The sequence below is a fragment of the Cyrtonyx montezumae genome, unplaced genomic scaffold, assembly GCF_038088225.1.
Source record: "Cyrtonyx montezumae isolate F1298 unplaced genomic scaffold, pur_monq_1.0 scaffold_2, whole genome shotgun sequence".
Classification (NCBI taxonomy): domain Eukaryota; kingdom Metazoa; phylum Chordata; class Aves; order Galliformes; family Odontophoridae; genus Cyrtonyx; species Cyrtonyx montezumae.
In genome coordinates, this window is record NW_027071936.1 from 47,190,201 (window position 1) to 47,258,002 (window position 67,802).

The following is a 67,802-nucleotide window of genomic DNA, read 5'->3' on the forward strand; positions in this document are numbered from 1 at the left end:
ACAACAGACACAAAGAGTACGATAATACTATTTGACTGAGCAAATTCTCAGCTACACAACACTATTTCTTAACATAGTCACAACCATTAGCTATGCATTTTCACCAGCAATGAACAAGAACCGACATGCTATGCCTATGAAATCTGCAACAGCAGAGGAGACCCGCTGTTGCTACTGCTGAAATGCACCATCTGCTGCCTCACTGTGCTCACCCCTGCTGTTTGGTCTCCATAAACATTCAGCAAACATCAGTGAATGTCAATGGCTGCCATTTTCAATGCATGGAGGAATTCAGTGACACACCTTTGCTTCATACACACTTCCATGTCAGATACCATTTTGTCACAGTGCTCCTCTGCTGCCATGTGTAACGGGATATTGGTGGGACCTACCACTGTACCACCAACATCCACCGAACATCGTGGGCCAAAGCAATAGAATAGGAGGCACTGCTTCCAGAGCAGCCCTCGTATGTATTTACACACATGCTTACAAGTCTGTGTGATAGTACCATTATTAATATAAATAAGTACTGGATAATGACAAACCTGAAGGTCTATTCAACTTTTTTATAGACACTGAGAGAAACTATTCAACAGGCCTTTTAATTAACCAATTAAATAACAGAAATATTTATTTAACTTCAAGAACCCTTTATCTGCAATTAATCACACTTGGATTCAGCTACCTATAAATTAAACATGAACACAAATAATTATAACCACTCTAAAAATTAGAAAAATGACTCTTGTGTATTGATTTGAGATCTTAAATCCAATAGAAGTCAATTCTATAGCACTAAGTACGTGCTTCAAAATTCAAGCCATGAGTCTAGAGCCATTCTTTGTCCATGTTTATGGCATGACAGAATAAACTACAGACTATGGTTATCAAAGCCATGCAGGACATTTTCAAAACAGGCACATTTTCAGATTAAATGTTGTGTCCTCTCCAAATACGTTGTGGGTAAGCCTGGTGCAGGGAGTTAGCCCCTTCACAGAGGACTAGCCCATGTGCCACTCTCAGTCTGGCCCAACAACCCCCAAAGTCAGCAGCAACGGGGCAGCACATTGTGCCCAAAGAGTTGCACATACCCTCACACTTACCAAGCATTTCCTGTCTGCAAGATACAGGGTATGTCGCCTTCCTTTCCCACTCTTTTCATATGATAACTTTTCTTCCCTGCTCTTAAACAGCAAAGAAATCCTCAGCATACACAAAGCTTTAAATAGTATGGCTGATGTGCAAATGTCATGCACGTATATGCTCGAGCACCTGACATGCACCAACCACCTGCCTGTCTGCATCCCCTCATAGGCTCTGCCTCTGTGCATACACACACATATATCTGTATTCACCTCCAATTACACCACAAAACTACTTTCGGGTCCAGGCGGGGATGTAAGCACACTTTCAGATGAGCATGGACGAAGTACTATGCACTGACTACTGTGACACTGGACATCCCCAGAAAACCACCCCAACTATCAGAATGGGCTCCAGTCCTAAGGCAGAGCTTCACACAGCCTGAACTAGCTGCATCGCACCCAAACCGAAGTACTGGTGCTACAGGTGGTATTTGATATTTTACTTCAATGAGAATGCTGTGTGTGTAGAGCTATTCACATGTGGAAAGGTTTGCAGCTTTGGGCCCCAAACCACTTCAAATTTTTCATGTCACATCCTCTTTTTAACACAGTTCACCTTTCTTGAAGTTTGAGGTAAATCAAAAGGATGCTCACAGCATATTTTTGTAGGTATTTTTACAGGTTTAAGTACTCAAAAACTCTTTTATTGAGTTTAAATGAGAAGCACTCTTTTGTTTCCACTCTTCAACAATGATGTGCTCTCCTTCCAGCAAGCCTACCCTTCTCCCTGTTTCTGCCTGGAGTCTTTCAACTCTCCGCAGATGTTAGCATAATGTACCAGAATAATCCTTTTTTTCAGATGCAGCTAATATTCTTTACTTACAAATATTGCTGTAATTTCTTGCAGAACTATGCTATCTGGATGCTTTGAAGTATATGTGCATATATATAGAACAAAATAAAAAAAATCAATATATTTTTAAAAGCATAAATACTGCAATAATTAATCTATGGATATATGTACAAGAATCTTACATCCATAAATGCATGTATGTCTATATAGATATGTATGTATACATACACTGAAACTCGTTCATTTGCAGATGACTTTGCTATCAATTGCTATATGAAACATATTAAGATATTTCTTCCTTACTTTAAAATCTGAATGTGTATTTTGCATCAAACAATGGATACATTACTGAAATGACAACTTTTTTATTATTATTGAAATGTAATGGTCATGGTCTTCACACTGCTTTATTTCTATATATAGGTGCGCACGTGTTTATATCCACAAAGGCAGAAATAACCTCTTAGCTAGATCTGGATTTGCAATAGTGTAGGTATATGATTGATAGATCGGAATATTATATAAGCAAATAAGCACGCAGTCATATGTTTTAAACAATTACTTTTCTACAGTATATGCAGCCATCACAATTCTAGTCACATCATTATAATGGATGACAACAATTTGTTGTTAAGGAGACGCATGCATTTACATTAAGTCCCCTAGAAGTGTAGCACAGTGAAATGCTAGAACACATCTGTGTTCCCAGAGAAGAGGACTTTCTTTCTCTCAGACCCATGCCAAGCCCACAGCCGCCGAGAGCTGCCAGCACTGTGGTTTGGCTCTGACCTGGGTAGGATCATGCTCCTCTCCAGTGCTTGCACAGTACCCAACCTTCTTGATCGTGGCCCTTAAAGGCTACCAAGTGTTCAACATTAACAACATTGCTAGCTGCTAACACAGAGCAATACAGCTGACATAACTCCCTCCTCAGTGTTGAAAAATATCTGAAAAAATTCATTGTTATTTCTAACCTCCATGGATCCCTCGCAAGATCACCAAGATTACTGCCAGAGATTTATTCAGATGTAACTTTGTTCTGTGTGTATGAAATGTCCATCACTATAAAGCAGCTCTCCTCCTGGGTCTTCTCCCCTAATGTTAGGAGGTTCTCTGTATTCATTAAATTAAGTATTTACCAAAGTTTGATTTTGGTGAGTGGTAAAGGTGAAGAAGGAAAATGTTAGAACAGAATTATTGTGTTTCACAGAAAATTATTTTTGCATGTTTTGTGACAAGAATAAAAAAATGTTAAATCTAGAGGTGCTTTGAGCAGCAAATTATAATGCATCATTTGAACTAACAACTCAGAATAATGACTTTTTGCTAAGATGTGTAGTGGTTGGTTTTATTTTTTGCTTCAGGAAAACTGTCCCGAATCACTTACTGCACCTCACGGATGTTTGCACTGTTCTGATGAATGTTAAACTGTGAGTTAATGAGCAAAGCCAGAGTAAGTAAGCAACAACAATTTGATTGATTATTCATTTTATAACTCTGAGAACCTGGCTGACAATTTTAGTTTTTCTCCTTAGAATAGCCAGCGAAAAAAAAAGGGTTTTCTTGCCTCTGTATATATTCAACTACTTAAAATCTTCATTCAGTTCCCACCCAGAGGGAAAATGCCATGCTTTTAAATTCAATTTGAAATTTCGTGTATGCATCCATCAACTAAGATGTACGTACAGATGTAAAAAGGGCTGGCTCGGAAACAGTGTCGGTTACTTTGCAAATAGAAAGTGCAATACAAAACATGCGATTATCACAACCTTTCCCACATTAGTTGATTTCAGGTCTTGTTTTATAAATTAAAAAAAAACAAAAAAAACATTGGCAACCACAATCTATCCCACAACTCAGTATTTCTGCACTGCAGCTGGCACAAGAATAAAATCAGTTTACATTATAGGTAGATGCTGTTGTTTCAGTTGATCGGGTTTTTTTTACTGCATGCCCCCCCCCCCCCCCCCCCCCCAGAATTCCTCAATTGCAGTAAACCAAATCATACTCAATAAATGGGTAGACAACTTTCTTACGCAGAATTGTCTACATCTTGTGCATTGCTGCAATTAAAGCACAATTCAAATGAAGGTGTGGTGAAGATTTCTTTTTCTCTGGAATGAGTACAGTTTATACTTGGCAGTCCAGATTTTGCATTGATTCATCTTACTGCAATCATATGGGTAGGGCAGAATATACATTACAGGGCCTGGTTCCCTTCTCTTTTCTCCAATTCCAATACTTAATCTCATGTCACTTATAGATAAGATAATCAAGCATAACACTGCAGACCGTAGCGACTCATATGGAATAGGTTGAGAGGAGCAATGGCTCTGCTTTACCATCAAAAATATTGCATAAATCCTTCTCATTTATTCTTCAGTTCAGCATCTGGAGAAGCCACTTCAGATACTTAAAGCTGACATCTATTTGGTTTAAAGATCATGCAAATCCCCATGCTATGGTAAACCTTAATGAAGAGTTTCTCATTTTCAGTGAGAAGTGTAGAAAGGAGTACACTTTGTTTTTCCTTCATTTTTACATACTTTGTATGAGAATGATCACACATGAAAAAAAAAAATTAAGGAGAGCTATGTTTGAAAAGCATGCAAACATTTCCCGTGTTTTATTTTTTAATCCTGGGAGTCTCGATTTAAACTCAGACATTCTACGCATCAGCTTTTCATCCAGAATTAAAACCCTGATTAAAAGATACATTAAATTTAAAAGTTGCATTTAGACTAATGAGGACAAAAGAAATTACATGAGGGATTTTTAAGATGTATGTTTTATAATATATTTTTATGAGAAAACCATAAGTACACCAAGGAACTGAATACATATTCAAATGTATCGCTAATTCAGTAACTCTGAATTCTAGAGAATTTACAATTTTTTAAGCACTGTGACTCAAATTAAAAAAGCACATTGCAAATAAGCTGGGTGACCCCTGGAACATCTTTCAGCAAAGAAGGAAAGCTGGATGGAAAGATTTCATATTATTTCATTGACAGCGTGAACAGGAGATAAGCAAACCAGTTCAACGACATCGGGGTCTTGTTCTCACCCAGGAGAAGCAGTGTTATCTGTAGTTAAACTAGGATAACCTTCAAAAGCAAATGACTGCTTCTCATGAGGAAAAGAGGTACCACCAGCTGGTCAAACATCCCCACACGTGCTGGCTGTATCAGCTCTTGAGGCTGCTACTCCACACTTGGTTGTGACAAGTGGCATGGTGCGTCCTTCATGCTGACTTCTGCTGGGCAAGGTGTTCATTCCCTTTCCAACACATGTTGGTCTTCTCTATGTGATATGTCACTGCAGCCTCTTTGGGGAAATCCCCAAGCCATAGCAGATGCGCCTGTGGTTTCCAGCAAGTTCACACAGCTGGTAATTTCATCCAATAGATGCCAGCATGCCAGGTCAACACCATGCTCACTGCTGAGAGATTCGCCTTTCCTAGCATCTGAGAGTGAGGACCAAATACAACTCCTTGTGCAAAAGTTCTCTCTGCAATGGGAGACATACTGGCACACAGCTGCACTCCCAGCTATCTTCCAACCAGCCTCCAGACTTGCAGTGACCATTACTCCACACTCCTCTGGCACCTGTTCATCTGAGACCCAATACACCAAGGCTGCCTACTAGTGAGTAGGTTTTTCTGCCTCCGAATGTCTCTCCTTCCACTGGTACCAAAGCTCCGGGTACGTGACAAAGGTTTTCCTCACTTAGTCAGAAATAAAGCACAATATAGTTCTGCTAAACACACTATGAAACCATGTTCGGTTTTAAGAAGAGTTGTAGAGAAGACCACAGATTTTGCTGTTACATTACTTTGCTTGCATCTGTGTGATCCTGTGCAGTATTCACATTTTTCTTTAATAGTGGGCTTGAGACAGCAGGAGATAATTTCCATTCTAGACTATCACCACTTGGGTTATCCCAAGCTTGTTCAGCTGTTTCTGTGTCACGGAAACAGTTAAAAACAGCTGAATTACTAAAATCACACACCACTGACCAGGGTGAGAACCTAATTTGGAAATGATTTTACGCTGTGCAGAGTGATGCCTGAAACTCAAGACTTTGAAACAGGCAAGTTTCATGGTTATTCATTTTCTTTCTTTCCAAACAAAGCTCAAATGCATTACAAAAAAATACTGTAATTTTTTCAGAATATAAGCACTGCCAAATTGAATTATTCACTTGAATGATGCAGTCAATAATAACTGCCTGTTTCTTAATTAAAACTAAAGAATCACAGTGTCAACATTTCACAAAGAAAACAGAGGCATTCAATTTAGGGAGATGTTTTTCAGTGAAAATCCCTTTCATTTACAGCTCTTAGCCCAGCTGCTGCTATGCATCTAGAAAGGCACAGAAATAACAGGAGGGGAAACAGCAGACACTCATCTCTCTGTCTCAGTGTCCTCCTAACGGGTTATCAGAAAGTAACATGGAGGAAAGGCCGCAAGTTCTTCCGCTGATGCTCTGTACAGGATAGGCCAGCAGCTAAAGCTTACAAGACTACCACCACAAACTCAGCTCATTTCCTGCAAGCTCCAAGTACTTTGCAAAGTGCCCACTTGCCCTGCTGAGGATCTGTATGGCTTGCTCCTAGCTGTGCAAGAGATTGCCTCCTGATACCACTGGCAGCTGCGAACAGAGGGTGCTGCTTCAGTGCCAACCACTGGTGTTGGGTCCATGCAGCAGGCAGATGGCTTCCATTTCATCCTCAGATTGAACAAAGCCACAATCTGTTTAATCTCTACACACAAACATTTTCTTGTGCAAGCAGGTTACCAGGCTGGAAAAGTATCTTTAGTAACTCTGGTATCAAGGCCCCAGCTTCATAGTTTTATTGTGATGCACAACATAGGGACTGTTCTCTGACATAGCTGGCCATAGGAGCCCTGATTCTTTTCTGTAAGCCTATCTTACACTGATTTGGAACAGCAAAATTGCCTTCAGATGGGATTAAGTGGCAGTAATTTACAGCCACTTTCCCTTTATGATGGACTACAAATTTAGGTCTTGCTATATCTCAGAATCAAGCCCATTTTTTCTGTTGTAATTCTTTGCTCTGGACCCTAGACAGCAAGCAGAGGTTACTTATAAAAACACATCTTTCCTGTAAAAATGAAGCTACTGCATTTCCTGTTTTCTGACAGCTAATCCAGTGCTTACATACCTGGGCATCACAACCCAACAAGGCCCACTCTCTCAGTACAGCAGGAAGCAAGCAAATGTGGAGTTTTTCTACCCAGCAGAGGCTGCCGAAGGCCCAGATGTGATATCCTCATCAAGTCTGTGCCCACCTTCACCCATGTGATACCTCTTCAGACCTGTATTTGAAAACTGAGGTTATATCTAATGTCAAGTGAGTATATTCACATGGTTTTTTATGGTCAAATATTTCCAAATACCACTTGATCAAAATGGCAGGTTTTAGAGGTATCAAACATGAAGATGCACAGCACAATGTAAAATCTCACCATATTCTGACAGCAGCATCAGAAAGGTACATATTGACACCAAACAAATGCTGGCAGATCTGCCTGATAACAACCATCTAATTCCATTTATCCTACCTTTCCCCCACAAGTGTTTTCTTCAGGGTAAATCCTGCACTCATGCCATCCTGCAAATGCCACAGCTCCACTCCTACCCCATCCACAGGTGGAAGCTCAGCTGAAAGAAGTGTGCAAGTCTTAAAGCCAGATTCAGATTTGGACATGAACCTGTGCCAGAGGGTTGGTTCCAGCTCCGTGTTCTTCCTCTTCATTCACCCTTTAGATTAACTATCTCCCATTGGCAATATGACAGGAGCATTCCACAGCCACCAGGTCCAGTTTCTGTGGGCAGAACCTAGAAATGAGCGTGCACGGAGCTGCAAATGTGTGCAAAAATACAGTGCTCTCAAAAGGAATCCCACAGGGCACAGAGAGCTCAGAAGCAGCAGAGAAGCAGCTATGGGGTGAGATGAAGGCAGGGAGCTGCACCCTCAGCCATGCGGATGGCAGCACAGCCTTTCCACTGCTGCACTCAGTGGGCCAGCTGCTGGGGAACCAGAGCCAGTGATGGAGGAGTCAGCAAATCTAATGTACTTACAGTCTCACTTCAGTCCTAAAAAACTAAATTTCACCTTTCTCAGGTTCTCGCAATGCTTTTATCTATATTTGCTCAGAAACATTTAAGATGAAGCCACAGTGTACTCCACAACTGAGGAAGAAAGCCATCCTTGGAGTTAAACATGCCCATCACTCCTGGCTTCGTGCTCCTTAATGGGGCAATGGGGACCCAATGGGGATCCAACAGGGTCCATCCAAATCAGGCCCGCTTTTTTCAGAATAATTCATGTTTTCTCTGTTTTTTTTCCGTACATTAGTTAGCATGTAAAATAGTGTCATGGCATGGCCCACAGCGACAATTTTCCTCGTTTATACTGAGCCTTCTTGTGCTGAAGCAGGAGCAAACTCAGCAACAAACAAAAGTCCCAAAGATAGATGGGGTAGGATGAGACCGGCGTTCAGCAGAGTATCACGGTACCAGAAATGAAACAGATGGTATAAAGTAGAGCCGATCACATAAACCCATTTCACAAATGTATTAATAAAAGTAAATGCAAAGACACTGAACTTGATTCAGAATCCAAATTCAAGTTACAACATTTAGAAGAATGAGAAAGAACTTACCAGAGGCAGGAAGCGGAGCACGGCTGTTAAAAGAGACCTTACGGAAGTTGGCTACTGGAAGCGAGGGGGGAGAGCAAACAAAGAGCAGAGATCCGTGCTCTCGGGTTTTCAGATGGACTTCTTTTTTTAGCAGATTTGAAAAACGACATCACAGAGATAAAAAGGTGAAAAAAAGCAAGCGGTGAGCAGAGACCGCTGTACGTACAGGCCACATTAGCCTCGGGACTGGGCTGCTCGGCCAGCAGACAGCGGACCCGGTTGTGCTGTGACGAGGAGCAGTGGAGGGGTGGGGGTACGTCAGCTTCCTGGTGTGCTCCTTGCTGCCTACGTGGGTTTGGTTGCGGGCTGATGTGTGAGCGTCCCGCTGCCTCCGGCAGTGCAGGCAGCTGCTGAGGGCTGGGGCTGCACGGCTGTGGCCTGCAGCAGGCCTGCTCTTTGCAGGCTGCTGCTCCCAGGGCTGCTCAAGGTACAGCCTAGCAAGCAGCGCACATCTAGCTGACCCTCTGCAAACGGGGGGCAGGCACTTTCAGATTGGCTGTAGGGATTTGCCTGGAGTCAATGAAGATTGCCCTGTACTGTGTACCAGCACAAGGACACTGACCGGCAGCAGAAGGGAGAGACAGTGGGCATGGAGAAGCCTGTCTTTCCCAGCACAAAGAACTTGAGCAGGCCGGGTTCCCACCATGGCCAGCCTTTCTGCCACAGCACTCCATTAAGAGTTTCAAAGTTTCCAACACCTGGCCTGCAGTCCATACTGCAGGAGCAACAAACACTTCCCAATTCCCATCTTCCTGCATGCTCCTTCCCACCTCAACCTCCATGCACAGGAGGATCCCTCTTCTTGCTTTCCTTCCCACAGGGACAGCTCCTGGCTGCATCGGGCAGGAGGAGGAACAGGGAGCTACATATCTGCCCCTGAACCGAATGTGATGAGCCCTGACCCTGCCCAGAGTGGAATCCAGCTGCTCCTCCACCAGACACAGCAGTGGATGTCCTGGCAGCCTCAATACCGGTCTCTGAGGCAGAGAAACAGACCATGAGACCTTCCCAGAAAATATTTTGGACTCATTTTGGGATCAGCTCATTTCTGCCAATTTCTTGCCATGCTGCAGGAATAAATGCCAAATCCAGGACCAAAGCTGCGCATTTTGTGTTTGCAGCAGGATGGGAACTCTCTGATGAAGAGAGCTGAATTTGTCCGCATCAACTTTATGCCATTCATTTTATGCCAGCATAATGCATAATCCAAGATAAAGTTATACTGCTTCTAATAATGAAAATTATAAAATAATAAAAAATCAGAATAGATTACAATGTAAGGCAGAAAGAAAAAAAACTAACAAACAAAAAAAGAAAAAAGGTTTATTTACGTGTAGACAAAACACAGTTTGTGTCAAAAATATAGCAGTCGCTGAAGTGACGTTACTTGTGTAGAGACACCATAAACGTCCTGAGACAAGGCTTGCAGAGCAGTGCTGCATAGTCAGGCTGTGGAATCTGTTTATTGCTTTTCCTTATGAAAAGAAATGAATTTAGTTAATTATCAGCAGGGATGAATATAAGTAAAGGCAGCTCACACAAGGCAGGTTTTGAATAATCTCTTCCTAAAAATATTAATATTCCTTTCATTTGAGATTCTGGATAAGGGGCTTCAATGCATTATGAGAAAATTTGCATCCCTTAATTTTCACATTAAACACCTGTTCTTCCATTTTTAACCAGGTTCAGGTTACCCAATACCAGCGCATGCAATCAGGCAACAAGTTTCCATTGCAGTAATGACAAAGAAAGTCAGACACCCAAACTTGTTGAGATGTTTCCACCAGAATGCTATGGCTTGTCAGAAGCAGAGAAATAACTACAATTTGCATATCAATAGAAGGGTCCTAAGGTGATCACTGCTCATTTTAGGTCTGCTACAGATGGCAGCTGCTCAAAAAAATCAGCTAACTGCTATGTACTGCACACTAATCCAGATGTGAGGCCATCTGGGTAAGCAGCTTGCATTTTAGATATAGAGTGCATCCATCTGTAAAATACTTCATAAACAACATTTTAATTGAGTGAGCTCTGTGGAAAAAAAAAAGCAAAAAAAACAAGACTGTATATTAAATGTGATCTAACGTCCCACTTTCCACCCATGTCCTTCCACTGTGCTTCCTGGAGGATCTAGACCCCAACATTTACTAAAAAATATGTGAATGCCATAGTGGGAACTTTCAATTCTTCTTTTCTTACAGATGTTTCTTAATAAAAATTGGAGAATTTTCACAGTGATGCACATGTTTCACATGGCCTTGTTCTATGACTTGACTTTCTAGTGACCTGGAATGCTATAAGAACACCTCCAGCTCCAAACTCACTGCTCAACACTCAGGCAATTCCAAAGGCAGGTTCAATACTGCAGCCTAAATGATATATTTTCCTTGAAACATGTTTTTTTATTGTTCTTGCCTTTCTTGCTTCAGCTTCTCTGCCCCTATTCACCTCCTCATGCTGTGCAATGAAGGGGAACATCTGGCTGTAAGAAAATATTGCTGTTACATCCAAAAATACCTTGCTTCTCCTTTTTTAAAACTCAGTATGAGTCATTAAATGGGACTTTCAGAAACAAACACCTCTTTATGGAAAATATTTATGGGGGAGAAGTGGAGGGTTGCAAATATATATATCTTTATTTAAAACTAAATTGACAGCAAAAACTATAGTCTTAAAACTCAAGTAGTGAGTTTTGAAACTGGGGATTTCAATTATGTAAAATAATACCACACAGGGTTTTATCATGTTAGACTTGGGCTGATTTACAACGAAAGCTCACATTTGTCCCTTAATCCATTCATCTATTTTTCACTTAGAGAAGGCAGTGGGATGAAGATTTTGGGAATGGTGCTGATCAAGCTGTCCTGTCACTTCTGTCTGATTTCTTCTTTGTTCACAGATTTGCTCAAGAAGTAAATCATGACACCCTTGCTGAATTTATCCCTACAAGCCTTTTTTCTCATGTCCTAGATGGCCATTTAGATTAAACTAAATGAAGATAATTGTTTCTAATGTCTAGGCATTTCACCAACATTGTGAACAACATACAAGAAGAGTGCTTACTCAATTAAAAAGGGTTTTATTATAATTATAATTGTTCTTGTTTTTTAGATTATCCTTTTCAAAAGAGAGCATGAATAATGCCTGAGGGCAAGATGCCATAGCATGTTAAAAAACAAGAATGCTGCTATTTACTTTCCCTTGCGTTCCTGGGCTGTACAGGGGAGGTCAGGCACACTGCCCACATCTGTTTCAACATGGACATGAGCACATTTCCTTCCCAGGTACACACATGCCAAAGAAAGAGGGACCTCCTTGCAGAATGGAGGAGCATTTGTGAGAATTTCTAAAATAAACCTGGCAAAGAAGGTTTGAAATAAACCTGGCAAAGAAGGCAAATATCTGCAAAACTACTCACTGTCAGAGAACTCCTTCTGAAAGAGGAAATGAAAGTGCAGTTTCACAAGAAGCTCCTGCATGGATTTAGGTAAGACATATTACATCATTCATCACTTTGCCTCAATGAGTTTTAGCTTTGTTTTCTACGGAAGCTAATGCAGTTGTTAAACATCCCTCAGTTTTGTGTTATAGTGACACGATTTGAAGCATATGATGATGAAACAGAACCCAAACTCCGGCACAAGGCTAACTCTCAGTTCATCTCTCAGACTCTTCCAAGGCTCTGCCTCTTCCTTGAGATGTCAATAGATATTGTGCAGATCTGGTGCAGAGGGAGAAACATTGTGCTGCTAGGAAGGGATCCTGGGCTGTGGCCACCACTGATCTAGTGGGAGGCCACTGCTAGGTTGGACCAAGGAACATTTGCACCTGTCCTACAAAAGCACGTCTGTCCCTGTAGTGGCACAGAAACAGAGCATCCTTCAGTGCAAGGCTTTCCCTGTGCTTCAGGTGGCTGCTCAGTTCCAGAGATTGGGCCCTGTGCTTCAGCCTTCAAGCTACTCCAGTTCCAGAGATTGGGCCCAGGCCAACCAGAGCCTGGGTGCAGTAGCATTGAGATTAGGACAAAGTACTGAGCCTCTTAGGCCAGGTTACAGACCAGTCAGGACCAACACAGAGTACCTTGGCTTATGCAAGTGGAAATCAGCCACCATTTTGTCTTTAAAACCTGGGTGTAGGCATCTACATTATCACCCAGCTTCCTTTCAAGTTGAACCCATGCACTTCTGTAGCAGAGATTTCTCTGCTTCTTGAGTCCTCTGCTTTTTGGCAGTCCTAACATCAGACTTACACTTTACTACCCTTATATCTTTTTCCCTTCAAACAGATCTGTTATTTCTCTGAAATATTTCTCTTGAGATCCAGCTGTCAGCACGCACCACTAAAATTTACACCCTTTGCTTTCCTGTTATCTGACAAGCAGAAACAGTGCAATAACTTCCTAGAACGATTCTTCCTGTGACAGCAGCAGGGAAGTGGTGATCAGGACAATGTATGAGAAGTGCTTTCCTTTAGAATAACTTGAAAATGTGCTTCCCCTTTCTTAAAACTGAAGTCTGTTTAGGTACCCAGTTAAGGGTTACTCAATTCCACCAGCTCTCACCCTGAGACAGCCTAACATAAAAGCAATCACATCACTTCCCCAAAACTCAATATTCTTCCCCAAAATCAGGTACACATCCTAATTCCCCAGACAGCCATCAGCCCAAGGGGAACAAGACATCTCCTCCACGTGACACACAACTCATAACTGCATTTTCCTGTTGTTGTTTTTGGGGGTTCATACAAAGTACTTGCAGCCCACAGAAGAGCCAAGCAGTGGCCAGGGGCTGTGTGCCTGGAGGAAAACCCAGGCACAGGCCAGTTGGTAAACACTTCCACATAAAATGTGGTGTGTGAACATCCATCAGAATCTGTAAACTATCCAACTTGTGTAATACTCCTTCTCCCCAGGGGACATCTCAACTTCCTTCCTGCCTGGATTTAGCATAAGAATGATCCCAGTGGCTCTGATGAAATCAAAGGAGAAGCTCCAGTGGTTTTCCTTGTGAAATCACTCCTGAAGTCTGAGGGACTTAAGACATCAGGGCCAGGCCAGCTTTCCGCCCTCCTCTCTACCGTGACCTTGTCCAAGGGCTACACAGCACAGGTGCTTCCCAGAGAAGCAGATAAAGAAAGGTCAGAACTTGGAATCATCAAGTTTCATCAGAGGTCAGAAGTTCTGAGGAAACACTGGTTCCTCCTTTCATTCTTGGAAAGAAGAAGAGGTCTGTCATGCCTGGGAGCTCCCCAGCCCCTGCACTGCAGGGACACCCAGGAGAACGTAGCACAGGGCAGCTGTGAGACAGCTAGCATCCAGCAAGACAAGTACATTTTGCTTACAGGAAGTATTTTGGCATCGAGTTTCTATTGCCTGGCCTAGGCTGGAAGCCCTCATTTCCCTCCTGCCCTCCCCTTGCTGGAGCCATCTCATTCTTGTGTCTTTCATTTTGGAGGAGGCTGGTATCCACTGGTGGAGAGGGCATTTCACATTAGCCACCAGTGTGCTCTTCCCACAAAGAAGACAAATGGTCTCCTGGTCCGCATTAGGCAGAGCACAGCCAGCAGGCTGAGGGAAGAGATCCTTTTCCTCTGCTCAGCCCTGATGAGGCTACAGCTGGATTGCTGGTACAGCTCCGGGCTCCACAAAACCAGAAAGATACGGACACACAGGACAGACTCCAGCAAACAGCCACAAAGATGATGAAGGTATGGAACTGTCGTATGAGGAGAGGCTCAGAGTGCTTGGAGAAGAGAATGTTCAGGGGAGATCTCATCAATGCCTACAGATACATGATGGGAGGGTGCAGAGAAAATGGTGCCAAGCTCTTTTCAGCGGTGCAGTGGGCACGGATTGGAACAATGGGAAGTACTCAAATCAGGTCAGCGTGTCTCCTGAGCCATTTGAAAAGCAGTCTACTCACAAGGAGCACACAAGCCAGGCTTTAAGCCCAACACCGTTACAGAGGATACAAAGCAGCCTAGGCAACGGGTATGCAAGTAAGATGGTGGCTTTTATCCTGTGCTCCCCATAGCCCACTCAGTCCTTTCTGTTTTTGCAGCCCAAGTTAAGGGTTCACACAACACAACAGCACAAGGGTCTCAGGCCACAGGGCCCCCTGGTGGTGCTGAGGGGAAAAAAAAAGCAGAAACTGACCACAGGATTAAACTAATTACAGGATGTCAAGCCCCATCTCCAACACATTCAGTTCAGCAAGACTTCCAAATGGTGCATCACAGCAGGGGTGTGATCTAAGTGCAAAATGCACTTCTTCGTCTTGCCCATCTTGAGCACAGAGCAGCAATAACATTTTGAAAACAAACCCTACCCCACCCATATGGAAAGAAAGAAAAAAAAGTCACCAACACTGAATACTGTAGTCTCCTTCTGAGGGAAAGAAAAAAAAAAGAACAGCACGTGACATGTAGTAACATCCTCTTCTGCACTCCACAAAGAGAAACAGCTCTGGCAGGGGCACAGTAAGGATGCCACCACTCCATGCCATTGTCAAGGGCTCCACCTATTGTCGAGGTCCCTGATGTGCTCCACCAGGGGATACCACCTTTCATTGCAGTTTAATGACTTGGGGTGACATTTTCGGTTTGCCTCAAAGAACATATTTCTTACTAGACTTCAGTTGTTGGCTATAGCATTCAATCATTTCCATAAGTCAGGACAAGTTAAATCATGACACCTCTCACATTTTAAAAGGAAGAAGGCCTTTCTGAATCCCAAGAGTGCCCACAAGAAGTCCCAGCTGTAAGCAGAGGAGCTCAAAACCCAATCAGACATTCACTGAGGCTGTGACGCATCAGCTATGGCTCAGAATCAGAGCTAAGCTAGCATCTAAGTTTCCAAATCCTGCTTTCACTGTTCTCTTCAGCTTACTAGAGCTTCATATACAAATGCACAAAGCTGGCTTATTCCTGCACTGTACCAAGGCGATAACACAAGGAAGTCATAGGCCCGACTCCGCAGGAGTTAATTTGTGTCAAAGTCAGCTCTCTCCACATCAAGTAATAAAATCAACAGGACTTGAGCCAGCTCTTTGCTCTCAGGTGTTTTTTCACAGTTCCAGAAGCATGACAGAGCAATACCTGCACAAAACAACCTTGGGGAAACGCAGGCTTATGAGCACTGAATTCATGACATACCAATAGTTTCCCTCAGAGTCCAACCAATTATTTCCTGTGACCAAAGGGCTATCACCAAATGAGGTCCATCTAGAACAGTGTATATAGCACTCAGACCTGCACCTTCTTTGACTTAGGCCACTGCCTTCATCACCCACTAAGTAGTCCCATCTTTTCAGTTACTTGAGGCAAAAAAAAACAAAACAAAGTCCTAAAACCACAACCCTTATTTTCAGTAATGTGAGCATTCAGTTCCCACTCACATCACTTAAAATCAGGCCACAAATCTGTTCCTTTCTATGCCTGCAGATGGCTGCTTTCTCTCTCTACAGATGGCATCCTGAAGTTGGGACAAGTGGCTTCCACGCAGAACTTCAAGTCTTTTATTTAACAAAATCTGATGAAAGCCTAAATGCATTCTTCCAAGGAAAGACAGAAGGCCGTACTTGTGGCAAAAAATCCTTTATTAAACTAGATTTTGTAAGTTCCTTTTCACATTAGAAATTCTGAATGCAATTACAAAATCATGTTTCAGTAAAAAAATGAAAGTTATAATTAACAGCAAAATTACAACTTTATACAAATAAAAAAATCTTTTTTAATTTCAATTTAAAAATAGACATTGATATCGTCCAATGTACTGGTCCTGACAGCTTCTGTACCTGGTAGCTGCCACAATAATCGATCTCTCTATATGCATATTCACATAGAGTCATTCAGTATTCAGCACACTTAGCTGAAGTAGCATTCAAACAGCATGATCAGTTGGGTTTTCACTGTTTTTGTTTTGTTTAATTGATAATATTTTTATTTATAAACCCCTAGTTCAAATACACAGGCATCATGGTAACAAACACCTCCTTTTCAGCATTTGTACTCTATCATCATCCTCGCTTTGTGAAGAAGGCAGTACTCTGTAAATGTGAAATGCATTTGAAGACATGACCATGAGCAACATAAAGTCCATATATGATTTATCACAGTACATTTACGATGATCTTTCATTGCTATCATCAACAATAAAACTTGTCCTCTTACTTCCCAGGCACGTTCTGTGGCAAGATTAAGTAACAGTTTGGTTACTCTTCACCTCCTCATGTACTTGTTTAGAGAAAATGTGTAAAGGCAAAGGGACCATCACAAACAAGAAGTTGTGAAAGGAAGGAAAAAATGGGTGAGCATTCTCTGAGGATCTAGGCTCTCAGGGAAAGAGCTTCAAAAGGAGGGATCTCCAACAAGAGATCCTTCCTCTGTGGCAGTCAGCCCTTAAGTAAGGTCTAAGAGGGGTTGAGAATGCCTCTACTCTACCCCTTCCAGTCACACAGGTGAATTGCTTTCACCTGTGCTCCCAGGGCTGACTGGGTCTTTCCTTCGGGTGCTCAATCACTGGTTCAGGCTGTGACTCAGCAGTCCCCATACAACATGTTCTGCTAAACATGTAAAGATCTTCCCTGGCATTGTATGAACAACTAAACAGGTTAAACTAGGGCACCTGCACTGCCTAAATGAAGACTCCCAAGTCACTGTGGCACCCAACAGCCACAAAAAATGCCAGTAACATTTTGCTTGAGGTGTCCTTCAGCAGGCCTATGAAAAACATTAAGTTTAAAGAAGATTATATTACATATTAATAGAAATAAAATCCAGGTTAATCCAAGCATTATGAAGGTATTGCTTAAAAAACACTTCTGCCCCACTGCTTTCATGACCAATGGAAATGTATTTCCAAACACTTGTACTGCTTTGGGGAATAACTATCTCCACTGCACTTAACTTTTTCTTCCTTCCTTTCTCCTTTCTTTACTGCAGAGCTACTCATCAGTGCTACAGTGCTAGCACTGAATTTTGCATGAAAAATTTGAGTCTTCCTACATTAAAAATTGGAGTGAATGTTAAAATGTTTCATAGAAGAAACCAAAAGTCACATTAGAGGTGAGCAGCTATTGCAACCACATGCTGTTGAATAGATTAAAAAGTGGCATACAATACAGGCATTTGAAAAGTCACACGTTATTGCAGAGTGCTGGTGGCCATACCACTAAGTGCTACTTTGATAAAAAATATAAATACAGAATTTACACAATATGCCTCACGACTCACACTGATGTGAGACAAAAGACATCAGAAAAGCTAGAAGTCTAAAACATTTGGAAATGATATTTGAAAGGAGGTTACAATTCTATTTTAAATAATTCATCCCACTATAAAATACTTATCCTATTATAAAAACAACTGAAGAAACAAAAGAATTGCAAGTGTGCTCTTCTGGATAGTTTGGCAAGTATTAAGAAACTTAATGCTTTCAAATAATAGAATCCTACTTTCTCTCTCTGCACTGATCTTCTGCTCCCGTCTGTATCCAACTCAGTAAAGCTTCTAAGCACACACTTTACTCCTGCAGATGAAAACAGCTGAGCTCATCTTCCTTTCTCTGAATCAACCACAATGCCTCACGTGGAGCTGCTGAAGCTGACAGAGGTTTTGTCTTTTCAATAAAAGCAAGACTGCTTCTGCCTATATTACAGTTTTAAAACATAACTTACGTCTAAATTCAGCCTGCAATCAACAACTTAATATTAGGCAATACTTAGGCAAATGATCAGCCTGTAGGAAGGTATGGTATCCAAAGTACCTTAGTGAACCCAGGCCTGTGCCCAAAAACACAAGGGACAGAGGGAGAGAAAGAAAAGTATTTCAAACTGCTCTAGCTCTGTACTTCTCTGCTGACTGACAGATGGCAGAAAAGCTCTCCTAGTAGGGCATGGAGCTGAGGTTTTGCCCTGAACATTTTTAGCCCTATTTGGTTAAACACAAAGAGAAAAAATAATGAGGGGGAAGGACACTGAAGCTCTGCAGGTGCAGCTTTCATAGTGTTTCTGCACTTTTTTAATTTTAAACTTTAATCTATTTCATGCCCTTGATCTTTTTTTGTTTTTTTTTTTTTTTAATCTTGCAGCATCAGGCTCAAGAAAAGCTCAGAAAGTGGCACTTCAGGAGGACCCCAAGCCCACTAGATAGGGCATTTTCTGGAGACGTGAGAGCTGGGTGCAGTTGTTGTTCCTTGCTAAGCCAGCAGAAAGAGAAAAGCTGTGCTTCACACCTCCAGCATAAGTGCATCAACAGCTAGGCTAAGATGAACAGATGGACAAGGTAACAACTCCTGTTCTTCTGAACTGAAATCCAAGCTGTCTTTGTCCATGTCAGAATCGTGTGAATGTGCTGAGTGAATCAGGCCCCCTCCCAACACCACCAGAAGAGTAGGCATTTCTCTGGGTACAAGCTCATCTGCATTACAACTTCAGCACCCAGCAGCTCAACACTGACACTTCCAAGCACACAAAGGGACCTTTGCTGGGCAACCCTGCCACCCAAGCCAGCCAGCAGGGACTACACTGCAAAGAAATGTCTGAAAGAGCTACACCTCCATTCAGTATGAAAAGCAGAACTAAGGAAAATCTCAAAAACGGAAGGAACTTTCTTTGCCCCGAAAAACGATCCTAGCTCCATTTAGGCATTTCAAATGCATGCAGCCCAAGTGCCTGGAAGACACCTCAGTCCATTACAGGTAGTCAGAGGATGGAGCATGGGCTTCACCCCACAGGTGCAGCAGCATAAACAACCCTGCTAGTGCTGCTTAGGGAGCCCAAGTATTTTGTATTTCAAACACTGCTTACCAGTGTAGCTCAACAAGGAGAAAAAGGGACACAAATTAATAAAGTACCCATAAAAATATAACACTTACTACTTAAAACAAATTTTCCAGTAATAGTCTCTTTGATTAAATATTATTCAATCTATTCTTGCATTTGAGATCACCAGAAAAGATTACTGTTATCTGCTAAAGCATGACAAACTTATTTTTGATCTATCATACACTGTATTCACTGTGTATCTATTACAGCAAATACAGTAGTAAATTCAGTAAACTTCATGTCTTTCCATTTGTCAGGGACACATTTTGCAATGAAACCTGTTTCTGTGCATAGCTTTTCTCACAGAAGTTCCTTGCTTATACTAGCCATGCACACAAATGGCAGAACTTGCATACACAGATGGGATCCATACAGAAATTCCATGTGTGTGAAGTTTCAGGATAAAATTTACTGAGAAAGTAGCTTAAAAATGAAAAACTTCTATTAATCCTTCACCAATTAAAACTATTCCTAATACACAACTCTTATCTGTTCTGAAAAACAAAGCTTTACACTGGAAAACAAAAAAAAGTAAAAACTGGTTTAATGAATTCCTATGCCTTTCAAGAAGATGTAAGCAGTAACTCATTGTAGAAGGTATTGCAATGAAAAAAGATTCTGACTGCTTAGAGAAAACCCATGCCAAGTACAGGTGTTCCTATTTATTGGGGTTTTTAGTCTCTTTGGTTTTGTTTGTGGCTTAATTTTGTATATTCAGATGCAACACCACCATGAACAGAGTACATCTCATATCCTCTTCAAGTTCAGCAATTATTACTGCAATATTTGCATTCAAGTTGATGTTAAAAATACATTTTTAGTATCTCAAAGATAAACAGACTTTCTACAAGGAAATTATCAAATTTAATATGGACAGAATGAAGACACCACTATTAGATACCTGCAAAATGAAACAGTATTCATTTCACTCCATTCAAAAAGTCATAAAAGTTATACTTGTCCTTCAGTGGTTGTGTTTTTTGTGTTTTTTTTTAATGAGTGCATTTCCCATTAGCTGTATGTCAGTAGGTGTTTTACTTTCCCCCTTTAACAGCTCACTAAATCTGTAAAAAAAAAATACCTAACACATAGCTGGTCTCAACATATAGTCCTTTGATTTGTTTCAAGAGTAATTTGGAATAGAAAAGAACAATAGAAATGGTCAAGTTGACACAAAATGACCAATAAAAAAAAAAGACCACCTCTGACTCTTGAAGAATTCTCAAAGTATTTTAAGATTCGACAGTAACTGAATTTGAAACAGCGATAGTTGCTGAGCTCCCACCTCTCCTCTGCTCTTCAGAAGGATTTAGCACAAAGTTCTGAATCACAAAATAGCTGTACAGAGTTCTGCATTCCAGAAACACTGAAATTTAAATAACAGAAGAGAGCTATAGACTGAGAACGCCGAGAAGACTGCTGTATCTAAAAACTGTACCTCAACTTCCCTTTAAAACATTATAAAATCCTCATCAGAGCTCTTAATCTGCGTTACTAAGACTTCAAATCATGAATTATTTTTTTTTTTCAGATTTTAAAAAAAGATTTTTCCCACGTGAAAATGTTCTTGGAAACATACTGACAAGACAATTTGCTGCAAATTGGGACCGCTTCTAATAAATATCATCCTTTAAAACCTATTAGAAAGTATTATTGCAATTGTTCAAAGCTGTAATCCAACATCTCATTTTCTGTGTTCCTCTATGATCCTTCAATTCAGCATGACTTTCAGGCAGCCTGGCTTTATTTCTGCAAACCTGTGAAACAGGAAAAGATGAAGTTTCAACATGAAAGTGACATGCCATAACATATCTCTAAGCCATCACCAAATATACATAAAGCATTAATGTTCTCAGTCAAGTATGTGTGCATGTGAGAGTCAGATCACCATCATGTCCTCTGGATGTGACAGTAAAGGTGGATTTTATAGGGTCTGGAGCTGGAGACAGCAGGAACTGAAGAAGAGTTTAAAAAAAAAAAGGCTGCCCAGTCTCTTTGGTTATATTCATTCTACTCTTCTTTTTTCACACATTCCTTTCAAAATATATTTTCTCCCTTGTGTTCTGTAGAAAGCCAAAGGGAAACAGGAAGAGAAGTCTCTTCTCTCAGTCCCACTTTCACAGCCACCTTCATATATACTCCCATAAAGTAAGGGCAGAAAACACATTGATGTCAACCCTAGACTTGCTAAATTGCTGTCCCACATAAGAAGTCGAGTTGAAGTGTATTGGAAACCAATAAAAAGGATGATTAACAACTCTTCACATTAAAGCTAGAGGCCTTAAATGGAAAGGGGCAACTAGGCTGTTTAGATAAATGAAAACATTCTGAATTAAAGTTACCTCAGTGAAAGGAACCCAGATTTAATAGGTATCCATTATATCAGTTTTGAGCTATACAATTGTACTGGTCTAATGAAACAGCAGACTAGCATCAATGTAGTTTCTCAGGAGTAAGCTAAAATAGACCGATTTTCAGTTAGTTAAATGTGAGATAAGAAGAAAAAATGTCCCATTAACAAAAATCTGAACTCACCTGAAGTTGTGGCTTGTGAGGTATCTGATAGCTGCTGGTTTGATGCGAGCAACTCCTCCCTGACTATGGCTTCCTCTTCCCGTGATAACACACAGATAAGGTTTTCCACCAGAAAGCTGATACTCTGTAAAAGCAGGCACTGTAACAGTTAAAATTAAATCTCTGCAGAGATTTGGCATTCAGCACAACCTTCTCATCTCCATTTTTCAGAAAACTTTCATGAGTGATTTAGATCTTTCTTTTCCCATGCTGGCTAAGCATCTTTCACATAAAAGTAATTTCCCTTCTTCTGAAAAGGATACTCAGAAAAAAAAAATACAGCAAAGCTTTTTAAGTCTAGATTGCTTGTAACATGCATGATGTGATCATCAAAAAATCCTTCAGGTTCCATAGTAGCTTTACTAATTGTATCATCTATTCTCGTATCGGGATTTACACCCTTTGGGAATATAATTAATTTGAAAAGGAAGTTGCCATATACTTTTTTTTTAATTGATGTAACAAAGAAAATGCATTTTAATGGATATGTAAAGGAAGAAGACAAAAATACAAATGTCAAAAAACTGCATTGATTTTTATCATACAGTAATTTCTGCTATGTTACAGCACATGACCTTTGTTTAAGGTGCTGCTCTTATGCATCAGCCCATATTGATGGAAGTTTGTAGAAGAGGAAAAACAATATATAGATGAAGTTGTATTCTCACAACAACCAAGACTTGCCAGTTAAAGATAATCATTTCACAGGATATCTTTCCTAAGCTTTTCTCCCTGGCTTTTTGTATTAGTTTACAGTTAATTGTGCCAGCACTAAGTGTGCTGTATTGGTCCCTCTCCTATCTACGTAAACAAAGATGAATTTTTTTCAGTACTAGGTGAATGGAGTGAACAAGGAGCCCCTCCCATCATTCCCAATCTCCTGATGTCAAGAGAACCTGCTGACAAATCTATACAACACTTGCTGAAAGACAGCTTAAACTACACACCTTCACGTGAACGCTGCAGACAATATAATCATTGTGCTTAGAATTCTAAGTCTTTTTTTTTTAAGATTAAAAAAAAAGCAAGATATTTTCCAACAAAGCAATGCAAATACTTGCATTGTCACCTCTGTTAAAAACACCATAAAGGACAGATCAAGTCTTCAATAAAAATATAAAAACAGAGGAGCAAAGGATTTACAAACAAATACAAAAGCACTGGGGAGAGGTTAGCACCACTGATCAAAAATAATCACTGCTTTGCCAAGGAGAACAATTTCCATGGGGGAATTTTGAAAATAAAACTACACAAAAAGCAGCTGCTTTCACGTGTTACTGAATTACAGCTGGATTCTGTTATTGTTGTGTATAGTGATTTCTTAGTAGAGACCATGGAGAGTAATTTTGAGGAGACAAGAATTATTAGCTTTTTCCTACCGTTGCTTTTTTCCTGCAGCACCCTGGATAATCGATTCACAGCTTCATCCACATGGAGACCATGCAGATCCAACACATTCAGAGGCAGCAACGAAGTATTTACTCTCTCAAAGATTTGCGCAGCAGCAGCACGGTTGGCTTCTTTCATCTTCTGCTCATGAAGGCGACCCTTTATTCAAAAATACATCAAGTATTACAGTCTGAGACATGATTTAAGCTCCATATTGCTTGCTGAGTTCAAAATGACAGTACTGGCATGGTGCTTTTAATCTCATGGTTTGAAGTAGGGAAGTTTATAAGCACAACATGATTTCTACAAGAAGCTCAATCTATCCATAAGGAGATTCTGTGACATTTGTTTGCAGGTAACTACTCAAACCTGGCAAAAAGAAAAAAAAAAACTATAAACAGAAGCTTCCCGAGAAAGGGGAAAAAACCTAGAGAAGGCACAATAATATACAATCACCACATAAGCTAAAAAGTTGCATTTTGTTCAAATTGTCAAATTTATTATCCTAATAATGGCGTTTTACTTTTTGAAAGTATTTCACAAGAAGATATGAAACTGTACCAAAGAAACTGCCTAATTGCCCAGAAAAACTCCACTGAATTATATCTGAGGTAGTTCTTCTGAACACAGTTCTAAAAATCAGCCTAGCCAAAAAGTACAAAAGCTTGACAAGCTGGCTAGTACCTCTCCTAATATTTTTGACATCTTTTGTGACTAGCGGAATCACTACAGACGTAACTGGAATTATGGGCAAGGAGTGGTACAGAATTATTAACATTACACCATGAACAAGTACCATTTGTTTCCCACAAACCTTGCAGTGATCATATCTGAGACTAAAGTTAGCAAATCACGTCTTAATGATCTGCAAGCACAGTCTGAAATGAAATGGAAGACTTAACTCCAGGTACTGGACTGACAAGGGCTCAAGAGAACTGAAGTGACAACCTGTCTTACACTTTCTTAAAAGGAATCAGCTGAAGTACATTAGCATCAGACCAGAGATAACAGCCCTATAATTCTCACTTGCAGAGAACTACCAGAACAGTACAAAGCCACCACGCATAAGTATTTTTTCATGATTTTAAGTACTATGGTTTGCCTTTTTATTACCTAGAAAATACATTATAAATTTCCAGACTGTACTTATGTTTATGAACAAAAATAACAGAACTTTAAATTACAATACAGCATTCCAATAGTTATGCCTCCTATTTATTTTCATAGAAACTTGAACAGATATGAAGAGCACAATAACACTACTTAATAGGGAAAATTCCCAGCTACAAAACACTACTTTTCAATGTAGTCACTACCATTGGCTATGTGTTTTTGCCAGCTGTGAGCAGAAGCCTGTAGGTCACACTCAAAATCTGCATGGCTGTCCAGAATGTGGTTTGTCCTTCACGCTGCTGTTGCCACTGCTGAAAAGCATCACCCACTGCCTCAATGTGTTTATATCCACTGTCTGGTCTCCATACAGGTCCAGCACGCATTGACAAATGTCAATGAGGGCAATTTTTTCCACATTGAGGAATTCAACGGCACACCTTTGCTTCACACACACCTCCATGTCAGAGGCCCTTTTGTCAGACTGCCTCTCTGCTGCCATCTGTCGCACAGCAACACAAAGTAACAGAATAGAGGTGGGAGGGCTCAGCCTCTACTACCATACCACCAACATCCATCTGCCTCCGGTAATGTGAGCCAACTAATAAAATAGGAGGCACTACTTTTGAGCAGCCCTAGTCACATATATGCTGACAATTGTGATTGAATCAGGACTGGACTGCCTGTGCTCCAAGGCCAGAGTTTACAAGACTGAACAACAGAAGATACACACTCCAGGAAACAGACAAATGGCAAAAAGCATGGCATACCACACCACCGTTATCCTGACAGGAGAACAGATTGTATCCATAAAGATATACAAAACGAGGACACAAAGACAGCTGACAGTAATCTTGTAAAGATCTATGAAGGATGAAAAAAGCATAGTTCTGAGGCAAACGAGCACATGTTAATTGTTTGATTCCTAAAAAGCACAAAAGGCCTGTCTTCCTCATCAGCTAAGAGGAGCACCAGGGAGCCACAGAGGATTCAACAGCTAATGTTTATTGCACTCCATGTCATGCATGAATCAACACAGCAAGACCACTTTGACACAAATCTTGGTATTTACAAGTATGCAGATGAGAGTGCAATCTATGGGACATATTTAGCATATATAAGTACTTGTATATGATCTCTGATGAGGTTTCACAATGAATTTGGTTACATCAGTTTAGTGTATCAGCATCACTACTAATCAACGCTAGTTTAAGTGTAAGGTGATTCTCAAAACGCTGCTTAGGGAACTGACTAAATCTATCAACTGCAGTAGGCACAACTTTGTTATCACTTCCAATCTAGCATTTGTCTTTAAATGCAGAAAGAAAGCACCATATTTAAGTTTACCTGATGTGCATAAAATGCTGCCACAGGCTTCATTCCCATGTGATAGGCCTCCCCAGCCTTTTTTAAACACTCTCGCCTCTTCTGCTGGTGATGAAAAGCTTCTGCTCTGAAGTCATCATACTGTGGATACTCATATTCTTGAAATATTTCACTCAAAACATCATCCTCTTCCTTAGCCCTTCTTGCCTGTAAAAATTTGCAATGTTGAAGCAAAGGCTGTTTTGAAAAGTGTTTTCACTGGCACGACTTTGGATACATTTGTAACTACTATTCAAAAACCAAATAAATAATAATACCACCTTCTCCCGGTTCCTTGCAGCACTGTATGAAGAAATAATTTCATTTCGCTGAACGCTTTCTTGAGCTATAACGGTTTTTACAGGATCTGCCTCCAGAACACAGTTCAGAAATTGTTCGGTCTGCTCTAAAGAATAGCTGTAAATGATAAGTAAAATCTGTGACTTTCCAAAGACATTAATAGCTGGTACTTTTATTCAAACACATTACAGACCTTCATAGTGTTAGAGATATAAATGCCTATGAAAATAAAGCACTAGAATAAAATTTTCCAGCTTATTACAAAAAGACTTTGTCAACTTTGTCAAACAAACTGCATTACTAGCATCAATGCACCAACAGCCTTAGCTATCTGAGATGTAACTGAGAGGCACTCATACAAAAAGGACAAATACTAAAGTAAATTGTGCCCAATCTTAACAAAACGCAGACACCCATTTAGAACTAGACGCTGCTGCCTGGGCTGTATAAATTACTTTATCTTAAGTCTCCTCTAGACAGTATTAAAAAGTGCAAACTAGCTTAAAACAAGCTCGGGTTTCTGAAACTGTTATATAGAAAAATCCTTACATTTTCAGTCAATTTTTTGATAAAGAAATTTAACACAGTAAGAATAGGAGATCTGCTGCCATTACATTTCTAGTAACCATTTTTCTTCTTAATATTCTTCTTGCTGTTCAGCTAGCAGACAAGAAGCACACTGATCAGTAGATTTTAAGAAAAACAACACTATGAAAAAGAACTTCGAATGTGAAAAAACAAGAAATATTTGAGCTGTAGAGGTGGATAAACAATTTATTATAAACATCCCACAAGAAAAAGTTTTGATGATAATCTGGGCAAGCAGAAAGACTGACAAATTGGTATACAAAAATGTGCGGAGAGACTGACATTTAACTGGTCACGGAGGAAAAAAGGGAAGTTTCTCATGAAATGTAGTTCAATTCACAGAGACTTGAAGGTTGCCACACGCCAGAAAGGTAATGCAGAAAAGAAACATAATGCAAGCAGGAAGAAACAGGGATAGCTGATTCCTTCATGGCTGCTATAGTAACGTGGAAACTACTAGTAGCTAACATCAGGCAATAGCAGTTCCCCTCTTGGTCTGGATGCTGCATACCCACTGTCACGTCCTTCAGCAATTTATCCCACTTAATTTACACCTCAACTCTAGAGCAAATACCCAGTTCCATTAACTGCAATCAACAGCCAGATATGTTCTTCTCCTGCTGAGTGAAGCAGTCTATTCTTCAAATGAAGAATCAGGTGTAACAATCTCCGTATTTCTTTTTTAAGGCCAGTTACTTTAGTCTTATTTAAATCTACAAAAACATGAAATGCCAGTTCAAAAAATAAAAAGGCATAAATCTGGAGAACCTTAGCTCTTGATATTTAAGACAACAAATGTGTACTACAAAGCATTGCTGAACAGCAGTTTTACAAAGAACTTTAGAGATTTCTTACTTATTGTCCTTGAAGATATCCATTAAGAAATTTTGATTAATAGTTGGAAACATCTCAAAAAGTTGCTTCTCCTTCAGTTTAGCAGCACAATCTTTTCTAGCCAGAGAAGGAACACGTTTCTATTCAGAAGACATAGGAATAATATTACAAGCTCATGATAAGAACAAAATGTATTAACAGTGGAACTGATTCAATTATACTGTTATTTGTTAGGATTTCTATCAGAATATTCACTCAGTAGTTATGCACTCATAGCACTGACAACACATCAGCATCACCTTGCCACACTGATTTGATGAGAAGTAAGGACAAGTCAGCTGTACTGCACAATGCTGCAGTTCTCTGCAGTCATTTGAAGTATCTCAATTGGAGCTGCCTCATAACTTGGATGATGTAAAAGGGCTATCTTTAGAAAGACTTTCAGTTTAGGAATGCACCTGATGCTAGTCTATCCAGTTCAAATTAAACTTGTAGGAAGTCAACCTCTCAGGTATCTGCAGAAAATGATACTGAGAGCTTGGGATTGAAGCCATGTTTTCTTATAAACAGAGGAAACAATGTTGTCTTTGTGCAAGTTATCTGAAGTTACAGTGCATTAAATATTCACATTTGTGAAGCTGTGTGGAAAATAGTCATACATACAAATTATAGCTACACTAATTATAGCCCAATATAAATTGATCGTTCTGATCATCCCAATACTCAGACTGCAGAAACAAGAAGTCGTCAAAAAAAAAAAAGCCAAGCTCCATGAATCCAAGCCTGTGGACATCACATTACCATTATCAGTAAGCCACATGCATGCAATTTAAGGAAAGAAACCACAAGCCATTCTTTCAAACCACAGACTAACAATATTCAGGTTTCTTTACTGGTAGAAAAAAAATTTTCTTTTTCTGGGACACATGCGTATCAGAGACGACTACCAACACACGTGCCTGTTCTGAACAACTGCCACACAGTAGAGGCCAGTATTATGCATACACAAAGGGAGCATGTGGGAACTGTATGGAAAATACAAAGCAAATCTCTGCAAATACTGTTAGCTTCTGACAAGTCAGTACAGAAAACTGCTTGAGATTATCCTCAAATAAAATTAAAATTTAAGTCTCATTTGTTAGGAACGTTGTGGGTTCTTCTTAGATTGAATTTATATTAATACTTTTTCTATGTCTAAACAACACAAGAAGGTAATTAAGAAATTGACGATATTTCTTTCCTATTAAAAAGTACAGGAAGTCACACCAATCAGGTCCTCTTTGTTCAATAGGCTCTCTTTTTCAATAAGCAATGAAAAAACAATTCAAACAGAAGCAAATGCTAACCTGTATAGTGTAAAGCACCATGATCTGTTTGTGAAACAACCAAAATATTACATTTTAAAAAGGGATTAAAAAAACTCAAACATTTACAACAAGCAAATGTCTGTATCACTGAAGATGGCAACACCAACGGGCACGCATTTATCTCTTGAGTTCTGGGTGTAATATGCAGCATGAAGATGAGTCACTAAATTAAGACATTCCGTTCGACTAATGATAATGAATCATATCAACCGTATAAAAATCGTTTTATTCATACCATGTCCTCTTTCTCCTGCATGGCTATTTCTTCAGATATTATCTGTCTGAGAGAAACTTTCTGAGTTCGAGCATTCCAGTGATCCATAAAAGGAAAAACTTCTGAACCTGCTGCTTTTTCAGTCTGCATTTCATTTGATGAGCTTGAAACCAAGTTCATTCCTTTCTTCTGCATTTTATTGTCTGCATTTTGAGATAACAGCATTTTTGAGTCATTCATATCTATCTGCTGAATCAAAGTAGAACCTTCAAAATCTCAGTAAAACCACAGTAAAAATGAAGTGACAAGTAAAACAACTAGTATATTTACACAAGCAAAGTCAAAATAATTAAGATGCTCTCCAGCCTAGATAAAATCAAGTCCAATTCTCAACCAACCTCCATGAGGATGTTGTGGGGGGCAGTATCAAAGGCTTTACTAAAGTCCAGATAGACCACATCGACAGCCTTACCTTCATCTACGAAGTGGGTCAACTTGTTAGAATGAAATCAGGTTTGTCAAGCAGGATCTACCATTCACGAACCCACGCTGGCTGAGCCTGATCCACTGGCTGACCTTTAATTGATCTGTATTGGCTCCTGAGATTATCCATTCTATAACCTTCCCCGGCACTGATGTGAGACTGATAGGTCTGTAGCTACTGGGACCATCTTTCCAGCCTTTCTGAAGATGGGCATCACATTTGCCAGTCTCCAGTCCACTGGGACATCCCCAGTTAGCCAGGATTTTTGAAGGATGATAGAGAGTGGCTTGGCAACCACATCCACCAACTCCCTCAGCACTCTAGGGTGCAATTCATCTGGCCCCATGGACGTGTGAGTGTCCAGCATGTGAAGCAGGTCCAAAACCATTCTGCCATGGATTATATAGTGATGGGGAACTGAATAGGCCCTATCTTCCAGTGCAAGGGGCTGCATGCCCAGAGAACAGCTAGTCTTACTATTAAAGACTGAGGCAAAGAAGGCATTAAGTACCTCAGCCATATTCTGATCCTTGGTCGCTGTGATACCCTCCGCGTCCAACAAAGGATGGAGATTCTCCCCCTAGTCTTCTTCTTACTGTTAATGTATTTATAGAAATATTTATTGTCTTTCACTTTAACAGTCAAGTTCAGTTCTACTTGAGCTTTGGCCTAATTTTCTCCCTGCACAGCTTCACTGTATATTTGTAATCCTCATAAGGTGCTTGCCTCCTCTTTCAAAAACCATAAATACTTTGGTCATTGTTGAAAAGAATACTATTATTGCAGTAAACAACCCTTCTCACTCCTATTTTCCAAAGACAGCCTGATCATCTTCACCTACTTCCTAAAACAATGTTTTTAACAAAAGGACAGATGCCTTCTAGGAAGTTATACTAACAACATTGCTTGGCCATTCAAGTGGGGATTTTGCACCCATACTGCAATCCAAGTCTCTACCCCAATCATATGTAAGACGGCTACGATGCTGTAGATGAACATTTTTTCTTAGGAAGCTGAGTGACTGGAAACTAGATTGGCAGAGATTTTAACACTACTTGAACAAGGACACGCATCTTCCTGCAATAAATAAGTAAACTGAAAAGGACAACAACGTGTGCACATTGCAGTTTTGACCTCCTTCCCTCATCATCAGCAGAAATACTCATCTGCTAGTAATTATCTGGCTGCATCTTTTCTTCCCACAGAGATAAGAGAAGTCCTACCAAACAGCTGCTTAATACAACTAAAGCTTCTCTAAATTATTGCAGGTACATAAAATTATTTGGCTTTTGCCTTTATCTACCTAGGATCAGTGATACTGTGTACAGTTGATACAACTAACTTTTTTTTTTCTATAACTCTGTAAAATAGTCATAAATAGCATCAAGGCCAATAAATAAAAGCTCAGCTTAATAAATCTGTTCAGCATTCTTTGATAATAAAAGTATTTGCAACTTTACTGAAGTGTGAAATAATTAAGTGCATTTACAATGTGGTCTGCCTTTTTTTTTTTAAAGAATACATAGCATACCTTCTGCAGACAACTTCCATGTCTCATCTCTCCTCTGACGCTTCTAAATAAAACAAAAACATGACTGTTAATAAGCTATTAACATAGAAATTCCCATTGAAACTATGCAAGTGTTAGATTCTAGGTGAGCAAGCTGTAAAATCATGTTTCACAGTGCTTCTCAAAGATTAAACATTTTAGAAGAAACATATTTAAGAAAAATATTTTTAAATGAAGTTTAAAACATAAAATTAAATTTGCAAAAGCGTAAGCTTTAGAAATATTCCCTACCACTAACATTTCATAGCTGTGTTATCCCAATCTGTAACTAAATAAACCAAACAAAAGCACGGCTGAAAATGTATGAAACTTCAGTGTTTTTATGTTGGAATGGAGATTAGAGAACTCTTCAACCAACATACATGTAGATGTTTTCTACACACAATAATTCATAAAATAGCTTATCTTAAATGTCAAAAGGTCATAAAAGACTTTTGGCTAGTGTATGTTTTATCAACCTTGTAATGTGTTTTCGAACTATGATCCTTCATTTTCAAGGCTCCTGTTTCACAATAACACACAGGTAACATATAATTGAAGGGGGGGATTGCCTTTCTACAGCTCTACCAATTACAACATATTCACATACTCCACAGTTCACAAAATACAATTGTATTTATCATTGATCTCACAAAGTTATTTATAACTTACACACACCTTTAGACCAAGACATACAGACAAATGGTTTGACACAGCATTTAACATCAAAAGAAATCTACCTACCAGAATAGATTCTTTCCATTTTTCATGAATCACTTTTGCCAAATTCAAATCAATATGAACCACACAATCTTCAGCAGTTAGTGATCCTTGTGGAAGAACAAAAGTACATTTGTCAAAGCATTCTACAAAATTTCATCCAAGCACCTGAAGTACAGCAGCTTAGTACTTATTAAACTGAATTCTGGATGCTTTGCACAGTTTGTCATTAACAGAAAACAGAAACAAAAATAAAGTTTCAAAAAGCAAAGGTGTGTCACTGAATTCCTCCATGCAGAAAGTTTGCACACACTGACACTTGCTGAATGTTTACCAAAGAATATATATCTATCTTTATTTTCTCTCTTGACCATTCATATTCACCAGTGTAGTTGATGCCTAAAGTCTTTTTCCCCTTCTTTGTGCTTTCCTACCCAGCTATCATGTCCATCCTCCTCATCATCTCAATATTCCTCAAAAGAATATAGGCTCAAAGGCCTGCGGCTCAAAAAGCAAATAAGCCAATATATTTTCTTATGCTTTTAACGTACACGTATAAAAAGACACAATTAGAAGGCAACACTACTGGATTTATGTTTTATACTATGCTTGGTTCAGTTCCATTTTTAAATCATTTTAGATCAACAAAAGCCAACAAGAGTATAGCCAACAAGAGTATAATGAAGAATTGTGCAAACAGATTCTAAAACAATCTAGCACAAAGATAAAAAAAATAAAATAAAAAATCACAAAGGAAGAACAGCTTTCTTAACCAAACATTTTTTTCCCCATGAAAATACAAAATTATGCCCATACCTGCATCAATGCCAACAGGCCCAAATATTTCTTTCAACTGGAGAGCCAGCTCAGGAGGTAACATTAGTTCTAGGCTATCTATATCAAAGGCTGCAGACGATACTGGTGAAGGGCTCTGTATCTTGTCCTTATCTTCACTCCTGTTCAAAGCTTCACTTTCCTCTTCACCCCTGATCTCCGTGGAACTCCCCAGATTTTCTTTATCAGTCTCCAGTTCTTTATCACTCCTAGAATCTATCAGAGGTACATCATCCATCTCCAGTAACAAAGACATCCCTTCAGCATTCTCCGCATTGCTTTCTGAACAGTTACTGTCACTTTCATTACTTAATTTTGAACTGGTACTTGTTTTAAGATCATGAGATAAAGTTACGGGTACGTATAAACCTACATCAACTTGTGAGACTGATAGCTTATTCTTCACTTCTTCAACAGGACTCACAGACTCCATCTTCTGCATTCCTGAAATGGACTGCTCAATGACACCTGCTGCTAAGCTGTCTGCATTGCCTCTAGGAGCTGTATCACTGCAATTTTTCTGTTCCACCGAATCATTCAACAAGACAGCAGTAAATGAGTCAGACACATCAGCATCTGTCACAATTGTCTTGGTACCTCTACTTTCCACAGTGCCGATTGATGAGTTCTTGTCTTCTGAAGGATCAGAAACATCACTAGCCCCAGTGATTTGCTCTGCATGTGTGCAATTTTCAAGATCCTCATCATCATTGGTATTTTCCTTGAAATCCAAGCCTGCAACAACTGGTTCAACTTCTTTTACTTGAAAGCATTCAGTATTCACATCTTTGTGTAACTTTTCATTAGAGTCTAAGAGTAGACCTGTGGCCCAGTCTATGTCTTTGTTACATCTTTCATACAGGTCTTTCACAGCTTCAACTGAAAATGAATCAAAAAGCTTACACAGCATATTTAGCTTTTCAGCCTCATCAATATTGATAAGTTCACTTTCTTCCACAAATGTACTTTTATCATACGTAACTCGATAAGGTATTTTTTCCTGAGAACCTGAGGCATTATCCATGTCTTTGGGTTTGAAGCCATCTAGTCTGCCATTCAATACTTTGACTGTCTCAGGAAAAAGCATTTTATTTTCCAATCTCCACAGGAGGGCAAAATCATGAGCTTCAGTTTGTGAATGGCTACTTATCTGTTTACATGAGCATTGTTTATCTTCTGCAGAATTAGGCATAGACAACTGCTCCTCTTCTCTGGAGTGGGGTAAATTGTTGTTTGTAAAAGTGAGGGCTAATTTGTGATGTTTCCTTGTTCTCTTACTTTGCTGAGTTTTTTTCTCACCGACTGTTCCAGTATCTACCATTTCAGGTTGGTGAAAATGCAACTCCCTCATATCCTGTGGTTCTGCAGTGTCCACAGGTATCCCACGAAGCACATCTACAGTGTCAAGAGCACTCATATTAACGTCACCTTCAGTGTTTCTACTTTCGTAAGACTGACTTAGACTTGTCTTTCTCATTCTCCTTGACCTTTGTTGTCTCTGTTCTAATGACACCGGCCAATGTCCCATCATTTGCAGGTCTGGTGCAACTTTATCTGAACTAACAGAGAAACAGCTAGGTGTTGTATTCTCTCCCTCCTGGCCTTTTACAAGAGTACAGGTATCTGGTAGGCCAGCTTGCTCTTTACCTAATTCAGGATGCTGACAGGTAGTTTTACCTTCCTGATCACTCTTCAGAGAAGATTTTTCTAGCCTTCTAGTTCTTTTGACTCTCTGTCCCATTGTTTGTTGTATGGGCCAGTCACCCAGAAAGTTCAGCAGCTCTGGTTTTCTCGATGCCTCCAAAGCTGAGCTGCTTGGTTCTACTACGTTACTCCTCTGTGTTGAATCTGACTCCATACCTATCTCACTGTTTTGTTCAGTTTCAGTCTGAGCTTTGAGAACGTTATTACTGTGTTTCTCAACTCCTGCTCTATGAATGCATACAGTTTCTTCTGTTGTGATCATATCAATGTCATCCATTTCTGTTTCTGTAATTTCTTCCATTCTTTCCCCTTTTTCTTCTTTTGTCTCCAAGGGCAGCTCTTTCTCTACACAGCTTGACAAGTCAACATCCAAGTCATCTTGAATGGCGTTGTTCTCAGTACTATGTTCCACTGAGTTATTTTCTATTTCTTTTTCCTCTTTCTGATAACTTTCAGGAGCACAATTATTTTCTGAAGTTAGAGAAGAACTGGAAAGAGGTTTATCATCTTCAGTTAAATTAAGAGGCTCCAAATCAGAAGCAAAAGGTTTGTTTTCCTTTTTATCACAATGTGCCTCCCTTTCTCTGAAAGACAAATTGGAATGAAAGATAAACCTACTTCAAACGTTCTTTAAGTGCTTGTCCTTGTCCACATTTTTAATTTTGGCTTCACTATTCCATACTGTAAAAATTACAGATCATAAGCCATCTTTCAAGAACAGTTAAATCATCCAGCTGAATAATCTTAGTGAGAGGAAAACAAATTTAAGACAATTTAAGATAAATTTCAACACTTCATTATAAAAACCACAAGCTAAACAAAGCAGAGCTTTCTTTAGTTAGTAACCCTTTTCAGATTACCAAAGCGGCTATGAATATTTTTCCATGAATCTATCTTCCCCTGTTCCCACTATTCAATTATGTACTGGAGCACTATTACCACAAATTTCCTCCTTCATATCTGCAAAGCCGGTAGCTATTTTCTTATTTAACAACTGCTGCTCTCTCCTGATTGATACTAAACAAAAAAGTCCAGAAATTAACTAGGAAGGGATCTGCCATTTCACATCATAATGCTTTTCAGCTACTCTCCATTAATCATCTATCCCTACTTGGTTTCAAATTTAATAAGCAGAAAGAAAAAAAAAAGAAAGTAATATTTCCTATGCATTATAGCAACACATATAGAGCATTATTCAGGTTAGCCACTACAAAATAATCTGTGTATACACCCAACATGAATCTAGACAAATACATATATTCGAGTGCAAGTAGGTAATTCATTACCATTGCACAAAACATTACCTTACATCAACACAGACAGCATTTTTTAGATTTCAAATATTTTCTATTTACAATATACATCCAATGGCACATTTTTAAGGTAAGAAAACACAAGTTAACCAAGATTGGCTTACTGAAAGGTAACACAGCTATACTGAGAAAATTTCAAAGAGCATTTAGTTGCCAGCTAGATGCCTTGACAGCTCATTTCTAGAAACCTTCTAATTCCTATAAATTAAAAACAAAATAAACAAAAAAACCTATAGCATATTTCCTTTATTATTTAACTGATCTTCAGAATGTGTTTAGTGTTCAACATCATCGTCCACGTTCCGCTGCTATCAAGTTTTATTTTTTAGCCTTTCTTTTTTTAAGCTACAAATCCAGTAAAAGACTCTAACCTATGTCTTTCCTCCTGACAAGGATCTTCACTCCAAGCAGCAACTTGTGATTTTTCTGGGACAGAAGAATCTAAGATTGAGTTAACAGTAAGGCAACGTTCATATTGCTCCAACATCCTCTTGATCTTTTCTTTAGATACCCCATGAATATTCCGCCTGTAGATTTAAAAAAAGAAACATTTCACATTTGTATAATAGAATAGACTAATGAAAGGGAATAATTTGTGGTTACAGAAAGGCTAAGTAAGAACTCATGGGGCCAGGACAAAAGCTGAAATAGCAATTCTTACTGTATTAGTGTGCCAAGGCATTCAAAAGGGAGAGCCTCAAATTCCTGCTCCGCTTGACTTCTTTCCACCCCACCTTGTGGCCCTATTCTGCAAGAGGATGTTTTGTTTAATCCTAAAACCTAGAACCAAACAGGTAACATGCTGTCTGCAAATGAGAATCAGAAACACATCACATCAGATCTAGACAGTGATAAAGGAGGTCAAAGTGGGTAAGGAAGTTTTCTGAATTCAGCCTTCCTTCTCTGGCATTTCTAAGCTAACAACTTCCCTAGTCTTGAAGCAAAACCTATTTACTTGTTACTCTGGACACATTCTTGGGGTCCAGCAGTTTTACCAACTCTGTTAAACATAAATTAGCAACATGTTCTGCTGCAATCCCACCTAGAACAAGTGAGACCTGTCACTCAGTGGTAGCAAAAAAGAGTCGAAGGTAGAGAAGAAAATCTTAACTGATCTTTAGCACCATAAGAAGGCAGGACTTCCTTTCCTTTGATCTAACCATAGTTGATTCCAAAATAATTCCCATTTTCTCCTGCTTACTGAAAATGAAGCTTGAAAGGACCAAGAGCCAGTATTTACGTTGAAGGTTCCCTAGCAACCAACAGGTATTTGGTTACTGAACCACCCAGAGCTCCTCTCAGTTTGAGAGACTCCACAGTTTCACCTAGGCTTGCGATCAACAAACCACAGGTGGTCCTTGGTTTCTACTGAACTCTCCCACGTTTAAGATTAATTCTGGGAAAGATAATGTTCCTCACCTCCCTGGTCAACTCTCAACTAAGCATGCAAATTAGGATGACAACACATTATGAAATCACAAAAATTTAAAGTGAAAGGAACCCTTGGAGGTCACACAGTTCTAACTTCTTTTCAGCCAGAATAGGCTATAACATTTTGAATGTAACCAATAACTGAGCATCCACAAACTCTCTGGGAAACCTTCTTCAGTGCTTGGCCATCCCAAAATAAGTTTAAGGAAATAAAAAAGAACTTTATGTAAAAAAAAAAAAAAAAAACCCAAGCTCCCACTTGTTTATATCTGTAATCTAACATAAAAATCTCCCTTGGATTCTTACCTTTCAAGTTCTTTTGGTTTAAACTTCCACCATGTGTCTGGCTCTCGAAACATGACTTTGTATTTGAACTGCTGAGCCTGAATAAAATAGATAAAATTAAAAAAAGAACATATCAACCATGCACAAAAAAAGCAGACAACATGCACAGGCTGCTTTATTAAAGTTGAAAAATACAATAAACAAAACCAGTTAAATAGCTGGAACAATGTTTTCTTTCATAAATTCACTTCTGATTATATGGAAGGTTTGTTTTTCTCCATCATTCTTAGTTACAGCAAAATTAGATGTGTGCCATAGTAAAAATAAACAAATAAATAATGTTTAACTTTAAAAGTTGTACCTCCTCTGAGTCAAGATTGTAGCACCTTGTCTTTCCAGGCATGATACGTGTGCATCTACAGAGTCTCTTGCAGAGAAAAGCTCACTGCTTACATTCAGAGCTTGCCAGATGCAAGCCAGTTCCAAACTAGGTCCAAACTAGCAATTCAGATACACTAACATAGCAATAGCAGCCTTCCTGACAGCTGGGAAACTTGAACAGTCACTAACATGCTCCATTCTCATTTGTGCAGATTACATTAAAAAAATAGTAATAAAGTAACTTGCTGTTATTCTGATTGTATCAGAGAGGAACAAAATCTAGTTTCCCCCACAAAATACATGTTTACTCCTAAGTAAAAAACACACAGTTGTCGTTTGGAAACCAGGTCAACTCAGTATGCAGGCAGGTGTAGAACATGATGTTGGGTGATAACATTTCACGTAACGTTTCTATGACTCCAGACTTCCTAGTGACACAATAGCTAGACCAAGAATGTTGACCTTTTTGTCAGCATGCTTCGAAATGGGATTATCAATCTCTTTTCACGTGGATCAATCACAATACTAACCAAAGTAACATAAGGCTTCATCTCCCATGCTTGTATGTTTGTGTTGTCTATTATTATAGGAGAGATTTTCATTTCAAATGCTTCTTTGGCTGAAAGACACACATACAAAAAAATGTGATACAGATATTTCCAAGATAACAGACTGGACATTACACTATTCTCTGAACATGTGAAACTTTTTGAATAGATAATCCATAATGATTAATTACTAAGTACTCTTGCACTGCTTGATCAATCTGTTCCAAGGCCCTCTTATTCACGAAATCCCCCCCTCATTTGTACTGCTACTGAGATATGACATTATTCTTTTGAATTAATAAACATATGATAATCAAGGAATGAAAATGCAGATGTAAAATGCAGAAGGATGACTAATCAATTAGTAAATCAAACTAAAAAAAACCACATGATCACCTTAAAGTGGACTTCTTTGTTGCATACAAAATTCTTGTCTTTATAACAGTCTTAAGATTAGTCCACTCTGTAAACTGTGCAAGATATGAAAAATCAAAATATTATTTTTTTTCCATACAAAGTAATAAAATGCTTAAAATTACTAGCTTTGAGATACAGCACAAAGTTTCCGTAGCTATGATTGTTCAGACATATGGTCACAAAGTTATCATCACATCCCACATTTCTTATTAGCCCATTTTTACACAGGTTATAACTTTTGACGGCATAGAAGTGATCATGGTTGAAATTTAGCAAAATTTCAAAAGCTAACAAAAGCTTTAAGAGAGTTAATTCTAGAAGAGCTTTGTGGGAGTCGTTGTCAAAAAATATGCCAATTATGAAAAAAAAAGCCATTTCTGTCTTGCTCTTATATATTTGTTTTAAATCTGACAGGAAATTAACACTCAAGAGAAAAAGCAAACAGTAGGAAAGTATCTGTGTAGGTGTTATTTGTATCAACGTTCTCATTACTTATTGCATATGTGTCTGTATTTGTTCGCCTTAATCTCAGAAGAAATACTCCCAGGATATAGCACAGGCTACCACTCCAGAAATGGGACAGATATCTGAATACATACCATTATGAGATCTGAGGACAAAATCTTTTTACAAAGACATTGGTATTTCCAATTGCAAAACACACAACAGACAGATGGTATCTATTGTTTGTGCTCATACTCTTTAACCATACATAATAAAGAATAATTTTAAGATGAAGTAAATGCTGATTCTGTGACACAAGCATTGCAAAACAGGCAACTTCTTAAACAGCATGCAAGCACAGGAGCAGAAAACAAGCTAGTCCATTGTTTATTTCTCACCTCGTTTCCTGTTCCACTCATGTGCTTCCCCTAAGCAATCAGCATCATAATGGTATTGTCCATGTTTATAAAAGTAGTCATCAGTACTAAGAATAACTCCACCTGGGTTATCCTCTAGCATCATCCTGTGAAAGATGAAGTAGTAAGTAGTTTTCTCTCTCCCCTTCTCCTTCCCAGCCCTTTAATTTCCCATACATTAATGTAATCCATTTCTCAACCCAAACCAGAAATGGAAGCAGCAAATTCAGGTAAGGGAAAAGTCACCCTTTTGGCAAAGACAGAACTGCAGTAACTTCCCTCCTTTTCCAAATGCTGTAGGTATCTAGGAAAAACAGCTGATCCAGGTTACCTACAAGTCTCATTTAAAGAAAACAAAAAAATTTCCATCTATACCTTCTGTCCACATGTGAACAAACATGCAGACTTAGTTGCATCAAATATATCAGATGCCAGAGTAGACTAAGCACAACCTGGACTTTCGGAGAGCTAGAAAAGAAATAAAGGGCTCAACCTCAACACATACTTCCTGCAGATCTTTTTTTTCCAAAAGAATTTCAACAGCAGGAGAATTTCTGTCTACTGAAGAGCTTTTATACTTCCATCTATGTTACTGGAAGGAAACACTTGAAACTGATAGGTACTGGATGAACACAGCAGACTTAAATACTACCATGATGACGCAGTGGTGGCACAAAACTCCATTCCAGACCTCAGACGAGGGACAGAAGTTAAAGCTAATTCCTCCTAGTTTCCTTTTCACTACATGTCAAGAAGCTGGAAGTAGCTTTGCTCTCTTCAGTAATTATTACTGTATTAAATGCAGCATGACAGTTAAGGTTTAATCACAGCTACTGACAAAGTCAGAAAATTGTCTCTGACTGCACTAAATCTTTTAGACAATTAAGCGACTTCTTTTATAAGCTCACAATATAAATGTTCTACCTTGCCAAATACGATTTTCCTGATCCCGGAACACCTCTGAGAAGAACAAGTACTTGACCTACAAGGTGCATCTTTTTTCTCATCATGTGACAAACAGGTGGCTGCTGTGCTTGCGAGAGGTTCAATTTTGAGTTTCTATCTTGATTTTCCCATACCTTCAGAGAAGGGCTGCTATCCCAGGCATTTGGAACCACTGGAGAAGAAAAAACAAGTCCTTTATCCAAAGACCTATACTCTGAGATAGGTCTCCACTGCCGTGGACTGAGAGCCACAGGAGTTACAAAGCTGTGACTTCCAGCGGATGGATAAAAAGCAGGAGCCATAAGGTTCCCATGTTGTTGAGTCCAACATGACGGCGTAGAAAGATTTAAGCTATAAATCTGCTCAAACTGCTGAAAATCTTCAAATTTTGGTGTTTTGAAACTTGATTTTTCAAGAGAGACATACGCCTCTGGAAGAGAAGCATTGTGGCTGTAACCAGCAATCATTAACTCCCCATGGTTTTTTTGCAGGCAGCGTGAATTCGGTTCTTCGGTGGTATCTACTCCAAGTTCCAGAGCTCCTTGGGAAGACTCGCCAGAAGCAGTAGTTACACTTCCATGATCTGAAACAGTGCATTGTGCCTGATCAGAATTTCCACATGACATTTCTCCATTTGATTGGTTACAGGCTTCTGTAGCCATGTTGTGGTGAACACGTATTTGTGACAGATCAGAATCTCCTAATGCTTGTGCAAAAGAGTCTGATGCAGCTGTTGAGCTTGTCTGGACACCCAGCTGACTCACTGGTAGTTGAGAACAGAAGTTTCTGAAAACCTCATTATTTGTCCCCGTTTTCTGTGGAAAATGTAGAACACCATGACCCAAATCAGATTCTTCCCACTCAGGAAATTCCTTAAAGCCATCATGTTCACATACAATTTGGTCATTTGCAGAATCAGACAATTTATCACTCAATCTGCATCTCTGAAAAGCATCTTCTATTAAGGAATCCAGTTCTTCAGTCAGCTGCACATCAGGTGACAAGACCTTTTCTCTTTCTTCTTCAGTATTACAGTGTTTTTCAGTACCTTCCCACATTCTCTGATTTGCAACAGATTTCCGCTGATTAACAAGGGCTAATGACGATGCTATTGATCCAAGATCTGAGACTTTTGAAGATGCTGCTCCTTCTGCATGGGTGGACAGCTCTAAGAGATAATCCATAGCCTTTTCTACTGTTGAATAACATTAATAAAATTAACCATGGTCAACCGAAGAAAAACAGGCTGATATGAATATAGTCTTTTACTTCACAAAGTATTGATCACAAGTAAAGAGACAACCAATATAGTTCATTAATTCATCTATTAACATACCCTCTGCAACCCTCATCTGCTTCTCATTAGAGGTAAAAAACAGAACTAAAAACACTTACTGCAAAATAATATAATGTGTATTAAAACAACTAAAGGAGATTACGTATAAAAATGACTAAGTTTAACTGAAAAAAAAAAAAACAATTATTCATTTAAACATCAAGGTCTGTTATTTCTAATCTAAATCACCTAAGTGAAATGGTGTGAAATGACACTACTGAGAAGAGATACAAGTATCAAAATTACTTTCATTATTGCTAGGTGCAAATGAAAATGTCATAAGAGCTTGAAAATTTCAGTACCTACATTAAATCTTTGTAAAGCCACTAAATGGGGTATATACTGCCTATGATTAATGTGACCAAAAGTGAAAAGCTAGCACACAAGCAGCACTAGAGTGCTAAAGCTAAGCTTCAATTTTTCTGGAGTACAGTGTAGCAAAAATAAAAAAAAACAACAACCCACATCCTAACGAAGCTTGTTTACTGAATTCTCAAAAAACTTCTAGACAAAGCTGTCATTTTCACAAAGGTAAAACTTATTAGGCTTTGAAGCATGAATCAATAACTCAATTCCATTTTTAAAGGAAGAAACAACAAACATGATTGACCTATCAATTTATAAACTCTACAGTTTTGGTAAGGTAGAAACAGTAATAAAAGAAGCAGCCCTTTTAACGGTGCCATAGCTTTCATTCGTATGAAAAATACCAACCTCACTCTTTTTTACATATAGTCTCAGAAAAATCTCAGCTAATCACAGCTTGATTAATATGTTCCATGTATGATTTATTCCCTGCTCAAACAACTCAGATGTTGTTATCCAGCATCTTACCCTGTATTTTTATTACAAACTAATGAACTCGTGTGTAGGAGCATTTCAAAATCACAAAGCATGAGAAGGAATGGACACAGCCATGAAAATGAAAGAGTGACAGAAGAGGTGGGTAAGTAGTTCAGCAGAATACAGGGGGAGATTCAGTCCAAATAAGGCTGCAGAGAATTCAACACGAAAAACAGAATTAAAAACTAATCTTCACTAGAAATGACAAGATGACAGTGCAAAATAGAAAGTAAAACAAAAGCTCAATTCAAATACTTCAGGAAAATCAAATGTTGCCAGGAGCACATACCATGTATTGCTCTTAAAAAAAATAATTCTAGAAAATAGCATACCCTCCTACAGGAACAGTTTATGCATCCAGCAGATATGGAACAGAAACTAATTGGAAACAGATTCCCCCCCACAACTCTATTGCTGCCTGCTCTGTGTCTCAAAACAAGCCAATTAAACTGCATCTCTGTTTTTCAAAGCATAATGCTACTGCGCATTACCAGCATCCCCCAGACATCATCAAACTTTGAGAATCTTGCATAGAGAGCTATAGAATTTTAAAATACTATGACTCACCTACTCATTAAAAACTAGACTCACAAACACACAACTCCCACATCAACATTTTTGGTGTTGCCCTCATTAAGAACCATCTGCATATGGAACAAAGTTGAATGACATATATACTGTATTTACCTTTAAAATCACATTCAGAGAGAACCATATAAACCACACTAGGATCTAAGTCAGAAAACATTTCCGACATGCTGTTGAAGAGCTCTTCCTTATTGACACTGTAGGCTCCTTGTGACATAGAGAGCCTTGGGTCCCCCTGGGATACAACAGCAGCAGCTCCAGTCTTCCGAGAAGGACTCCCACCAATTTTCCTTCTCCGTGGCATTTTGTTTACCAAAATCAGGTTGATTTTTATTTTGTTCCCATTAGGCCAACAGTACCAAGCTCAGAAGTCACAAGAAAATTCTCACAGCCAAGATGCACATAAAAGGAATAGCAGATCTGAAAAGAAGATAACAAAAAAATGTTTTCAAATACAGTCACATTTCCATGTTCCCTGTTAAGATAGATGAAATATCAATAAAGATGTAAGTATACAGAAAAGCGCTTTTCAAAAGGCTGCCTTTCTTCTTTTCAAATGGTTAACAGCAAAATAGCAATCTTATTCTCCAGCTAACTAGCTATTCAATCTGTGTCTGGAAGAAAATACGGTAAAAGAAGCTACCTATGCAAAGCAGACAGTTCAGAAATACTCCTCTGCTAACATCTACTGATGACCAGCTAACATTATGGAAAGTTTGTATGCTGTTAAAAATTCAGAACCTTAGTTTCTCTTACAAAACTACTGGTAAACAACAGACGTTTCCAAAACTTTCAAAAGTACTTCAGAGCATACCTATTGTACACATTTGAAATATTTATTAAGGTGAAACAGTTGAGGTTCTTCAATATTCCAGTACAAGTAAATACTGCCCAGATAGGCTGCAGTGTCCCCATCTTCAGAGAGCTGGTACACGGCTCTGAGCAACCTACTCTAGGTGATGCTGATTGAGCAGGTACACTGAACCAGATGACATCCAAAGGTGCCTTCCATACCTCAGCAATTTTGCTTTTTTGTGCATGTGCGCATGTGTATTAAAACTTCCCAAAACATTTTGCAGCTTTATGAGCCATAAAGAGGCTCATGTCCTGCCCATGAAGCCTTTGAATACTTCCAGTTAAAATGGTACAGCACTGATAACTGCAATAACTGCACTAATCCTCTGTAGAAGAGAGCAATTCTTAACTGAAGTTCAAGCACAAGAGTATAGCGTGATCTTAGTTTGTTTATGTCAAATAATAATAAAGCTCTACTGCATTCTAATGAAGCTCATAAACTCATTTACCATTTTTATAACAAATTATTCAGAAGACTAGCAAACTTTGTTACAGCTGAGAATCTGAAGTAAATTACAGCAAAGCATCACTATCTAGTGGTTAACAGCTGTGAACAGGCCACAGAATACTTAATTCTATATGAAGATTAAATTGGTCATTGTTGGCAAAATAACACACAGACAAATTTCCAGGTGCACTTCCTCCTTTCTTATTGGGATTACTGGCACTCAAACAACAAAGCCAAATGAGCACCAGCTTTGGGCAGCACTTCTCCATTACTCTCCAGCAATCTCCTCCAATAACTAAGTATTTAAAAGGAGATAGACTTATCTCTCAAGCTGTAAGAACGTATATAAGATAAAAAACTTTAGATTACTAGGAGTTTCTACTTTGTTTTGCACTTAAGCTACATGAACAAGACGGATGTCTGAAACAACAAAGAAGTCACAGAACTGTGAAAAGTACAAGAAAAGCAATACTTGAGAGAAAGAGGCAGTTACAAACATAGTAAGTAACCATGGAAGATGGTCTACCACAGCTATTTTTTGAGGCTTCCCACTATGCTCTTGCTTTCTCACTCTGAATAGCTGTATTTACCTATTAGCAGCCCTTCACTCTTAAAAAGAAACAAAACAACTTAAAAAGTCATGGCTTTCAAACCTGTTTTTCTTTTCTAGTAAAACAGGCTGAGACATACTCTCACAGAAGGTGCCAGTACTAGAATACGCTCCTCACTAAAACTGAGTCAGTAAAGTTCCTGCAAGGGAGAAAGTTACTCACGCACCTTGACATTGCTGCATGCCAAGAGACTTTAAGCAGAACTCTGTTATTAATGTTCATTTCAAGTCCCTTGTAATTAACAGTCCATGCTCTTCAGCTAGGCCTTCCCAACATACTTCCTACATTAGGTTACATACCATACTACATATTAGGATGTATTACTCTAGGCATCCTAACGAAGCCAAACGCTTCACTCTGCATGAATCTAGATCAGCAAATAAACTGTTGATGCCAATTAATCACACACCTCATTTTCTTCATTTTCACTTGTCGTTCCACCAGCAATATTTTCTCCCTAATTAACACACTATACAGAAGGATAGGAAGAGATTTTATTTGTATCAGCCGTGTCCTTAATCCCCATGTTTAAGGTAAGCTGTTAGTGCCACGGTGAAGAGATCAAGAAATATAGTCAGTGTATTACTACAATTCTTTATATTCTTTTCATTTCACAGTAGTAATGTTAAAAATAAGGTTATCACGGTCACCATCACAGACTGATATTTTGACAGATTCTCCTTTGTTTACACCCAAATTTTCAATGTAATTCCTCAACAGACTCCTGGGCAATGCTTTCTGTTAATATTACTGAGCCTGATAGAAGTATATAAAAACAGATGACTGCACACATTTAATACAATTCAGTGTGCTTTGTATAAGACTTGACACAACTACACTAAGCTAAAAGGAAGAATTACTCACTTCCTGATAGGAACATGCCCTGAACTTTAAAGAGGATTTTATCTAGAGATTCACCTTTTCAGATATTCAAGTTTCTCTTTTTGAAAGCTAGTTTACTAAGAAAGGGAAAATTATTTTGAAAAACTCAAGAGCCAGACTTGCAGGTCAGATCCATTTGCTGGATTTGGCTAACATACTGCAAACCAATTTGTTCTTTGCTATGGATGGGGGCCTTTCTCCCCAAGATAAAAATAAAGTTGTAATAATGTAATTTAGAAGAGGAGAGCTACGCTGAACACAGTGAAAGGCGATTTCAGAGATGAGGCAGAGGCTGCAATACACTCGGTGGTTCACTAGGCAGCTCCAGGTACCTCTATTCCACATATATCTTATTAGAGCAAATAGCTCCTTCATTTCAGCACTGCTGAAAAACAATACACCTGTGGCAGCCCCAGCTTCACCTTTACAAAAGGTAAAATTAGACAAAGACCCTCAAGCACTCAACTCATGCTTTTCAGAAATACGTATCTCTGACATTAAACATCTCCTCCCACTGTAACCCAGATACCACAAACGTGTACAAAAAGCTGGCTGTATGAAAATTACCTTTGTTATTAAGTAACCTCATAAATGGAAAAGAGAATAAGTGCCTTGTATTTTCTACAAAATACTATGATGTAAAAATCCTAACAACCTAATCTAGAAAAGAAGATGTCAGACCCATTAAGTCATGGCACTTTCATGTCATTACCTTTCCAAACAGACAGATTTTTAAAATAGATTAAGAGCCTGCAATGTTGCCTGTTCCAGTACTGCAGCCCCTAAGGAGCTGAGTGTATGAATCAGACAGCATCAGGAGCAGAGGCACAAAAAGATCAGCAGTCATTACAGGCAAGCCTGTAACTGCCAAAACAAGCAAGCACCAATGTCACAAGACACCTTTGTCTTTTCTGTTTCACAGCTGGAACAAGAAAACACAGAGAAGAGGCAAACCTTGCCTAGCAACAGGACGGACCAGAATCTCAAGTCTCAATCCCAAATCTAAGTAGCAACTCTCAATATTTGTTTCCAGGAAAAGGAATACCAACAGTTTCTTACTACATAGGTTGCTCCAAAAGTAATGCTTCCTGTAACTTCCATGGAAATTACAACAGATACAAGGAGCACAAAAACACTGTTTGATGGAGAAAATTCTCAGCTACAAAACACTACTTTTCAATACAGTCACCATCATTAGCCAATTCACGTAGATGAGTCCATCAAGATGTTCCTCATCTTGCAGTGTGACAGCTGTGCACAGCCATCGTGGCTTGTCTTCCATGTAACTACTGCTGAAACACACCACTCACTGCCTTACTTTGCTCACATTCACCGTTTGGTCCCATAAATGTTCAGCAAGTGTTGACAAATGTCAGTGTGTGCAAGTTTTTAAACCTGAAATAATTCATGACACACCTTTACATCATATGTGCTTTCACGTCAGGCATCATTTCATCAGAGTGCCCCTCTGCTGCCATCTGTCACACAGCAACAAAATGTAATGAAATATTGGTGGGAAGGTTCAATTTCTACTTCCATTCCAGCATCACCTGCCTCTGATGTTGTAGGTCAACATAATAAAACAGGAGGCAATACATTTGGAGCAGTTCATCATATTTTTAAGAATGTATTTGTAATTCTCTACAAGAGCAAATGTATATATTAGAAGCATTGGTCATTTTACAATTCTACAAAAGAGGAAAAACACACTTCTGTTTTGCTTCCCCCCCCCTCCCCCCTCTACATTTTTTCCTCCACACTCGCTGAAAAATTGATAAACTTTCCCAGAACTGGGAAAATAGATGAGAAAATTCTCCACTAAACACAGAGTGAATTTAAATTGCTGTACCTACTGCAAAGGAATTCCCTTGCAGACACGTGAAAATAACTTTTTGGAACACAAGTACCTATGTCCATAAGAAACAATACCCCAAAATAGCAGGAGCAGAGCAGTCAATCAAGTCAGACTCCTCACACTGGGAAAGCAGGTTGACAATGACACTAAGCATGCTTTCAATATATTATCATTAACTGTAGAGAGCACTAAAAGAGATTAAATAAGCAAAGAAACAAACAAACAAAAAAACTAATATCATAACAGTCTTCCTGATAGAATAAAAAAGAAGAGGAAAGAGAGATTACTTAATGAAAGACAATGACTATGAAATGTTTTATGAAAAAAAAAAATACAGCCTTAAGATCTACCAACATTGTAACTGCTACTGCAAAAGCAGTAGTTTAGGAGAGTGAGGAAAGAATCTATTGCAAGGAAGCCTGCCAACACGGTCAGTGTTCTGTTCACAACAGCCTGCCAAGGCCAAAACTTAAAATTTTACAGGGACTGTTTGCACTACAAAATGTTCATCGACTAATTTTAGATAAATGAAGAGTGATTTCCAGTTAACTAGCAGCAAAGATATCTGAGAATCACAGCATTTAAACCATTAGGCCCTATAATCACTAAATTCCTGTGACACAGATAAGTAAACAACCTGTAGAAGGACTGAAGACACAAAGTTTATACTGAGCATTTTAGTGACAGATTATTAGGCAAAACAAACATTTTAGGATGAAAGTCATACTCCAACAAAGGTAAAACAAACTGTAACTGCAGCCAAACTAAGTTTTCCTTAAAAAAAAAAAAAAATCAAAATATACTCTTTTTATAAATATACAATCCAAATAATTCAAAACCCTTAAAAACATCCAAACAAAAATTTAAGGAAAACAAAACTCTCCAAAAATGAATATGATTTTTATGGATCTAAAGATTTCACTTATGACCAAAAATAATTGCTAATATGGAGTCATTTTCAATAACAAACAACAATTTACTCTCTTCCTTTTTCCAGTGCCAAAGGAAGCTTCCAGCTTTGGTACAGTGCAACTCTGAATGAGTGAAAACCCAAAGCTGCTGATCTGGATACACTTAATCTTTTCTCATCAATTTAAGGGAGTTACCTCCTTAGATATTAAAAATTAAATAAATAAAATATTAAGTTTGGTTCCAAGTTTTATTACCAAATAGAATTTTGAATTTCAAACTTCTGGTAAAAAAAATAAAAACACACATACATGTATTCTTATATATAAAACATTCTGAAAACAGATTCAAATAAAACAATATGGGCATAGAACTTACATGTCCATCTTCAACGTGTTGTCCTGCAGTGCGTCCCTTCTCTCTTTCTGAAACCACCACTGATGACATATCTAATGTAGATTTGAAGATCAGAAAAAATAAATATCTTTTCTGTCAGGAAACCATACTCTCAAATACTCAGATCAGATGTCAGTAGAAGCAGGTAGAAGCAGGTGCTTTCTCCTGACAAAAGAATGACCAGAACACAAAATAAATATTTTGCTCACGGACCATGCAATTTTTCTTGAAGTTCTGACACTGAGCAATACCTTTTTTTATAGATTAAAGGTGGCTAACACTTTACTAACTGAGTACACAACATGCTAAACTGAGCTCAAGTATCAGTTCTGCTAAGTTGATTTCAGCTACTTGTTCCTCACCTAAAATAATGACTTATATCAGGTAAGGAAACAGCATAACGACAGCAGAACAATCTTGGAACAAAAGTAAGTTCCCTTACTTATCATTCCACTTGGTTCTTCACCACAGTTCTTAACCATCTTGAAAATGTTTATATATTCATGCTGGTCCAGAAAAACTTCATTCCGTTGTGTGAGGAATTAGGCAACAAAAACCTAGTACAACAAAAACAGAATATGTCACATTTAGGCACATTATTAAACATTATTTTGTAATATTCCACCAACTCTAGAAAGATGACAGAGGGAAAATTCTCATCAAGAGGGTGCTGAGGCACTGAACAGGTTGCCCAGAGAGACTGTGGATGCCCCATCCCAGGAGGTGTTCAAGGCCAGGCTGGGTGAGACCCTGGGCAATGTGATAATAGTGTCCAATTTCATGACTGACAATCTTGCCCATGGCAGAGGGATGGAACTATATGATCACTGGGGTCCTTTTCAACCCAAGTCATTCAATGATCCTATAAAAACTCAACGTCTACCCCTCAAAGTAGCTTAAGATTTCTAAATTACTGTGTTCCACCAAAAACCTTAGGTATATTCAAAGCCTAAGTTCCAGTGTATGTATTAGCCTAGAGATCAGTGTCCTAACATCTAATCAAATACTCTGTCATTCTCCTAATATGACAGGTTGTTGTCCCAATGACTTTATAAGGGTCCTCTCAAGAGACCAGGAAATAGACCTCTCTCCCATTTTGCATCTGAACACATTCCACTGCTCCATAACATTAAGAACCCTCATCAGAAACAAAGAACGCTCCAGATAAGCAAGCACTTTACAAGAGCATCCACATTTACAAAATAAAGGGCAGGATGCAGACAGAGAAAACTATTCACCCTACTCTCAAACACATGGCTTCACTAGATTTGCACAAATCTACAAAAAACACCCTAGGAAGATCGAAAAGCCATTCTGCAATTTTACAGAACATTTCAGGTCTAAAAACAAAATGAGTTTAGAAACAGAACAAAAAGGCTGAAGTGCATCAAATAGCAATGTAACACTACACTGTTTCCACGACTCGCACTTCCTCTTTTTCTATTAGGTGCTGCTAACAAATGCATTAAAATGCAAAGGTTATTTCCAGATTTGTTCACTTCCATTTTTTGTATGTTTAAGTCTCCTAAAAAGAGCAAAACAAGTAAATACTTAAATATAAGTACAACACAAAAAGTGTGTCTAATAAAGTTCAGCAGTTGTATTCTCTAATTGTAAGTATACAATGACAAAGCATTTATTCCAAAGATCTCTCCCCTATACCATGGATACATCCCAATCCCATTTTGTGTATGAAACATTGAATACAGAATCCAAAATACTGTGTCCTGGGCTGCAGCAAAAGAAAGGTGGTCAGCAGGGCGAGAAAGGTGATGGTACTCCCTCTATTCTGCCCTGTTAAGTCCCCATGGGAACCTGGGTTCCCAACATAGGAAAGATGCAGAGTTGTTGGAACAGGTCCAGAGGGGGGTCACAAAGATGAACAGAGGTCTGTAGCACCTCTCTTATGAGGAAAGGCTGAGGGAACTGGACTTGTTCAGCCTGGAGAAGTCTCCAAGGAAACCCTCACTGTGGCATTCCAGTACTAGAAGGGGGCTAACAAGAAGGGGGAGGGGAGGGGGGGGTGGCATGGGAACTTTTTACAGCATCTGATTGTTACAGAACGATAGGGAAATGCTTTAAACTATGCCAAGGTTTACCGTTGGTGCAGGGGACCCACGGACCCACGCTCCAGGAAAGGGGAAGGGGGAAAGGGAAAAGGGAGATGGGCCTAGAAACCAAACAGTGGCAACGATCTGAGGAGGAAAGTTAATTTACTAAATAAGGTATTGGAAAGCAAAATAACACAATATAATACAGCACAATTGGAATTAAAGCTAATAAATAAAATCAAATGAGCAAGAGAGAGAGTCTGATAAACCGAAGGCCTCACACTAAATGCTGAAGGCGGACAGCAGCGAGCACCCACTGCTGAGTCAATCTCAAAGGAAAGAGAGTGTCTCGTGACACGCAGACAGTTTTTATCTTTCCCTCTGAGCATAAAAATACAAAGCAACACAAAGTTCTCTGGGGAATGTAGTTCTTCTCTTCTGAGACAGGTATACCCGGAACTATCGATGATCCATGGAGCTGGAGCATTAACTCTTTAACTCCCAACGCACTACATGATGTTATGATGTGGAATACCAATACCAAAAATCATAAAACCATGACAACTAAAAGAGGGGAAATTTAGGCGAGATATAAGGAAGAAATTCTTTACTCAGAGGACTGTGAGGGACTGGAACAGACTGCCTGATTCTGGACACCTTAAAGGTCAGCCTGGACGGGGCCCTGGGCAGCCTGAGCTGGTGGGTAGCAGCCCTACCCATGGCAAGGGAGTAGAAATGAATAGGCTGTGAAGTCCCTTCCAACCCAAGCCATTCTATGATTCCAGGATTTAAAACCTGCACAGTCTCATCCAGCACAGGTCATTAAGAATTTCTGGAAGAAAGGACTCCTGTTTATCAGGATGGACTCAAGAACCTTTCGACACATGGCTCACTAAGAGGAGGGATGTTGACCCACAGCAGCAGTGCTACCAAATGGCCCATTCCCACTGCGTGCTCTGAAGCCAGGACGCTGCATTTGAGAGGGGGCCCTGCCCAGTGAGCATAGGCAGACCGCCTGCTTGGCATGTGTGATCAAAGCAATGAGGTAGTGCAAGGAGTGACAGGACATACACAGCCACCAGCAAGATTTCCTCCTGCTCATTAAGAAGTACTTGTTAACACTCCTCACTCATCCTGTTACTAGGGTTTGTTTTTTTTCTAGTCAAAATCAGATTTGTAGTTGAACACCTTCACAAGGTTTTCTATAACTAAGAAAAGGAAACTGCACATAATCGTGGAGTATCCTCACTAAGATGCTCCCCCCCCCCCCACACATGCACACTTCACTAAAGCCCAAGAACTTTCTTCTAGTTGTGGGCAAAGGCTCAAAGCCTGGAACGTGGCAAAAACAAGAGGTCTTGAGGTTACAGAAGGCATAAATATGCAGCCTGACAGGCTAGAAAATTAGCAGGCAGCTGTTTTCTTATTTAGGTTGCCTGTTTCTCAGACAATAATGCCAGTACCTGCAAAATGTTCCTCCAAATACCCAGGGCTCAGCTGCTTTAAGGTTAGCAACGCCCATGATGAAGACCAAAGTGAAAGGTTGGAACTAGTGAAACTACTGGCCGTGTTGGAGCTTCTGTATTAAGCACTACTGCTTAGGACTGCATTCCTATTCCATGTTAGAAAATAGCGACAGGGAGCATTTGGAAAGAGAAATGGAAACTCCTGACAGATGGTACTGCAACTCCTTCACATCGTGTTTCCAGAATCATTCCTAAAGTCAGGTTGAAGAGCAGTCAATCAAGGTAATACCTCTGTAAAATTACAGCTCTTCTTCAGCACTACAGAATTTCCTCACACACAACTCCAGCTCTACTTCCATACCTTTCCCTGAATTACTTCATACAGACAGCACTGGCCAGAACTTGTAATTCAAGACCTAGCATCTCTCTGAATTGCTGGAAATGGCTTGTAATCATTTAGATTTTACTGGAGTTGCAACTTTTAATTAAGAAGCTAAGATAGTAGAATGCACAAAGTATTTGAGGCTAATTTAAATGAAAATACAACAAATTAAAGCTGAGCAAGACTCTCCTAATCAGGTTAACCTGAATATTGCTGTAGCCTCCAACATTACTGTTTCCATCTCTCATAAATATCTTTTTGGTTTTTACTGTGGCCTGAGGACTGGCATTTATTTTAGTATTTAGAAAACCAACAGAAGGGCAGCAGCGAGGATAAAGATCAGCTCCATCAGGATGAGAAGATGTTGGAAGCAAATATTACTGAAGGTCTCAGGTGGTACTTATTATTATGGACACATACATGCAGGCAGCATATGGAGGAATTAAAAGCAGAGCATTTAAAGTATACTTATTCAGTTTTCCACACCAGCAGCAGTCAGGACTGGTAATAAATGTAATACTGGTAATAAATGCTACTCCCCCAAACCTTGACTTCCTTTAGCTGTTGATGCAAAGGAAGACAAGTTTACTTTCTACTCTTAGCTGCTGCTGAAACTGTAATATGAAATGAAGGAAAGGACTGAGGCTCCAGAGCACGGACCTTCAGACCTATGCAGGCACCTATCAGTTTCTGCAATGTCACCAAGTTCTGGTCCTTCCACATACAGAGGCTTCTCAGCTCCACAACTTCCCCTTGGCATTTGCTACACAGAACAACTCCATGGTAGCACTGTCCAGTCAACTTTCTACAGCAACCAGAGGTTGGCTTAAGTCCTACAAGCCTGTGTGGCAGCCCCAGGTGCCACAGCCAAGCAAGTCGACAACAGTTCCCAGATCTGTGACTCTGAATCAGACACTCTGTTGCACACTGGGATAAAGCTGAAGCATGATAAGTTTTTGGACTTCAGAATGAGCTCAAATACAAAAGCAAATGCAAGATACATTCAGGTCTGCAGAAAGCACTTGAAAGAACAGGCTACAGATGAGATCACCAACTGCTGGAGCCTCAGTCAAAAGCACATAGTGTGCTGAAGCATCAGCCAGATTTTTCACCAAGTAATATCCAGTAACCAATGCCTTCAAAGCAGCAGTCTCTAAGTAAGGAAGCTGAGTAGCCCAAATGGAAAAAGACATAAAACACACCCAACAGCAACACAAGCACCAACCAAAAAATAAATCCCCAAACAAGAACATACTACAGTGACACATAACAGGCTTAACACTGATTACACCATGCAATTACAAGTTTAAAAAGGAAGCAAGAAACCAAATCACATAAGGAAAGCAAGATAAAAATGAGAACAGATTATTCGTGTAGGTATCCCAAATATTTTCAAGGGAAAAAAGTCCAGCCCGTCAGGTTCTAAGCTGGAACTTACATTACAAAGCTCTATCAGTACAATTACATCTACTTGTTACATTCTAATGTGTTTCCATTTGTGAAGCCACCAGGCCAGCTGTACACAACCCATATGAGCCATTACACAGTTATTAAAAAAGACAAAAGCTATTTTCAGCTTGATGTAAACCCACAGACAGATGACTTCATCCTTGTCCAAGTACATCAACAAAAAGCTTACAGCCTCCAAGTGTCTGTCACTACTTGATAGAGACTTAAACCTAGCAATCTACCTTCAGGAAGTAGTACATAAGAGTTCAGCTTTTATGACTGCAAAAAAAAAAGTCAGGTCGATTTAAATAGTTTTTAGTAGTCATGTGAGCTAACATAGACAATACCTGAGATTGGTATCATGGATTGGTCACATAAATCAGCATTCCAGTCAATCTAAATTCCCAGTGGAGCCATGAGAAGCAGCTGAAAAAACTAACCCAACCAATGTACAGCCGTATGTAATCGTGACAGTCAGTTAACTGAAGTCTAATTAACTCCCTACTGGAGTCCTTATAGTAGCAGAGACTGTAAAAGAGATGATGGCAGCAACTTTCTAAAGCTCAAGAATTAATAATTCTGCAACTTCTATCAGCAGTAAATTAACGTACAGAAAATTCTGTGTAAAATAAGACTGATTTTTTCAGACTTCTAGCAATGGAACAGCACAGTCAAAGACAACAGGCTATGAAAGGCCTCAAAACGACCTGCCTGAGCCCCTTAGAACATACACACTGATGCAATATCCACTAATTCAAGACAATAAAACCATGTTTTGAAAAACAGCAGGTCATGAGTAAGGATCCACCTACATCATAAATTAAAGCACCTGTAAATGTGCTACCGATGTTCTCAAAACCCATACTCAAGTTAACATTTCTGTCATTCCCTACTACTCTTCACAACCCTAACACCAAGAACCCCACTTCCCACTCCCACCAGTGCTTTCCCAGCTGAAATGCTCTTATGTTAACAACACAGTGGTAGTTGCTTTTTGTTGTTGTCTTCCTTTTAAGGAAGATCTCACATTTAATAAATAAATAAAACCAAACAACAGGAGAAAGCCTATAAAGAAGTAATGAAAGGATTTTTAAGGCCTGCTCAACACCATTGTTATTTCCTCCTTTACAGGCTGTTCACACGGGCATGCTCTACAGCAACACAAACTACTGAAACTTTGAAGTGCTGCGAACGCATGACACACACAAGCCCTGCCTTCCTAATGGTGACTGTATCCAGATGAATCAAGACTATAATTGCTATTACAAGCGTACGTCACCCTTGGTTTCCTTCTGCTCTTCTGCAATTTGCTTCAGACTTACAAGGAGCGGCTTGTAATAGACTAAGGGTAACTCATTCAACTTCTTTGTTCTTCCTGTTTACCGCCAATCTCCCCCAAACCACTCCCGGAGGATTTGCACTTAACCTCTCTACATGAATCATTCCCATCTTTTAACTGCATGACCCTACTGAAAGCTGCGTAGGGGGTTTGAGAAGCAAAGTCAACCTCGGCAAAGTTTGTGTTAAAACTGTACTACTCAACTGCTCAGAACAAGCATTGAGAATAGAAACATAAAGAAAAACTGCACTTCCTTCCTCCGTTTTAAGATAGGCTCCTCATAGCATTGCATGATAACTGTAGGCTACACCCAAAACAATCGAGATCACCACACTACAAGGGCTGTACCTTCCGCAACCACGCGGTCAGTACGCTTCAGGCCGTTCAAAACAAATAACCCGCTCAAGCACTACAGCGTTCGTTATCTCCTCCTGCTCGGGGCGCATTTAAGGCCTACGGTGCACGCGGTACGGCCGGGACAGACGGACGAAGCCCTTCCTCCAGCAGCGGGGAAGCCGGGCGGCAGCGCGGCTCCGCGGGGCAGGCAGAGCGAGGGCAGCCCCGAGCTGCCGGGGCAGCGGCCCCAGTGCGGCGGCCCCGCCCCATTACCACCGCCGCTACCCCCCCGCCAGGCGGCCCAGCTCCGTCCCCGTCCCCGTCGCCGCGCAGGGCCGCGCAGCACCCGCCCCATCGCGTCGCGTCCCCTCCCTCGCTCCTCTCCGCGACGCCCGAGGCCGGGCCAGCCACCACGCGGGGAGGTGACAGGAATAGGCCCAGCGACCACAACCCTCCGGCGGCCTCCGCCATTTCAGGAGCCCTGCCCTATCGGGAGCGGGGGGAGGGCAAGGCTCCTCCCCACCCTCACCGCTTCGTGCCGGACCCCGCCGGCCTTTACCTCCCGCCGCTCGGCTCGCTCGCTTCTACCGGCCGCTGGGACGGGGGAAGCTGCTCGGCGGCGGCGGGGGAGAGCGGGGAGGCTGCGCGGCGCGCGCCGCGGGGACACAGTGCCGCTCTCCGTCCGGCCGAGGAAGGACAGCGGGAGGAGGCTCCGCTCGGCTCCGCCCCGCCCCGCCAGGCCCGCAGCACCGCCCCGCGTGTCCCGGGCGGGCTGGCACAGCGTGGATGGGCGGCCCCGCGCGGGTTAGCCGTCGCTCCTGAGCGATAAAAGCTGTCCCTGCTCAGCTGGTCGCGGCTCTTGTGCCCGGGTTTGCACGTGGTTGGTGATGCAATTGGGTGTTAAACGGCTTTAGTGTCAACCTCTGCAAACGGCGGCTCTGTGCTTGCCAAAGCATCCCGAAATACGACCTTCAGTACAGGAGGGAGGTGGGCGAGCTTAGCTAACAATGGGAGATGGAAGAGGCTGAGAACGGCAGGAGAGTTAACACCTATTCGCCGCGTGGCGACTGAGGTTTCAAGTGTTTCATTAGAAAGAAAGCAAGCGTTTACTTTCTCAGGGGCTGTTTTACTTCGCGGTTTGTAAAGGCCACAGCAGGAGAGCCTTGAGGCTGGCCCTGGGGTGCCAGAAAGCCGCGGGTTTGGCGGAGATGGAGCGGCTGGGTGGGTCCGGCGGCCCTGATTGTGGCTGAGGGGCTCAGCTGTACCCGGCGCGAAGAGGAGCGAGCCTACAGGGCAGACGGGGTGCCGGCCCCTTCCTGCCCCTCTAGGCGGCTCCTGGATGCAGATGGGTGTTTCTCGCGTCCCTTTGTGCCTCCCGCACGCCGCTTTGTCCCGGGACCCCTCGCCGCCCTCCGCGGCTCAGTGTTCCGGACGCGGCACCTGGGAGCCGCGCCGTGCCCCTCCCCGTGAGCCGAAGCGGCGAGGGCTCTCCTGTGAAAGGCGAGAAGTGCCGCTTCCCCCAGGCTATGAGCCCGACGGATCACTTCCATTGTGATTCATCCCATTCGGAGATGGCATCTCCAATCCCCATTTGCCCTTTTCTCTGTCGCGGAGGGGAACAAGAACTGCCTTAAGCAGAGCGCTTACATTAAAGCGCTGCCTCATCTCACAGGAGCGCGAGAAGGCACTCCCAGCCCCAGCCGCTTCCTCCAGGCCCTTAGCTTCCAGCGGCCCCCAGGCCCTGTGTGCATTACAGCCATAACTTCGACCGCAAGGTCCAGAAAGAAAAACCAGGTGCAAAAAATTTACGATGAAATAATCGTTCCTGGGGAGCCCACAGTGGTCTTCCACAGTGGAACCTCGCATTAGAGCTCTCAGTGACTTCTCCATAGCTTGTAGGCATCACAGTCGCCAAGTGCTGTCTGTTTGATAGGTCAGCACCTGAAAAGCTATTTTATTTTGTTTAAATGTAGGCTCGTTTATATTTTGCAATACATGTTAAAAAAAAAGTATTCCAAACCTTTAATTTTCTGGGCATTACATTGACTTAAGCCATTGCTAACTCGCCTTTGCCAATTCACTGCTTATCTCATAGCTATATGGTGTGCAGTATTTAAATAAATGAAGGACACACTTTCACATTTGTACTACAGTATGCACATACATATTCATCCACAGGATGTGCTGCTAAGTTTCAAAAAAGTACTTTTCTGCCATGACTCACAATAAGACAAAAAAATTACTCAATACTGTGGTATTGGAAATGTCCAGAATCATGGAAGAAAAACATCAATCAGCATTTGTGTGTGTATGTTCAGTGTCAAGCAATGGCTTCGTGCACACACAGGGAACTGTTTCCTTACTTCATTTGTTCAGTGCCTGGACAAGTATCAGAAACAAAATCTTTTCTCTTTCAGGGTGTGATGCTGGTAAAGTGTTAATCATACGTTAGGAAAAATAGGTCATGTAGATTCCAGTCTATTGGCTGTGTCTTTGTATTTGTAAGGTTGTCAGAAAGAGGAAGAGGAAGGCTTTCATTATGCTAAGTCCAATCGCCTCCATTAAGCTGCCGTGCTGGTGGGGTGTTGCTGCTGGCACTTGACGCATGAAACTATGTTGTTCTTTGCCAGTTGTACATATTACAGTATTTGACACCATGAAAATGCCAGACTAATTTGGGTACTGGCAGATTTCTCACTACAACAGCTAACACTTTGAACAGGAGGGGGGTTGGTATCTAGATAACTATCATCACTGTAATAGAGATTGTTTATCTCTGTGCCTTTCTTTGAGTTTTCACACAACCATATTTCAAACTTAATCACTTATGATCTGCTATTGTTTGGTTTGGGGTTTTTTTTTAAATTATTATTTTAATTCATTTTTTCTTATGTCTACAGTTGGCTTCTTTTTCCATGGAAGGTCTGAACATACAGCATGTAATCTGTGCTGTTTGGCACAATCTTTCACAACAGATTTTCCATTTCTGTTTCTACAATACTGCCTTTTCAGAGTAAAAATACTCCACTATGTTCTTGTGTATGTTATAACTCACATTAAAATATTATTACTACCAGATCTGGACCATAAAAAAAAAAAGAAAAAAAAAACCACCAAGAAAATGTCAGTCCCTTTTGATGTTTCTGATTATACAGCCTAAATGTACTCAGCAAACTGTGATTTCTTTCGTTCTGTGCTCAAATTGCCTTTGAGGGTCTACAGCTACAGAGATATTAGATTAGATTAGATTCTGATTTGCAAGAATAATTTCAAGCTAGACTTCTGGATTGAATAACCATTCTTATGTTGTAAGAAAGGCATTTAACTGCATCAGTTTTAAAGATTCTTACTTTTATATAAACTAACACACTAAATATACAGTAATAAATACCACAGGGAAACACCTGTGAAATTGGGCTGTAATAAAGATTCAGATTTGCCTGCAATAAATATAAAATATTTTTTTCCAGGAACTAATGGGACAGTTATCATCATTATTTTATTTTTTTATTTTTATTTATTTATTTGTGAGGAGAGCTCTGGTACATGCAAACAGAGCCCCAATTTACAGTTATTTCCCATCTCCTAGAAAGGAGAGATGAGAAGAGCACATAAAAAATTCCCACAGTAAATGTTTACATAAAAGTTGATTCAGTCTCTCTGTGCTGCAAGCTGCCCTCTTCCTAAGACGCTTTCCACAGTCTCTTGCCATCTTTAGGTTTCACTTACATTGTTAAGAATAAAAAGGTAGACTTCATTTTTTTGTCAATGGATTTAACTTCATGCTGATTTAAGATGTTTACCTTGGCTTTTTGGACTGCCAGTGTCTCCAGTCAGTATTGCGTTGTATATGGAGTTTGTGCTCCTACCCTTCCCTCAGCCAGAATTAATTCTGTAGGGTAAAAAAATAAAACAAAAGCTTTATATAAATAAACGTTCGCAGAGTAAGTCACATAGTTATCTGTTCTCCTCCAGCCCTCTCCAGATTTATATGAAATGCATAGTGAATTATAGCATTTAATCTCCATAAAGGGACTCCACATTAACTCCTATACTTGAAGTCCATTGATCTGTTCCATACAGCTGTAGACTTGTCAGTTAAATGTAAAAATTACCTGTCCAGTTAGTATCACTGTAGTAATGTTAAATTATTCACATACACATTTATTCATTCCAAATAATATATTTTTCTGCACTTGTATTAAAGAAGCACCTTAGTTCTGTTTATGTTGGGTTCTATGTCAGAAATGTTAAGTGAGGAAAAATTAGTATTTAGAAACAGCACAAATTTAGATAAATTTTCACCACACTGAGGGCAACAGCAAAAATTCTGCTGGCTTCAGTAAGATCAAAATTTGAGGTGAATAGGTCAGACTAGTTCCAGCATTACAACTAATGAGTCGTGAATCGTCAAGTTGGTGAACAAGTCAACACTTTGGTTCATGTACCCTTCAGTAACCTATCAAAGGTGTATATGAGCTTACTGTGGAAGGTTGGTAATTTTATGAGTTTTTCAAGTATTGGTTGAAAAGGCATTAAAAGGGACATACTGCTAGTATTCAATTAACATACTTTAAAAAAGACCCTGAATAGATTGCAGAAAAATATAAATTCTGCTTATTATACCTGATGTATTGAACACCACAAGAAAATACAAAATATAAAGGTGCTGGGTTTTTGGAAAGGGAATGAGGAGAGATAATGACAACAACTGATGTAATCCAAGAAGTAAAGAATTATACTTAATTTTATCTTTTCTGCAGGCAGTGAGTGAGATCATGCTTTTATAACTGAAAGAAGCCTTGCTGCCACAAGGACTTTCTGAATTTGGAATAAGCTCACATTTCAGTTTTGATTTGCAATGATTCTTATTCATGTATTGGATGTTCTCTGCTGTGCTGTTTTCATCAATCTGATATGTCAAATTTTATAGATATCAAAAATCCATCCCAATCTGTTGAAACTGGAGAAAGGAAAAGCAAACTATGCTGAACATGCCTCTCTGGTGCATGGTAAAAAGCAATAAGCTGTCTTTCATTGAAACTGTCATGTTTTTACCTGTTAGTTATCATTGACTTTATATTGGAAAACTGCGTCGAACCTATCCCATAGCAAATTTAATATCAGAATCCTAGAGATCAATGTATTTAAGACATGGAGTAAAACATTTGTGTCATTTTAAAAATCAGACACCAGGTTTTTTTCTCTGCGATAATTAGAACAAGTTTAACAGGAAGAAGGAAACAAGATAAATGTTTGACACTTCAGTACCTTTACCATCAACATGTTTCAATGTAAAAATAATAAAGAAACACATAGGGGATCCACTTTATAGCTGAGTTAGCTTGAGACCACCTCTGGACCACAACGCAGCAGCTGTTTACCACCACCATCCAATACCACAGAGCAGGGTAACAGACATAAATATGCCATCTACTTGAAAATGCAGGAACTCTGTAAGCAGAGTGCTGTTATCTGAGCTGGAATTTGACCAGGATGTTTACTTACTGATTTTAACAAAACAACTGCAGTATGGTGATCGAGAAAGAAGACATTTCGAAGGAACAGTCTCATTCATGGCCTGCACTTACTTGTAAAGCCGGAGCTGCAAAAACAAAATGCCCCAGGACAGAACTGTGGGGTCTCTGCTCTGCTGCACGATGTCAGCCACAGCTCCAGAAAGAACTGCTCTGGTTTGGAACTGGGGTACAATTTTCCAGGTTGAGACAGAACCAACATCATCCAAGAATTTGCAATGTAAGACTTGAGCATTTTATTTTCTTTGGTAGCTGAGCTCCTCTTGAGATATCTTATTCAGAGTCAGGTCCCTAGTGTAAGTATACTTGCGAAATCCAAATCATCCAATGTTGGACTGCATCTTCATTAAGGCAAAGAGAGGCAAAGGCAGACAGGGAAAGAAGCTTGTTTCTTTTAGAGGGAAAAATGTACTAGAAGACTAAACTAATTTTATATTCCTACCTGTTTATCTTCACCTGAATAGTGTGATAAACACGAGAAACCTACCGCCTAGCTTACCTATCTTAGGATTTCAGAACAGTAAGTTATTATGTACCAGCCAGAATAACCATTTTACTTAGAGCAAAAAAGGTGCATTTCCTTAAATACTAACTGCAAAGTTCACTTAACGTGATTAAGTCATTTTGAGATGCAGAACCAAACCCTTGAAAACAAAACATTTACTGAAAAGGTACATTTTAATTTGACCTTATTATAAAGAAAAGTTTTAAAAGCTATTAGTTAATATTTTCTTTTGATCGTGTAGTATTTCAACTAAAAATTCATTACAACTTTTTAGTTATTCCAGATTAAAAAAACAGACAAAAAAAAAAAAAACAAACAACCCCACAGTGTTTCCATTCTCCTGGAAGTTTGGGAATGTCAACTGTTGCACTGCTCTCATTCACAGATTTTAAAATGTTGGACCTTGCTGCAGAATGGAATTTCTAAGTAGATGTAATTTTAATTAAGACCCTGAATTTTAGTGTCAGCAACTATTAACGTCATCTGAATTAACAAACACTTTTACCTGTCAAGAAAGACTCTGCTCCACTGTCTGATCAAATCATTTCCCAGAAGTTAACAGCCTGCCAGTTACAAGTGATTTATAAATGTTTACTTCACAGTGACTGCCAACACCGAATTACAAAATGTATAAAAATCTATTGGCTTTCTTTCAGCAATGTTTCTTTTAGAGGCTTTATTTCCAAACACACATCTGACCCAGACCTGCACATTTCACAGAAATTTTCTGAGTTCAAACCTCTACATTATATAAATAGATGCTCTATAAGCATAGGTACCTTAAGCACATCCCCTTCTGGTGTCGATGTTCCTCAGTCACCAGCTTCACAAAAAAAACCTGTCTGGCTACAGCAACCTTCAATCTTAACCTCAGTCATGAACATCTGTGAAGTATTCTAGCTGCTTGTAAAAATAAATTAGGATCCATTTTATGGCCTAAAATCACTAGCACTCATTTATGAATTCAATTTCACTAACTAGTTTCTGAACTTGAATAACTTGTATGCTCTACTCCTCACCCTGAAACAAGAAGCCAAGGAGATGGGGGAAGGGAGCAGGAAGTGTTGTGCATTTAAAAACAGCTGCATAGACTGTATTTCTTTTTCTTTTCTTTTTTTAAGGAAATTCTTTGTTCAGTGACTCCGTGTTACTGTCACATGACAGAATCTCAGTTACTTAAATAGGAAGCTGGCTCCATGGTTATTTGGTCACCCCTGAACGGGGAACTGTTTGTTTTTTTTCCTTTCCTGCATCTTTTTCTTTTTTTGTCTCTTCAGAATAATCCACCTTTTACTTCTTCTTTATATACTTTATACCATTTCACACCCTCCATCACTGGAAACGGGGCCACATTCTTCCCTGGTGAATAACACCAGCAACAAAAGAAACTCAAATTTATAGCACTGCAGGCAGCTTAAGACCACCTTATGGTTTCAGATACAAAACATGACAGTAACTTTTTAAGTTTCCAATTTATTTAGGGGCTAGGAAAAAAATTAGGGTTAGCTTGGACATGCCAGACTCGAGTCAAATCCAAGTCACGAGGCCAAGGCAGTCGAATGTTTAGCTCCACTCCACCCTGCTCATGATATTCAGATTCATATCTGTAACCAGATTTAGCTCACACACAGTTCAGGATGTCGCAATTTGGATGTGGGCCCATCTTAATAGGCAAAAAGAAAACCCTGAAAAAAAAAACCCCAAAAAACAACCCCCCAAAAACCTTGTTAATACAACTAGCATGTAAAAATGTTTAAGCTTTCTTCAAATGATCAGACTATGAATTCTTTGAATGACTTGATTCCTGTTGTTTGTGTTCCCCAAAACCTGGAAGAAAGAACATAGCTTAAAACAACATTGAAAGAGGAGCAATTCATTTGTTCAGTGCACCTCTTCCATCACTGAGGTATGATCACCCTGCATACTGGTGATGGCTACAGAGAACAGGTACCTTGATAAGAACTACATCCTCATGTCATTTTTGTTATTAACTTGACAATTTTTGACATACAAAAAATATTATATATACCTATACACAATATTGAAGAATAAAAATGCGAAACTGAACACTTGGCAGAAAAACTAACTGCAAATTTTCCTGTCATCCATACACATATTGGTAGTTATTTTCCTCAGCAGCATTAAGCAGTCTGTGCTTCTGATGTCTCCTGGCCAATGTTTTTGGACCCTCCTAATTGCTGCTGCTTACACATTTACTTTTCAAAATCAGCATTGATTAAAGACACCTAAAAATCAAATCCCTATCCAGATTATGTTTATATCTACTATTGGAATTGATATAAGAGCAACAATACTTCCACAATTCATGTTTTTTTACTTTACTTGTCAACTCTACATAGCCAGGTTACCTGTTTTGTGGCCGGCAGATTGTCACCTGGTTATATGACCATTGTCACTGTCAAAGACATTTACTAACCATGGGAGCACCAACCATCAGGCACGGATGCAGAAACAGAAGTCCCAAAATATTTTGAGGCAGGTGTTCAGCTGAGTTGGAACTCCCCTTTCTGTGTAAATGGCAAAAAAAATCCACAACAATCTATTTTTTAATTTGAATGTTAATAATATGCTCTGATTTGTAAAAATCTTGCAGGTCCTTTCAGCTAGTTGCAGAAAGATATTTTGTATCTTCCAAATACGCAGAGCAAACTAGAAAGGAATTCTGGTATTAAGTAAATATTAACTGTATGTGTAACTAGTTTTATAAATAGCAGAACGTTGCATAGTATTGTGTGCAGAATTTGGCTTCTTCAGTTGAATTTAACAGTGGTATTGTTATTTGTGATCAAAAAGTATATTTAACATATATCTGCAATTCAGTCAGGGCTCTTTTTTTCACTTTCTATCTCTCTTTGGTTTCTTTACTCTATGAAACTTCCTTATGCTCAGACTGGATTCCCTACTATGTGTGTTCATCTCAACTGCTCCCATATCTTCATCTCATTCATACATCTCCCTGTGTTCCCACTTCTCCTACCTGGCAATGGGGAAATCCTTTTACCAAGGAAAACAGACAACCCCCAAAATTGGAGTTTGGTAAGGCAGGCCAAATATTACTGCAAATTAGCTTGAATTCCAGAAACTGTAGAACTCTTATTTTATTCATAGACTATGTCAGAACATCTGTATGTATTTATTCAGTCATATTTCTTCCTTGTTACATGAAGCTGATTAGGAGGCTTAAGGACCTATTGCTAGTTTTCTCTCCCTATAGGAATACTGCTCTGTTCTTGCTATATTCAAAGTCTGATGGGCTTCTCAACATATTTTATCATTTAAATCTGTTTTGCTATGAAGGTCTGTGAGAGAACATACTGTTACAGGTTTTGAAGCAAGGATACGTGCCTAGTGCATCAAGACAGTGTCAGAACTAAATGACTCTGAAAAGGAATGAAGAAACTGACCCACTCAGCTTTCTTCTCCATGTGCAGGATTACAGATGGCTGCTGAGCAGATCTCGAAGGCAATGTTAAAAATATTGATCCGATACAGATCAATGGCATTCCATAAGCAAAAATCGGGTACATATAAAGTAGCAAGTTTTAGCCTGTGCTTAACTGAAAATACAAAAGATTAGGCATAAATACGCAAGTGTCTGGAAAATTAAAAGAACAGTACTGATATATTTAAGAAAGCAAATGTTTACGTGCTTGATACAGTGTAGTTACAGTACATTACACAGAGAACACATGAGCTGCCTTGCCAATTTCAGACAGGATATAAATAGTGTTTCAGATGCTGGTAAAATTGTAAGTGGATACATATCAGTCCACTTTACAGACAGCAGTCCCTCTGCTGGCATTCAGTATCACCTCCAGTGATCGTTACCATCATGGGCTTTCCTATGCCCAGGCACAGCAAATTTTTGGTTCAGTCTGGCTACAGTGAACACATTTGTATTGTTAAGCATTCAAATCTGTCATGATCTTGCTTTCTCACTTCTGTGCTTGCTCTTGCCTTATCCAGCCTACTTCTGGCTTCATCTGCTCCACTCCAAGTGGTATTCTGTCCTCCCCTTAGAAACCCAGTCATGGCCCATTTTGCTAAATATCCATTTGAACACCAGCTCAATTAACTCAGTCACCATCTTTATTGACCAATTTTGCTGTAATTGAAAACTATGCACCAGCACATCTGAAAATTAAAGCTTTCCTTTTACTCCAAACATCACCTGATGTAGTTTCCTCTCTTGCCTATGGCCACACAATTTCAGAATTCAAATGTATTCTATTTTTGTAAAATCAAATTGTACTTAATAAGGTTTTGAAATTCCAGCTTTTACATTCAAGCCCCTGAAGAGTGTAGTGGCGTACACAATGTAAGGTTTTAATGAACATTTCCTCAAGCTACGCTCAAAACATATAGAATGATCACTGTTTTTCTAGCAGCATAAACCTATACAATCAATATATTTCCTCATTTTGTTCAAAGGAAAATTGTAATGATTCCTTTGCTTCAAGCTATACCCAAACACTTAGATGCTTCCTTGAGTAGGATATATGAAAGCCTTTTTGAAGACTCTGAATACTACACAGCATATCTATCCATCATGATGAAATGACCCCACGATTACACCACAGTTCTGAGATTTGACATCCATTCATCCAATCTCTTTCTTTCATCATAATGGTAAATTCTAGATTTATACTCATTTGTAAAGCTCTGTATAATTCTTCTCCTTACTGCAAGTAGAAGGCATTGCACCCATGAAAGAATTAAGAACAGCAACAACACAAATATAATCAATACTTCTCCTGAAGAAGCCTTTTAATCAGAACTTCAGTACCACACATTCTCATATTTAAACAGACCATAGCACGGTCCTCATCTATTTGGGGGGAGAGAGATACTGCTCATATAATCTTCTCCTTGACAGGTCGCTACCATGGGCTAAACCTTCCAGTTTTCTCGGTGGTATTTCCTTTAAAAGCAGTCCCACAAACTTAGAAATTCCCCAAACTTGTCTTAATTTCTAAAAATATCAAGCAAACATTAATAGCCATATGCTACAATTACAGATGCAATATCAGCAGGTAACTGCAGATTTCCTTATAACCTGGCTGGGAATTAATGAATGAATAAAACTGGGGAAGGACATTTCAAAATTGAAAAGCTGTATTTGCAATGGACTCCTTTTAAGTGACCATAGGCTGATGTCTTAATGTTCTTTGTCACAACTGCCCCTACTGTGCAGCAAGCATTTGACAGCTGATAAAATGTTAATTAAAAATACAAGCTATTTTTGAACATGTTATAAATGATTATACTTAATTAATAAAAATAAAA

At 39.5% G+C, this 67,802-nt stretch overlaps 1 protein-coding gene across 3 annotated transcripts; it reads right to left on the reverse strand.

Annotated features, from left to right (window-relative positions):
- Window positions 1–21,009: 21,009 nt before the first annotated feature.
- N4BP2 (NEDD4 binding protein 2) lies at window positions 21,010–57,066 on the reverse strand. 3 transcript variants are annotated; one of them, XM_065737104.1, is made up of 19 exons: window positions 57,013–57,066; window positions 49,873–49,987; window positions 49,413–49,483; window positions 43,574–43,894; window positions 40,687–41,902; window positions 39,745–39,869; window positions 38,468–38,556; window positions 37,578–37,654; window positions 36,212–36,367; window positions 32,806–35,111; window positions 32,014–32,099; window positions 31,252–31,294; window positions 29,258–29,439; window positions 27,677–27,795; window positions 26,215–26,350; window positions 25,916–26,101; window positions 23,449–23,617; window positions 22,031–22,154; window positions 21,010–21,252 (listed from the first exon to the last, which is right to left on the reverse strand). In XM_065737104.1, exons 4-19 carry the CDS (start codon window positions 43,776–43,778, stop codon window positions 21,207–21,209), a joined length of 5,265 nt encoding a protein of 1,754 aa, XP_065593176.1. In that variant the 5' UTR covers window positions 43,779–43,894; window positions 49,413–49,483; window positions 49,873–49,987; window positions 57,013–57,066; the 3' UTR covers window positions 21,010–21,206. The 3 variants fall into 3 exon arrangements, with proteins under 3 accessions (XP_065593176.1, XP_065593175.1, XP_065593177.1); XM_065737103.1 differs by having other exon boundaries at window positions 56,983–57,066; XM_065737105.1 differs by lacking the exons at window positions 43,574–43,894; window positions 49,413–49,483; window positions 49,873–49,987; window positions 57,013–57,066 and having other exon boundaries at window positions 40,842–40,915.
- Window positions 57,067–67,802: the final 10,736 nt, after the last annotated feature.

Coding starts and splice junctions, on each gene's coding strand:
- N4BP2 (XM_065737104.1), bottom strand. CDS start 43,778: ATGCCACGGAGAAGGAAAATTGGTGGGAGTCCTTCTCGGAAGACTGGA. Junction 39,870..40,686: donor GGAAAATCGTATTTGGCAAG/GTAGAACATTTA, acceptor CATCTTTCACAG/GATGATGCTAGAGGATAACC. Junction 32,100..32,805: donor GCCTGTTGGCATTGATGCAG/GTATGGGCATAA, acceptor TTCTTCCACAAG/GATCACTAACTGCTGAAGAT.